Genomic DNA, 68,261 nt, shown 5'->3' on the forward strand with positions numbered 1-68,261 from the left:
TGGAAGCAGAGACAGGCTTGTGCACAGCAAAGGGGAAGCTCCGCCCACCCAGTGAAAGCTGCAGAGAGTCCAGCAGAGACAGTAAGAAAGGAAAGATTCCAGCAAAGAATCAGGGAACCCCCCCACAAATGGCACCAACTGCTGCTGCTTCAGCAGAGGGAGGAATGGAGGCAAGCATGGACTGTGGCTACCTGGCAGAGACTGTGGCTTTACAGGTGCTGGAGGAGAAATCTGCAGGTAACAAACAAACTGACTTTTCCTTAATTGCCTGTGTGGGGGAGGGGGTTTCCACTAATGAGACTGTTGCTGCTACAGACTGTGTCTCTAAAGACTTTTCTTGGGTCTCCACCTCTAAAGACTCTGTAAATCAGGAGGAAATTGTTAAAGCTCTAAAGACTATGGAGTTTTTGCAGCAGAGGAAAAAAGAACTAAATAATGTGATTGCAAAAGAACTTCGTTTGGCTGCCAAAGTGACTGGAGAGTTAAGAGGGCAGAGAATAAGAAAGACTGCGATGTACAATAAAGAGTTGGAGGAACTGGAGGAAGAAATTAAAAAGACTTTCCTTATAATTAAACCATGGGAAGAGATTTATAAGAACCGGGAAAGATTTGAGCAGATGGAAAAAGGGAAACGTTTTTCTTCTAATGTTTCCTCTAATATCTCTGCTAATGTTGTTGTGCAGCCAGAGTGTGTGAGTGTGAGTGCAGGTGTGAGTGCAGGTGTGAGTGGGGCAAGTGGTGAGAGAGAGGCTGTGAGTGAAGGGGTACAGGGGGGTGAGAGTGCTGGTGTGGGGGGGATGGGAGAGGGGACTGTGGGAGGCAGTAAGGCTGCTCCAGAGGTTGGGCAAGAGAGAAGCCAAGCACCTGTGAATGTGTGGGAAAGGAGGAGGCTGTTTGCTAACTCATCTGGGCTAAATAGATCCTTTGATGGGCCAGTGTTTAAGAGGCGCAATGTGGTGAGAATTAAATGGGAGGGGGAGCAAGACAAATTCCCAGGTTGGAGATATGTGGCACGTAACCTGGTGAAAGAGTCTATGGGTTTCACTACTAATGATGTCAATGCTTTTCTTGATATTTCTGTTACTGAATATGATCTCAGCTTTAAATTGTCCCAGGGGATGGAGAGGTTTTGGGCTCTTTATGACCAAAAGAAAAACACAAAAGAGTGGGAAAATTTTAAGGCAATCCCAATCTCACGTCCTGAAACCAAAAATGTAACCATCATTTTCAAACACGAATCAGTCCCCCCTGAGGATATCCTTGTTTGGTTAAAGAGACAATGCACAGTACTAACCCCTCTCATCTATAATGAGGAAGGTTTTTGGGCAGGAGGATGGAAAGCCCAAGTGAAACTAGAGGTTCATTACAATGTCCCCAAGCACCTCCCTAACTCATTTTTCATAGGAAGAGAACGGGGGGTTTGTTTTTACCCAGGCCAACCTCGCCAATGCTTTAAGTGTGGTTCAAACAGACACTTGGCCATTAACTGTGAAACCAAGGTGTGTGCTCTGTGTGGTGCTAAAAGCCATACCAGCAAGGAATGCAATGAGGTCAGGTGCAACTTATGTAATGCTCTGGGTCATACACACAGGGACTGCCCCAATGCTTGGCATAACATTGTCAGAGATTGCCCTAATTTGGAGCGGGAATTTCAGGAGGAGGAGGAGCGGGAGGAGGGGAGGGAGCATGAGGAAGAAATGGAGTTGGAGACCAGGGTGGAAGAAGTAGTGGAACCTGCAGTCCCTCGGGAAACTAGGGGGGAAGGAAAGGAAGGAGAAAGGGATAGAGAAGGAGGACTGGACTGTGGTAGGAGCAAAGGGGAATAAACAACAGGGAAAGATGGTTGTTAAGGCAGGTGTGAGCACATCAAACAGATTTACCCTCCCAGGTGGGAAGAGTTGGGGGGAGATGGCGGAGGAGGAGGAGGAGGAGGAAGAAAGGCAGATAGAGAAGGAAGAAAGGGACAGAGAGGAGAAGAAAAAGAAAAAGAAAAGGCGAAAAACAAAAGAAGGAAGAATATCCCCAGAACCCGATGCAGGCCAGACTCCAAGAATCCCAGAAGTTCTAGAAGTTACTGGGGAAGAGCAGGGGAAAAAGAGGAAGGAGAGAGACTCTGGGGAAGGAGGTTCCTTTGAGGAGGAGTTTCTGGTTTTTGTAGAAGGGGATGAATCTCAGGGGATGCAAGTTAAGAGATGTGGGGAAGGAGGGGAAGAGTCTTCAGCAAAACTCCCTAAAACATGATGGGTTCCCCAATTTCTTTTTGCACCCTTAATGTGAGAAGCATTAGATCTCCCAAGGCAAGATTGGTAGCATTTGAGTTTTTATTTTCTTTAGTGGTAGATATCATTTTTGTTCAGGAGACTCGCCTAACTAATAGGTACGATATCTACAATGCAAAAAGAGACTGGCAGAAAGGGCCCTCATTTTGGTCCATAGCAGAGGAACAGGCGGGAGGAGTGGGGGATTCTGTTTAATGGTGACAGGCACATTGAAGTTAAGAGGTTGGTGGAGGTTAAAATGGGCAGGTGTTTGTTACTTGATATTAAGATAGAAGGGGAAGATCTAAGATTAATTAATATGTATGGGCCCCAATCAGTGGTGGAGAGGAAGGAACTCATAAGAGAAATGAGACAATATTTACACACCTCAATGCCAGTCATCCTAGCCGGGGATTTCAACCAAGTGACAGGGCCAGGGGATAGATCTGGTATGTATAGGAAATATGAGGGAGCATTTCTCAATGAGGTGGTTCAAACAGCAGGGTTGGTGGATGTGGCTACTGAAGGGGGTAGGAAGGCCAAGCACACGTATTTTTGTGGCTCCCGCAGTAGTAGAATTGACCAGATTTATATTAAAGCTGGTGCTCCTTTTTCAGGGGTTAAGGAGATTGAAGTGGGGTTTTCTGACCACTTGGTTCTTTTCTTTGAATATGGGGTATCAGATAGTCTGGGGGTTGGTAAAGGTCTGTGGAGGTTAGGTTCAGAAATACTAAAGGATGAGGAACAAAAACCCTTTTGTGAGTTTGTTGTACAAAATATTCTGTCGAAAATGATTTTTTATGATTCACCAACACAGTGGTGGGAAGAGGCCAAGAGGTCATTTCGGGCTTTCTTCAAGTCCCTATCTGTTAAAAGGGAGGGAAATAGACAATGGCAGTACCAGTCCTTGAGAAAGAAGCTGGAGTCCTATATTTCGGATGGGGTGGTGGGGGAAAAAGTGACCCAGTTAAAGAACCAAATGAAGCAGTATCAGTACAGCCGCCAGAGGTCTCTGGTTCTTGAGAGGGATTCTGGGATGAAAATTTCCCCAGATCCTTTTAGGAACTGTAAAGAGTCAGTTAAAAGGAAACTGGTGAGGGGTCTCATTGACTTCCAGGGTAAAGAGCAAAGACAAGGGAGGGAATACTGGAGGTCGTGAGATCCTACTATGCTGCTTTGTTTGGGGAGAGAACTTTGGAGAGGGAAAGGATGACAGCTTTCTTAGAGACGACCCCAGGGCCTGACACAAATAATTTGGATTTTTCCCCCTTGACAGCTAAAATCACGGAGGAGGAGGTAAAGTTGGCGATAGAGAGTCTGCAGAATAAGAAAGCTCCAGGTCCGGATGGCTTAACATCAGAATTCTATAAGACCTTTAAAGACCTTTAAAGACCTTTAAAGATCTGTTGGCTCCGGCACTTGTTGAGGTGTTTAACTGTTGCTTAGAGGAAGATGACCTCCCGCCATCATATTTTCCTCTTTGATTTTGCTGTCAAAAGGTAAGGACGAGAAGCATATTGAGAACTGGAGGCCGATTGCCCTGCTCAATACAGATAGAAAGATTCTCGCAAAGGTTATTTTCTTTCGTTTAAGTTTATTTTCAAGCACTTTATTGTCTGACTGTCAGTTCTGCACGGTGAAGGGGCGGAGCATTTTTGGAGCTGTCTTTACCATTAGAGAGGCTCTGGAATTATGCAAAGCTCAAAGGTGGGGGAAATACTTTCTGTGTTTAGATCAGTCAAAAGCCTTTGATAGGGTGAATCACCAGTACCTATGGGCTGTTTTGTCTAAATATGGTATCCCGGGGCAATTTATTAGTTGGATAAAAGTTTTGTACAAAGGGGCGAGAAGCTTCCCACTGATTAACGGTTGGCAGGGTGAAGACTTCCAGGTTGGGGCAGGAGTAAGACAGGGGTGCCCTCTGAGTCCGTTGCTGTATGCATTTGCGTTAGATCCCTTTCTTAGATCGCTGCAGGGAGGTAACTTGGAGGGTATCTGTGCACCCAGTGGTCAGCGCCTGAGGTTGGTGGCCTACGCGGATGATGTGACAGTGGTTATCTCAAAGCCTGAAGAGGTGGAGAGAGTCTCCTGTTGCATCAGAAGCTACTCAGAGGCCTCAGGGTCTCTAGTCAATAGTGAAAAGTCGGAAGCTTTGTGGAGTCTGGAGGAAGAGCCCAGTTATGAGTTAAGAACCTTCCCTGTTGCCTCCTCTCAAGTTAAAATACTAGGGGTTAAATTTGGGAGGGAAGATAATGCCAGGCTAAATTGGGAAGAGAAGTTGGATACCGGTTTGGCAAAAGTTCAGCGTTGGAAAGGGTGGAAGCTGACCTATAGGGAAAGAGTTAACCTTATCAAGACTTTTCTGATCCCGTTGTTTTTGTATGTGTCCTGTGTGTTTCCTTTGCCAGAATCTTTCTATGCTCGAGTCTATAGCTTATTCTTCCAGATGATCTGGGGGAATAGGCTAAACCCAGTCAAAAGAGGGGTAACGTTCCTGCAGAGGAAAGAGGGAGGTTTGGGGATGGTCTGTCCTGTGACCTTCTTTGGTGTCATGTTCCTAAAGTTTAACTTTGGGGGTCTGACTCAAGGAACAAGCTCTCTGTGGGAAAGTGGTATCAGGTCTTGGGCATCGTCTTTTATCGTGGACTGGTTGCAGGGCGGTAGGGCGAAAGAGGTCCGTGTAAGACAGAGCTATTTCCCACCACACATTGCCCATGCCCTTAAGCTGATAAAGAGGTGGGGCATTGAGGCAGCAGAAATAACATCAACCCCAAGGAAGCAAATCTATGTCAGGGTACTAACCTCCTTCTTTACTGTCCCACTGGCTATAAGAGACTGTACCAGCAAAACCCTGGAGGAGATACTAAAGTATTTAAACAGCGTGAGACTCCCCCCAAAACTTTTTGATAACTCCTGGCTGACACTGCAGGGCAAGTTGTATGTGCGGGGCAACATGAAATATCTGAGTCATGTAAGAAAAGAGTGTCCCTGGGGGTGTGGGGTGGAGGAGAGTCAAGAGCACTTTTTGGTGGATTGTTCGGTGTCAAACAGTTTATATGAGGGTGTACTGAAGGTGTTGGGTATTTATAATATATGTGCTAATGACTATGCAGAAAGAGCCTATGGGATCATTCATAGGAAGCACCGCTATAACCAAGAGACTGTATTTATTATACTGTCAGTCATTCGCTATCATCTGTGGACTATCCGATGTATGAAAACCTTTGGGAAAGACAATCAATCAATAGACCAAACAATAAGTAAAATCTTAAGGGAAATTGTGTTTATTAAAGTCAATGAGATTCAGAAAAAAAGCTTGAATGAAAAAAATTGGTTGAACTTTGATTTCTCTTGGTCAAATTCTTTGTAAATAATGTACATATTGTAATATAATGTCATTTTGATATAATTTGAATTTGTTATGCTTTGTATTGTTTTTATTTTAAATAAAAATCCCTATCTGATCCCCATTGTAAGCAGCAGTCCTGTCCTGCTTTATGGCTGAGATTCTAGCTATCTGTATAACAGAACATTCTGTCCCAGTGGCTGCACAGATCCTATCTGATCCCTATTGTAAGCAGCAGTCCTGTCCTGCTTTATGGCTGAGATTCTAGCTATCTGTATAACAGAGCATTCTGTCGCAGTGGCTGCACAGATCCTATCTGATCCCCATTGTAAACAGCAGTCCTGTCCTGCTTTATGGCTGAGATTCTAGATATCTGTATAACAGAGCATTCTGTCCCAGTGGCTGCACAGATCCTATCTGATCCCCATTGTAAGCAGCAGTCCTGCCCTGCTTTATGGCAGCTGAGATTCTAGCTATCTGTATAACAGAGCATTCTGTCCCAGTGGCTGCACAGATCCTATCTGATCCCAATTGTAAGCAGCAGTACTGTCCTGCTTTATGGCTGAGATTCTAGCTATCTGTATAACAGAGCATTCTGTCACAGTGACTGCACAGATCCTATCTGATGCCCATTGTAAGCAGCAGTCCAGCCCTGCTTTATGGCAGCTGAGATTCTAGCTATCTGTATAACAGAACATTCTGTCCCAGTGACTGCACAGATCCTATCTGATGCCCATTGTAAGCAGCAGTCCAGCCCTGCTTTATGGCAGCTGAGATTCTAGCTATCTGTATAACAGAACAAAGATTTGGTTACAGTGACACAGATTAGTGGAAATCCAGAATATTACTGCCCTTAGTCTATCACACTTGCTAACAGAAAACCATGGAGGAGAAAACAGGCAAACCAGACCATGGCATCTGTGCCTGTAATGAGTGACAGCAATGCAATGGCACTGGGAATACTGGGGATGTCTCTATCTATTCCAGACACTTAAATAAACCCTTCCTACACTGATGGTGACACCAACTTTCCTCCAGACTCATTTCCTTTTGTCACCTGCACCTCCCTCTATAATAAAGGTTCATAATTCTGTGGCTACTAAAGCAAATAAAGTTCTGTCTTGCATAAAAAAGGGCATTAACTCAAGGGATGAAAACATAATTCTGCCTCTTTATAGGTCCCTGGTAAGGCCTCATCTGGAGTATGGGGGCAGTTTTGGACTCCAGTCCTTAAGAGGGATATAAATGAGCTGGAGAGAGTGCAGAGACTAAGTGCAACTAAACTGGTTAGAGGGAGGGAAGAGTTAAATTATGAGGGGAGACTGTCAAGGTTGGGGTTGTTTTCTCTGGAAAAAAGGCGCTTGCGAGGGGACATGATTACACTTTACAAGTACATTAGAGGACATTATAGACAAATAGCAGGGGACCTTTTTACCCATAAAGTGGATCACCGTACCAGAGGCCACCCCTTTAGACTAGAAGAAAAGAACTTTCATTTGAAGCAACGTAGGGGGTTCTTCACAGTCAGGACAGTGAGGTTGTGGAATGCACTGCCGGGTGATGTTGTGATGCTGATTCAGTTAATGACTATAAGAGGGACTTGGATGATTTCTTGGACAGACATAATATCAAAGGCTATTGTGATACTAAGCTCTATAGTTAGTATACGTATGGGTATATAGAATTTAATTAAAAGTAGGGAGGGGTGTGTGTATGGATACTGGGTTTTCATTTGGAGGGGTTGAACTTGATGGACTTTGTCTTTTTTCAACCCAATTTAACTAGTAACTATGTAACTATGTGTTTGGTCCTTTGATTTGTCCCATCTGACCTCCACTGGTAATAACAAACCAACAGAAATCAAGCTGGGGTATCATTTGTTAGGAGAGGGATTTGTTGGTGTGAGGCTGGCAGGATATTAATGCACAGCTCTACCCGTCTCCCATTACCCGGGTGAGATAGAGTTACACTATAATCTTTGCATAGATTCTCATTATACCAGAGTAACGAAGCGTGTAGGTGAGTATCCCCGGGGGGCAGAGGGAAACATTAAGCCATTCTATTCACACCTTGAACGGCTCCAGTCAGTGACTAGTGAACTCACTCGGTGATAGATTGTCACTTTGGCATATAAACAGCCTTCCATGAACTTCTGCCAATGGTGTTTAACTGTATTTGTGTTCTTATATAGTAAAGAAACAGGAATAAATGCATTGAAGGGTTGACATTCTTTGTACTAAGAACCCCTGTGATGCAAGGGGCCCAAAGCAAATGGCCTTCACCAAAACCAACCCAATCCAGTGCTGTTAGACGCTTCCTTCATGAGTCTCTGCCCAATAAGCTTTCGAATTTTAATACTTGGGGCACTGCTTCAGCGGAGTGTACATTAAAGGGGTTTTCATTAATATAGAAGACAATTATCACAAATGAGGTTTCCCCATAGCAACCAATCAGCAATTAGATTAGTCACAGACAAGTTAGAAAACAAAAATCTGATTGGTTGCTATGGGCAAGATCACCTGTGATGTTTGTCTCCAAATGTTAATAAATAAGCTCCTATATGTCATTTGGCTTCAGCACAGGAACAAGTATGGCAGCTCCATGAGTATATGAATGATAAAATAGACATGTACATTATGTTCCTTGTACACAATACCCAGTGCCATTATATACTACTGAAATTATTACATGGAATATAATTGCTCTTATAAAAGGGGTTATTTCTCCTTTAATGTATAACTGTTAATACTTACCCTTTTGGGCAGAGCCGTTTGCTTTGTGCAACGAGATTCCAGTATCACCATAAGGAATGTGCAGGATTCTGCTGAATCAGCTGAATGTTAAGGGCAATGTCCATCTCTCCTGCACGGAATTCCTGCCCCTCCCTGTGTAAAAGTGCCACATACTAGAGCCTGCTGGGAACAAAACGTGGCACCTCCCTGACAATTCTGGGCTGGCAAACTCTCTCCATGGCCAGTACCAGTGCCTCTGTGGATTTATTTCATGTTTAACAGAAACAACTGGATTTTTAAATACAAATCTGGGATTAAATCAACAGGCACAGGGAAACTGCAGCAGGGGAAGTAGAATAAACAGGGAGACCCCAACAGAAGATTTAGTGGAAGAATATAAGGATATTATAAGTCACCGAGGAGTTCCATGACCATATAAAAGCATGACGCCGAAGGTTACTTCTAATATCCTCATATTTTCCAACAAGGGATACTTTATTATAATACACAAGTTTTAGTGAGTCATGTGACAGAAATGACATCACTAAACTCCGTTTATCACTGATGACATCACTAAGCCGGATATAATTTACAAGATATTCATGGCTTTTATGTATTAGAACTGAATATGTAACAGCTGATCTGGGCAGGCTAAGCACCCCTACATTTTTATTATCCTCCACCTATGGGATGGGGAAACCTCAGAAAGGGGGGGGGGCTGGAAACTGCTTGGAAGAGGAAGTAAGAAGGGACTGGGAGAGCTCTTAATCGGTGGGAAATGATTGAGAAACTCCAGAAGAGGAAAGATTTAAGCGGGAAACCCTGGGAGACCCTAAAATACATTGGAAGACCTCAGGGAAAAAAACTGTAAGGAGTACGAGACCTCATTAGTTGGAGAAGGGACTGGGTGGCCCTACAAAAAGAAAGAGGGATGGGTGACCCTGCAAGATGAAAAATGAAGGAGGGATGGGTGACCCTACAAAAGGAAAAAGGGATGGGTGACCCTACAAAAGGAAAGAGGGATGGGTGATCCTACAAAAGGAAAGAGGGATGGGTGACCCTACAAAAGGAAAGAGGGATGGGTGACCCTACAAAAGGAACAAGGGATGGATGACCCTACAAAAGGAAGAAGGAATGGGTGACCCTACAAGATGAAAAGGAAAGAGGGTGGCTGAAGGAAAACCCCAAATGGTAAATTAGGGCAGGGAGAGCCCTGTAGGAAAAAGGCAGAAGGACTTGGGAGACCCCAGAGCACTGGTTGCCAATTGTTTTCAGTTCATGTCCTTCTTGCAGTTCCAGCCTTTGATCAGCCCCACCACCTCAGCTGATAAAATTAGTACAGATATAGGAAATATTATTGTATCCTTAATTTTAAGAATATATATGGCAGTAAATACATATTCACCCCAAGCTGGGCATTCAGGGGGTATCAAGGAGAACAAATGGCCATTAGTTGATATTGAACAAACAACCCCTAGTTTCCCTTTGCATGGCAGGTTATGGGTATGTATTATGCAAAGCTCTGCAGGTTGTATTCCTACAGCTGATATAGATAGAGCGCCTCTAATAAACTCCCTGCTATTATGCAGCTTTTGTAATGTACAGAGAACATTTTAAAGGGACAGTGACACCATTAGAGAAATACAATTGTAATGTTCTGGGCACACCAACGATACTCTTATTATAAGGAAAACAACATGGCATGTCCTGCCCATAGGTATCAATACAAATATACATGACGGAATGATCTGGGCACACATTAGGCTATGCCCTCAAACTTTAATATTTAAAGGAAACAATACGGCACCTCCCAACCATATGTATAAATACAAATATTCAGAGTAGGAATGATCTGGGCACACAGTAAGTTACAGCTACACGTTGTACTGTATATTTACAGGAAGAGGAGATGGTGCCTGTGAGAATAATGAAAGAGGTAAGGGTGACTATAATAATAATATAACAGAAGGCTCTGCTCCAAGGAAATCAGGACCTGTCCCAACCTGCCCCATTATATACGCTGCATGAGCTTCACTAAAATGATTAGACTAATTGATCGTGATCAGACTAATAACTGTACAAACAATACAACCAATCATTAGAATAATTACCATCTACAAGTGCCCAGAACACAATATGGACATAGAAAACATCATACATGTACGGGGGCAGCACGGTGGTGCAAGGGTTAACACATGCCACGCTGGGGTCCTGTGTTCAATTCCAGACTGGGCTCTATCTGCATATGTCTGTGTGGGTTTCCTCTGCTTTCCTTATACACCCCAAAAAAATATACAGGCGGGTTTATTGGCTCCTGCTAAAAGTCCCCTTGTGTGTGACTGTGATAGGGACATTAGATTGTAAGCTCTGCTGTGCCAGAGACAGAAATATAATCTGTACAGCACTGTGTATTATTGTTCTTTATTCATATAGTGCCTACATATTCCACGGTGCTGTATTTGTGTGTTTGCCGTTTGTACTGCCCCTGGGAAGGTTTCATTGGCTCCAGTGTTGGACTGGGGTGTACAAGGACTTCTACCCCCCCCCCCACCACACCCCCTCAGGGGCCCCTGACGCCAGGAAATCCCCCTTGGCCTCGCATCATCTCCACTCACTTGCCCCTGGACTGTGGGAACCAGTATAGAACAATTGCATAATGGTTGACATCTAACAGGCAACAATCAGGGTCACCATCAGAAATCATGGCACCCCATTCTACTCAGTTGGCAGGACACTCCTCCAGGGGTCCCTGCACCTAAGCTTTGTCCTGCCAACTTACTGGAATTGTCCCAATTAAAGATACGGACCACAATCAAACAAGAGGAGAATGACATTTTTGTTTATAACTAAAGTCCCCTTTGATTGTGAGCTCTCCAGGGCAGGTTCATCTGACCGCATTTATCCATATATACTTGTTGCATTAATTAAAATAGTTTCTGTCCGTTACACGGTCTATAAGAGCAGACTGTACAGAGCGGTTTAGTTGCGGCCTGCTGCTGGAATCGCTCTGCTCACATTGGTTGTTCATTAACCCTGCACGATGCTTGGCACTGGAACGGATTGGGTTAACTGTACAAGGCCGCTGGTATCAAACCCTGACCCTTCAAAGTCCTCTGCTACATAAACATCTCCTCCTTTCACTCATGTGTCGGCTATCGGCTGAGTGACTGGCGCAGGAGCTCGTACATCAGCTGATCCTGAGAAAGTGACGGAAAAAAAAAAAAAGCGTTAAAAGCCATCATCATCAATGTGAACTACAACTCCCATCATCCTTAGTCAGTCAACAGAAGAAGCTGAAGTGAGGCATCCTTGGCCACAGCTGTCAGAGATCAAGGGCATATAATCCATAGGGCAGTTATATTAAATATCTTTTCATTCTCTTGTCACATGGGAACAGTTGTATTTGTACTTATCAGTGTAAGTGCGACTCACACACAGTGCAACTGGGCACCGGATTCCTTACTGTCAATATTTAGAAAAGAACCTGGGAATGAGAGAACTTATTTGCCCAATAATGAGGGACATTTTCTTCTTTGCTCATTAAAGGGATACTGTCATGGGAAAAAATGTTTTTTTCCCCCACTGCACTGAAATCTGTTTCTCAAAAGAGTAAACAGATTTTTTTAGATTTCATTTTGATATCTGACATGGGGCTAGACATATTGTCAGTTTCCCAGCTGCCCCCAGTCATGTGACTTGTGCACTGGTAAACTTCACTCTTTAGGGCAGAGACACATGTGGAGATCCGGGGAGATTAGTCACCCGGCGACAAATCGCCTCTACTTAGGGCGACTAATCTCCCCAAACTGCCTTCCTGCCTGTTACAATCTAAATCGCCGATGGGATGGCACTCGAGCGCTTCATTTTCTGAAGTCGCCTAAAGTTTCCTCTTGGCGCGACTTCGGCAAAGGAATTGCTCCGAGTGCCATCCCGCTGGCAATTTAGATTCTAGCCAGCGGGAAGGCAGTTCGGGGAGATTAGTCGCCCGAATCTCCACCTGTCTCTGCCCTTACTGCAAGTTGAAGTGGTATCACCCCCTCCCCTTTCCCCCCAGCAGCCTAACAACAGAACAATGGGAAGGTAACCAGATAACAGCTCCCTAACACAAGATAACAGCTGCCTGGTAGATCTAAGAACAGCACTCAATAGTAAAATCCAGGTCCCACTGAGACACATTCAGTTACATTGAGTAGGAGAAACAACAGCTTGCCAGAAAGCAGTTCCATCCTAAAGTGCTGGCTCTTTCTGAAATCACATGACCAGGCAAAATGACCTGAGATGCACCTACACACCAATATTACAACTAAAAAAATACACTTGCTGGTTCAGGAATGACATTTAATATTGTAGGGTGAATTATTTGCAGTGTAAACAGTGTCATTTAGAAATAACAACATCATAAAAATCATGACAGAATCCCTTTAAACTGCAAAGATTAAATCAAGTGTGGGAATGTATAGAGCTCTGTCTGCCCCACCATGCCGAGGTATCATTCATTAATGAACATGATTATTACAGACATCCCAACTGCCATTCTCACACATGTAATGAATATGTTTGGGGCGCCGGCAGTCCTCAGCGAGATGCCAGGGAGCGGGAATACAAACAGAACTGTCACACAGAGGAACAAAGTGCTAGTGTTGCACCACTGTAACTGCTGCCATTTCACCAGCCCCCACAATCATTATTTAATTATGATCCTGACCCACTACTACTGAAATACTCCCAGGCAATTAAAGAGTTGTGGCTTCAAACTGCATTTCTAGGAGTAGGTACATGTTGTGCCACAGTAAATCTTTACTTACAAGGTTGTGGCTCCTTATTTGCCCACAAACCTGCACAGAACTGCACTTTCCCTTCCCACCTGTTCACTTAAAGAGATCAAATATAGAGGAAAAGGGACTTTATACCCTAAACCAGACATGCTGAATTATGCTTAGTACATGGGAATACCTATGCTGCCATAGTTTTATGGTATCTCTCTGTACAGGCTATGAGCAAACTTAGGGACTGTTCCTGCTGAATTGTGCTTAGTACAGGCAAATACCTAGGCTGCCATATCTTTATGGGATCTCTCTGTACAGGATCTGAGCATACATAGGGGCTGTTCCTGCTGAATTGTGGTTAGTACAGGGGAATACTTATGCTGTCATAGTTTTATAGTATCTCTCTGTATAGACTATGAGCAAACTTAGGGGCTGTTCCTGCTGAATTGTGCTTAGTACAGGGGAATACCTATGCTGCCATAGTTTTATGGTATCTCTCTGTACAGACTATGAGCAAACTTAGGGGACTGTTCCTGCTGAATTGTGCTTAGTACAGGGGAATACCTATGCTGCCATAGTTTTATGGGATCTCTCTGTACAGACTATGAGCAAACTTAGGGGACTGTTCCTGCTGAATTGTGCTTAGTACAGGGGAATACCTATGCTGCCATAGTTTTATGGGATCTCTCTGTAAAGTTTTACCAAATGCGTCAAGAACATGTTGCCTGGAACAGTGACACCTTCACAGGAAACAAAAATAGGGGCACAATCCCCCCTTTACACTCACCTTCTTGGACACTGAGGGTTTCACTTTATTAAAAGCTTCTTCAAAATTCCTTTGGCTCACCTTGATCTGCCCTATAATTCAGGCAACAACAAAATACATTTTTCTGGTTAGTTTATTTCCTACAACTCCCCTATGCACAGGCTTTGGATGGGGGGTACAGAGAGTGACATTCTAATCCAGTCTTGTGCAACAACAACTCTCCTGCTTGGAGAACGAGTATACAGACAGATTTTTGTCTTGGGAATGATTTGACAGGCCAAAAAAAAAAAAAAAAAGTTTTTCCGCCTAACACACTAATTGACTCCACTAAATTCAACTGGAAAATTACAGTGTCAGTCGTTTCCTTTACATTAAATGAATTGCATACTGTAAATGAGAATGCTGCAAGGCAACTCCCACACTGCAGGACCTTCCTATACTTTCTCATCACTGCATTAAACACAAGTAGGGTTAACTTACCCTTTGAATCTCTTACAGAGGCACATTTAATGGTGACTGCAGGGAGTCTGTAGCTTATCAACAGTGTTGCAGTTTCCATTCCTATAGATCAGGGATCCCCAACCTTTTTCACCCGTGAGCAACATTCAGAAGAAAAAGGAGCTAGGGAGCAACACTAGCAAGAAAAATGTTCTTGGGGTGCCAAATAAGTGCTGTGATTGGCCATTTGGTAGCCCCTATGTGGATTGTAAACCTACATTGAGACTCTGTTTGGCAGTAAACCTGGTTTTTATGCAACCAAAACTTGCCTCCAAGCCTGGAATTCAAAAATAAGCAGCTGCTTTGAGGCCACTGGGAGCAACATCCAAGGGGTTGGAGAGCAACATGTTGCTCACGAGCTACTGGTTGGGGATCACTGCTATAGATCAATGACACAGTGAAGCCCAACTTACCTGGGTTTGTGTGCGGCTCCTGCACTAACATCTCTTGCCTCAGGGCACTTATTGAAGCTTCCCGTACAAGGGCCGAGAGATCAGCACCCCTGCGGAGAAGATACAATTATTCACTACTGGGTTATATTCAAAGTGGGATGTCTTCCCATGCTCTCTCTGAGGGTGGCGCTCATTCTTAACAGGCAGGAGGCACTAATCTAAATACAGCAATGCCTTGTGCTTAAAGGAACAGTAACCCCCAAAAGTGTTTTAAACTAATGAAAATTTCATGTAGTGTCGCCCTGCACTGGTAAAACTGGTGTGTTTGCTCCAGAAACACTATTATAGTTCATATAAACAAGCTGCTGTGTAGCCATGGTGGAAATTGAAAAAAGTCTATATGGTACAGGTTAAATAGTGGATAACAGATAACACCATTATGTCCTACAGAGCTTATCTGATATCTGCTGTGTAACCTGAGCCTTTTCTCCTTTGAATGGCTGCCCCCTTGCTACACAGCAGCTTATTTATATAAACAATAGTAGTGTTTCTGAAGCAAACAGCAGTTTTACCAGTGCAGAGAAACACAGCATTATGTTTTTATTACTTTAAACACTTACATTTTTTATGTTAATGTTCCTATAACCTATACTGATGGCTGGGCAGCCACCTGGGGGTATAGGGTTTACTACACTCAAGGGGCCCTGAGAGGTATAAATGTGTGATCCGTGGGCCAAGAAAGGGGTGGGGTTTGTGGGAGAGTGGGCGGGGTTTGGGTGGATCATGGGCATGGGTCGATCAAGGATGTAGTTGTAATTTCATTCTACTTGCCGACAGGGCCCTCTGCCAAGGGGCCCTGGTAGGATTGCCACCTTTTCTGGAAAATAATACCGGCTTTCCTATGTTTTTATGGTTTTTCCCCTATCAATAACATTGGCATCAAGCAACATTTTTACCGGCCAGGTGGCAACCCTAGGCCCAGGTGACGAAAAGGCTAATAATTGGAGGCCACTGGGGAGGGAGGGCCCTGCTATATTATTACTATGGGTCTCTAATTCCTGGCTGCAGTCATAAAATGTAAATAAAAGTTGGCAGTTGCTGGCAATGGGTATAAAAAGATGGTGACAAGTGAATGGGACGGAGGGGCAGTCGCCATGATTGGGAATAAGCTGGCAGACTGGGTATGCTGTGGGACTGTAGAATGGTCTGTCATGTATGTTTAGCTCATAAACGGGCAATTCAAATATGCCAGGATTAGCCAAACTGTCCAAACACAACACCCACGGAATTAGATGAAAAGGGGCTTCAAATATCTTTGAACTATTGCAGGACAACAACTGGGGTTCCAAAGAGCAATAACGGTGCCAGTATCCCCAAAAGGACCCTACATAGAACCCCTCGTAATTATCGTTTTGAGACTTACGGCGCCAGCAACTTACGTGAAGCAGTCGCAGCGCACGTCACTAGCAATCGTTTCCAGGTTGACATCGGCTTCCAAGGGCGGGCGGGTTCCATCCTACAGAAAGGAGATGGGGTAGAAGGGAGTTTGAAAGTACAAATGTTATATCCCCTGACAAAGACTGTGTTCCTTTCAAGGCAGGGGTCCCCACCCTTTTTTAACTGTGAGCCACATTAAAATGTAAAAAGCAAAAACAGTTCCTAGGTGATGCAAATAAGGGCTGTGATTGGCTATTGGCAACCCCTATATGGACTGGCAGCCAACAGGAGGCTCTGTGTGTCAGTACATCTGGTTTTTATGCAACTAAAACTTGCCTCCAAGCCTGAAATTCAAAAATAAGCCCCTACTTTGAGGCCATTGGGCGCAACATCAAAGGGGTTGGCGAGAACATTTCCTTACCTTAGTGATAGTCTTTAATATTGCAAACCGGTCGGCAGGGGGAGGAAGCCCCACGTACAGTGTTTTATCGAGGCGTCCGGGTCGCAGGATGGCTGGGTCAATGATATCTAGAAAGGTGTGCGGCAAGAAGGAATAGAAAGGAATATGAGAATGAACCAACTAAGAACACTGGCATAAACCTGTATGTATTCACCAGATGTACTTCCCTTATTGAAATTAATTACATCTAGGCCACACCTTTCCACCCCAAAATAGGTTTTAAAGGGGTCCTTTAAATTAAAATGTTAAATTGAGCAACAATGCAATGATACCTAAGCCAGAATTGGCCGAAAGAGTATATTTTGGCCGATTTGGGTCACCTTTAAATTAACTTTTAGTATGATATAGAGAGTGATATTATTAGACAATTTGCAATTGGTTTTTATTTATTTTTTATTTGTGTTTTTTGAGTTTTTTAGCTTTTTATTATGTATCTCTCCAGTTTGCAATTTCAGCCGTCTGGTTGCTAGGGCCCAAATTACCCTAGCAACCATGCATTGATTTGAATAAGAGACGGTAATATGAATAGGAAATGCCTGAATAGAAAGATGAATAATAAAAAGTAGCAACAATACATCTGTAGCCTTAAAGAGCATTTGTTTTTTATAGATGGGGTCAGTGACCCCCATTTGAAAGCTGGAAGGAGTCCGAAGAAGAAGGCAAAACATTCATAAACCATAAAAAATAAAGGTCAGCTGAAAAGTTGCTTAGAATTGGTTAATCTATAATATACTAAAAGTTAACTTAAAGGTGAAGCACCCGTTTAAAGTCATGTGCAAGATTTCTGAAGCCAACAGAATTTAAATTTTTTGGTCTGGACATGTGGCTACAGGCCTGCAGTTCTGCTTCGCTGGCAGCTGCTCAGTTTTAGATGCAGGCTCTATTACCGCATGCATTGATATGAGTGTAAATAAGCAATGGAATCCACTCTATCCTGGAGAAGGCAGGCGCTGCTGGATTCCTGTTGAGAATTCTGATACTATGGACCTGCGATATCAGTCGCAATAATTGGAAAGCAGCGCACGTTCTCTAAATCTGATTTATTGCTGTGTTGATCAGTCTGTAGGACAGATGATAAAGTTCTGTTTGGTAATCAGAGAAGAGAGCAGATAAATTATACAGTAAGTGGTGTCACGCCCTGTTATTCCAAGTCAAGCTACAGCCGCAGGGCCTGCCTTTACTTTAACACTTTCCTAGGTCACATTGAGATGCTTTATCACTGAAGTTCCCTCGACACCAACACTTCTACCTCTACTTAAACAAACAGCACTTGGCTAGAGTAAATAATGAGTAAGTACTCGCTACTGTATCCCGGCCTTATCTTATCAGCTCACCCCCTGCCGCCCGGAGTCACCTCCATTAGGGATCCAACAGCTTGCACTAGAGACAAGGCAATCGATAGGGAACGTAACGAATGTCAATATGGATCAAGGTAAATTGTGGCCACACAGCGTGTCTGTGTTACATAAGTGCAGGGATCCCCAACCTTTTGAACCCGTGAGCAACATTCAGAAGTAAAAGGAGTTGGGGAGCAACACTAGCATGAAAAATGTTCTTGGGGTGCCAAATAAGTGCTGTGATTGGCCATTTAGTAGCCCCTATGTGGATTGTCAACCTACATTGAGGCTCTGTTTGGCAGTGCACCTGGTTTTTATACAACCACAACTTGCCTCCAAGCCTGAAATTCAAAATAATCATGTTTTGAGGCCACTGGGAGCAACATCCAAGGGGTTGGAGAGCAACATGTTGCTCATGAGATACTGGTTGGGGATCACTGCATAAGTGTATGGCAACTTCACAGTCCTGTGGTTGAAGCTGGAATAAAAAGGGGGCTCTGGAAATGCAGACTTCATCTTTTGGTGTTGCGCTGGGAGTTGTAGTTTATATAAATAAGCTGCTGTGGGGCAGCCGCTTGTGCTGAATTAGTGCAATAGGGCACATAGATAAGAGATGCACTGTATAGAATACAATGGCTTTAGTTCTTACACAGGAAGATAAACAGGGGCAAATGCTCTTCATGGTTATAGAATAAAGCCTCTTCGTAAATCGGACCAAATATTTACTATACGCGCCTTGTATATAGTGATAGTATGTATGTTGGGTGCTTGGTGTTGCAGATCTTACCTGGCCGGTTTGTTGCTGCCATTATGAATACCTGCCGGCGGCTTTCAAGTCCGTCCATCTCAGTCAGCAGCTGGTTCACTACCCGCACGCTGGCACCTGACTGTAGTAATAATGGGTACAGTGACCACACAAGATATATCCAAAGAAGGAATGTTCTGGGCATGCAGTAGGCTATACCCTCATACTGTACTGTCTAAGGAAAACAACAAGGCAGCTCCTACCATATGTACAAATACAAATAAACAGAGAAGGAATGTTCTGGGCACGCAGTAGGCTATACCCTCATACATGTTACTGGGCCCCACAGGAAAATAATTTTAGGGCCCCCAAAATATCCAGAGATTGCCCTGTTTTACAAATAAATGTTGAAATTATTTGGGGCTCATGGGGCCCCCTAGATCCTCTGGGTCTGCCCCCTTGCAGCCGCAGGGTCTTCTTCCTCTATAGTTATGCCCCTGGTTCTGGGCACTCAGTAAGCTATACCCTCATACTGTACTGTCTAAGGAAAACAACAAGGCAGCTCCTACCCATATGTATAAATATATATAAATATACAGAGAAGGAATGTTCTGGGCACACAATATGCTGTACCCTCATAGAAGCTGTACTGTCTAAGAGAAACAATATGGCAGCTCTCGCTCTCTCTCTCTTTTTTGCACCTAAGGTGCCAAACACTCTATATAAAAACAAAGAGCAGCTGAGAAAAGACTGAATACAAGAAATTCATGTTAAGAATGAGTTGAAGTGTAAAGACATTCTGCAGGAGACTGGCTGTACTCACATGGTAACTGAAGGGTGTTTAACCCATTATGTCTTGACTAGAATAGTAATTTCCTTTAGAGGTGAGCGTAGCCTACCCATAATGCCAACAAGCATAAAGCTCCTTCTACTTTCCCCAGAAGGCCCGGGGCAGCAACCTGAGCTGCTGTGTTACTGGGAAAAGCAGGTAACAGTGGGACATATATGTGTATGAAAATTAACTCATTTACATAAACTTCCTAAAGACACCAACCTGCACTTGCATGAGACGGTGTTGCAACAACAACTCGCAGGTACCCTCCCCACCCTGAGTGAACAGGAGTTATGGCACGTAGCATTTATTTTAAATATATAGATACTGGAGGATCTGTCACGTGGTACCTTGAAGGGAAAGTGTCTATAATACGTTTTTATATTTCCTATTTCCTTTAGTACAGTAGTGTGGAGCATGCAGAGAACCTTCCATCTCTGTATATATAAATATGGCTGGGAGCTGCCATATTGTACCTTAGGAAGCACAGAGGAAAGACATAAGTTACTGTGTGAACAGATCAATTCATTTTTGTGCCTACAAGAAAGATTTCCAGAATTTAAGGTGCAACTGTGAGTGTTGCCTGAAAAAACATTCCAAATTCATAATACTACTACAATCATTTACATTCACCCTAAACGCCCTTAAGTGACCTTTGGAGCAAAAAGACATTCTCCCCAAATCTCCCCCAGTTAGTCTGGGCCCCCTTTGCTCATAACAAGGTTACAGATATATAGAAACATTGGGGTAACAGTCACCCTGCTATAGTTCCAGGGGTACCCAGGGCACAAATGAGCACTCACCCCAAATCTCCCCCTAACTGGCCTTCAGGCTGGGCCCCCTTAGCTCATAACAAATTTTACAGATATATAGAAACATTGGGGTAACAGTCAACCTGCTATAGTTCCAGGGGTACCCAGGGCACAAATAAGCACTCACCCCAAATCTCCCCCTAACTGGCCTTCAGGCTGGGCCCCCTTAGCTCATAACAAGGTTACAGATATATAGAAATATTGGGGTAACAGTCACCCTGCTATAGTTCCAGGGGTACCCAGGACACAAATAAGCACTCACCCCAAATCTCCCCCTAACTACTCTAGAGAGGTTACTGCATAATTGTGAGCCATTGTTTGCCAAGGGCTGCGTCTGTACCTGTGATCTGAATAAATACCCCATGTAAAGATGCCAGCGTGTGGTGGCAATGGAGCAAGACTGGGCACACAAGTGAGATTTACACTGGGTTATAATATAATAATTCCCACAGGAAAGGCTTTGGTTTGTATTGTGTGTATTCAGCTGCCTGTAAATAATATCACCCCGGAGGCAAATAGCAAGATTCAAATAAGAAAGGGAACAATAGCTATCATTATTAGGCTTTGTTTATATAGAACTCATGAGCTTACACAGAGCTGGGCATCGGTCCCTGTGCCATTGGAGTGTGGGAAGAAACCCACGCATAACAAAGACCTAGAACCAATAAGCACCTATGCTGCCCTCTACCTCCCAGCTGTAGTAACGACAGGCTGCCTTATAGTTCAGGGACCAGAAGTGCTGCACAATATGAGGGTCAGGCTTTGTGTTAAGGGAATGCTGCCCACCCCCACCACCACCAGCCCAGCACCCCACACATATCTGTGGTATTCCCGGCTATCCTAAACCCACACCAAAGGCTTGAAGTGGTTACTTACATCATGTCCAGATCTACGTGGGCAGAGAGCATCGATCTCATCAAAAAATATCACACAAGGAGAAGAGTTTGTAGCCCTCTGGAAGACTTGTCGGACTGCGCGTTCACTCTCTCCAACGTACTGCCCGATGGGGGGAAAGAAGAACGAAACTGAATCATTCACTGCCAGGCAGAGACTTTTAAAATCTTTCACACATTTTTCAACTGTCACACACGGCATTTTGACCGATGTTGGGTTCACATCCTCGCCCTGCCTGACACTTCTTCTCAGTAAAATGACTGGGAAACATGGAATGAGAGGAAAGGAAGGTATGCTCAGTGGGCTCTGAGCAGCTTAGGGCTCGTCACTAATTATCCAGCAGAAAATGAGCTTCCCCTGTAATATAAGCTGATGCTACAGGTTTGCTGATTATTAAATTCTGATGCTAATTGCACTGGTTTCTGTGCTGCCATGTAGTAATTATCTGTATTAATTACTAACATATTGTGACATTTCTATTCTATGTGTACTGTATATTGTGAGTGGGTCCCTAAGCTCAGTAAGTGACAGCAGCACAGAGCATGTGCAGTGAATCAGCAGAAAAGAAGATGGGGAGCTACTGGGGCATCTTTGGAGACACAAATCTTTACTGCTAAACGGCTGTGGTTGGCTTGGGCTGGTACAGAAGCACAAAATATAATGTACAACATTTCTAGCTACTTTTATAGGGTCAGGGTACATGCTCAGATTCTGGGAGATTAGTCTCCCAGCGACAAATCTACTCTCTTTGGGGCAACTAATCTCCCCGAACTGCCTCCCACCGGGCTAGAACGTAAATCCCCGGCAGGGTGGCACTTGGAACGCTTTGTTTTCCCGAAGTCGCCCGAAGTTTCCTCGTGAGGCAATTTTGGGCGACGTTGGAAAACGAAGCGATCAGAGTGCCATTCCGCCAGTGATTCACTCCAGACTCTCCATACATTTATATATATATCCATAAGAAGGTCATTTTAGCAATAGACCTTATTTAGAAGACTGTATTCCTTTAATAATGAAAAATTACTTCCCACCCAATCAATGTGTCCTGTGTCTTATCAAACATATGATCTTCTCTCTCTGCACTCAGATGGCTTATTATATGGCTTATTATATGGCTCAGTCCCCATGTGCTCCCAGCACAAACAACTCACCATGTTCAACAGCTCTGGCCCTTTCACCGAAATAAAATTGAGTCCAGATTCGTTTGCAACAGCCTGAAATATACACAATAGTTCATTATTATTTGCCACCTGAAGGATACAAATAAGGGCCCAACCCAAGAAGCTCAATCAAGGAGGAAGGGATTTTTGGTTCTACAGCTGAGCCTATTTCTCATGCTTCCTGCAGCCAATTAAAAACATCTAGTCACACATTATTGCTGCTGTTTCGGAAGCTGATACAGTCATGGCTTCTGTTACCCTGAAGACCGAGTTTGATTTAAAAGCACTCAGGTGTTGTTTGATCTGCTCTATTTAAAGGAACAGTAACACCAAAAAAGAAAAAAAAAAAAGTTTTTTAAAGAAATGAAATATCATGTAGTGTTGCCCTGCACTGGTAAAACTGATGTGTTTGCTTCAGAAAAATGTCTCTCTCTAGTCGGCCCTCCTGTCAGTGCAAACGTGTGGGTTATTGTCAATCTCATCTCTGGAGGCAGGACAGAAGAATAAAACTCTTGACCCCTCCCCTGGTATACAAGTTGTGGCTCCACCCCCCATTGCCATTTATAAACAAGCTGCTGTGTAGCAATGGCGGAAATTGAAAAAAAAAAGTCTATATGGCACAGGTTAAATAGTGGATAACAGATAACACCATTATGTTCTACAGAGCTTATCTGCGGAGTCTTTTCTCCTTTGAATGGCTGCCCCCATGGCTACACAGCAGCTTATTTATATAAACTATAGTAGAGTTTCTGAAACAAACACACCAGTTTTACCAGTGCAGGGCAAAACTGTATTATATTTTTGTTGTTTCATTTTTTGACGTTACTGATCACTTCCATACGAATTAATTTATAAAGCATTCTATGAGTGGGTGCTAGCTGTCACTGACTACAACTGCCTGTCACCAGGAAGACAAAATTATCTTAATAAAGCCCAGCAGTATTTGGCTGCCAGAACCCCAGCAGACATGCCTGTGATCTGATTTATTATGCAAATGAGGGGTTGATTTCAGGATGGTATAAGTGGCATTTGGTCTACAATGCACGGGTTTGGTGCACCCCTAATTAATGGTACTGCCAGCCAACCCAATATATGCAATGAAATGAGACGCAGCACAAACAGCAGTACTGATCTGAATGACTTGTCTGCAAACAGGAATGGCAGCTGCTAATCTGAGGATCAGGAAAGAATTTGTTTGATAAGAGAATACAAAGAAAAGGTCATTATATTTGTAAACACATTCCTATTGCTAAAATGTTTATTTTGCCAACAGAGACATCATGGGGAGAGGTTATCAAAGGGTGAGTGTTCCGGTTAGTGTCCACTCTCCATCTGTTGAATCTATAGCAGAACCTATAGAAGAATATTGGCTGGCTGGTTCCTCTAAGGGCTATTCCACACGGGGAGATAGCCACGCGTTCCACACGGGGAGATAGCCAGGCATTTTCAGGCGACTGTTGAAAAGCGCATCGCCTCGTGTGGTTAGCACAGGCGTTTTTACATAGGCGCCCATACAAAACTGTCGCCTGCGCCGGTCGCGGCGACTGGCGCGGCGCTTTGTCGCCGCGACCGCAAACGCGTGGCTATCTCCCCGTGTGGACTAGCCCTAAAATGGAATTTAAACAGACTGGAAACTAAAGGTGGCCATACACGATGAGATCCGCTCATTTGGTGGTGATATCGGGCTGATCCGATTGTGGGCCATAGGGCCCAACGATCGGATCATAATCCAATTATATCAGAGGAACGGAGAGAAAGCACTCTGAGCAGATTTACTGCTAAGTGGTTTATTTTCAAAACATGTTTCGGGCTACTCGCCCTTGTGTCTTACGAAGATGGAGAGCTAGAAATAACCCCAATACGTTGTGTAGATCGGATCATAATGTATGCACTACGGCTAACGATAATATCTCCGACGATATCATTGGGTAACTATCGCTACTATTTGTAGGACATAACTTTCATATGATTGCCGTCTGTCAATCCATGGCCAGAACATTGTCTGATTTGTTATTTTTACTACTTTATTTAATTTGAATGGTTAGTGGTAGGTTTGGAGATTGCAAGTATATGATCTGCACATCTATGGTCAGCTTTACATTCTGCTGATTGTGAACCAATGCATGAAGCAACCTTGGAGTGCAGAAGATCAGGAAATGACAAATGTAAGTGAAACAAAAGGATGTCACACTAAAGTCAGAGAGTGTTTCAAGTTCAGGGCACCCCTCACCTTTGCCAGTAAAGTTTTGCCACAGCCAGGGGGTCCTGCCAGTAAGACTCCAGCTGGTGCCATCAGGCCAAGGGCTTTAAACTGTTCTGGATTTCTCACTGGCGCCTGGAAGGAAAGGAATAAAGATCAACAAAATATATTATATTTACAGATCACATACAGATTTTAAAATAGAAGTGAACATACATAGGGGCAAATTCCCTAACTGGCGAAAATTTGCCAGAGACGGCTTCACATCCATCGCAACACTTCGCCAGGCGTAAATTCGCTAGCGTTACTTCGGCAATCAAGTGAAGTTGCTTTAGCATTGCCTAATTGGCATACGGCGGGAAATTATAAAGTTATATGGACATCCAGAAAACCCTTAAGAAAATAAAGTTGATATATTGCCGTACACATGAGCCCACTGTATAGTTAATGTTCCATATGTTAGAAAATGGAGGGGGGAACCTGGTTACCCAAAAAAAATTTTGCGGACCTTTGCAGGCTATCACTAAGAAAAAAGGAAAAGACGCCAGCGTTTTTTGGGACATCGAAAAATTTTGCACTAAAAGTCCTATGCACTCCATTGCACTTCACCTGGTCTGAGCTGGCGAAGGCAAGTCTGGCGAATGAGGTAACGTTCAGTAAAATCTGCATCTTAGTGAATTTGTGGAGTTCCGTCCATTCGCCAGAGCTAAAATTCACCTGGCGTTAGAGTGCAAAGCAACGCTAGCGTCTATCTCCTTTGCTAGCGAAGTGATGCCTGCCATTAGGAAATAGACGAAGTCCCTGCGGGCTTTAATGCTAGAGAATTGACGCTAGCCACTTCGCCGTTTAGGGAATCCGCCCCATAGTCGTATAACTACCATACAGCAGTATGGAAGTTTCGTAGCCACTTAAGACTCAATTTACTGTTGTCTCATTCAGCAGAGGCTGAGGTGAGGGGGTAGCAGTAGGGGTTTGGGGGCATGCAGGTGCACACTGGGGGCTTGGCACAATAAATTACACTTCTGACCATAACACAGACTCAAACTGGATCTGGTTGTATGTTACCTCCCATATGTGGCTCGACACTCACCAGAATTGCCATGGTAAGCTCTTCCCGGATTTCCTCGAGCGCTCCAATATCGGCCCAGGTAACATCAGGGACGGTGGCAAATCCTTCTCTCTTAGCAGAGGGCTGTACCATGGGCAAGGCACCAAGGAAATCATCCATCTCGATGCACAGGCTCAGCAGCTCCGCCTCCGGTAATGGAGTCTGTTCTTGCAGCAACGCAAGTAACCGGTGCAGCTCATTCTAGACAGAGACACAGACATATATAGAAGGCACCTACTACCATTTTTGGTCTATTTATAAATTGGATTAATCTACTAGAGTGGCCCATTCTAAATGTAAGGCCCCCAGGAAACAGTCTGCTCTCCTGCACTTCAGTTTGGCATCTATATGGCTGGAAGTTGTTGGTTTACCTGGGCAGGTGCAGTTGTCTGCTTCTCTGCTTGCAATGCTACGGCTCCTGGCTGAGGGTCTGTCTCTTCCACAGCTGCTTCTGTAGTAGCTTGTTGGTCCTTTATCTGGATAAGGACTCTGTTCACTGCGCACATTGCGGCTTCCCGGCACAGTGCCATCAAGTCTGCCCCCACATATCCCGGAGTCAGGTGAGCCAGACGGCAGAAGTCAAAGGGTTCTGGGAGTTTCAGCTTACGGCACAACGTCTGTAGAATCCTGAGCAAGATGGATAACTATACATCAAAACATCTAATGGCATCACGATTCATTTGAAAAGTGCAAATAATGTGCAGGGGGTTTACAAAACACCTAACGGCAACAGGTTGCAAGTGGGGTTGCCATCTGGCCGGTATAAAAGATAAATATATAGGAAGGCCGGTATTTTTTCCCCATAAAAGGTGGCAACCCTAGTTGCAAGCCTTAAAGGAGTGGTTCAACTTGAAGTTAACTTTTAGTATGTTATAGAATGGTGAATTCGAAGCAACTTTTCAATTGGCCTTCATTTTTTTTTTATTTTTTTTTTTTATATAGTTTTTGAATGATTTGCCTTTTTCTTCTGACTCTTTCCAGGTTTCAAATGGGGGTCACTAACCCCATCTAACATCTAAAAAAAAACAAATGCTCTGTAAGCCTACAAATGTATTGTTATTGCTACTTTTATTACTCATATTTCTGATCAGGTCCTCTCATTCAAATTCCAGTCTCTTATTAAAATTGCCGGAATTACAAACTGGAGAGCTGCTGAATAAAAAGCTAAAATAACCCCAAATAAAAAACAAATGCAAATTGTCCAAGAATATCACTCTCTACATCAGGGGTCCCCAAACTTTTTTCTTCTGTGAGCCACATTCAAATATTAAAAGAGTTGGAGAGAAACACATGCATGAAAAAGGTCCCTGACGATGTCAAATAAGGTTTGTGATTGGCTATTTGGTAGCTCCTATGGAGGCTGGAGGCTCTGTTTGGTAGGACACCTGGTTTTTATGCAACTAAAATCTGCCTTCAAGCCAGAAATTCAAAAATAAGCACCCACTTTGAGTCCACTGAGAGCAACATCCAAGGGGTTGGAGAGCAACATGTTGCTCACGAGCCACTGGTTGGGGATCACTGCTCTACATCATACTAAAATTTAACTCAAAAGTGAACATCACCTTTAATGCTGGGCTTTTATAATTCCTGCAAGCTTTCATTTCATTTGGCAAATAAACAAGATGAAAGATGGGTATAGATGGCCAAACAGACAGCTCATTTGGCAGAAGACATAGGTAGTCAGGTTGGCCAGTTCAAACCCAGGTCCATCCATTCAGGATCCACTTAAATAAATGGATCAGGCAGGGGATGGGTTTAAACACACAGCGGAATGGATTTACCCCCACTATAATGATATTATTTGTACCAATAGAGGTTGGCAGATTTCGGTATTTCACTGGACCCTGCAGGAACCTTTAGAACCTTTGCAAGAAAAGGACGTCACAAGCATGGTGGAAGAATAAAGCGATTTAAGGTTCCATTCATGTAAGTGACAGGGTTGAATAACTGGCTGATAAAAAGCACTTAAACAAAATGTTTAATTTTCTTTATCATGAACACTTTCCCTATCAGGCACACCAGCCTGTAACAGCACCAATGACTTCCAGCACCATATGAAAGAGTCACCTGTATCTCAGTAGAGATATCCTTTGGTCAGATTTAACCTACAAGGCTCGCATATAAATATACAGTAATCTGAGATCGGACTCCCACCTCACATTCTGCTTCAGTGGCTGATATTATTACATCAGCAGCTTATTTTTGTGCTCAAAATGAGGTTCTTCTTGACAAATATGTGGTCACGGCTTGACCAGATATCCACCATGCTGGCTAGAAAATCCTATTGGGAGAGCATGGTCCTCAGTTGTTCCAGTTGTTGGGAGTGGGGGCTTAAAGGGGACCTGTCACCCCAAGAGACAATTCTAAATCCAACTTTATCATGATAGTCAAACATTAGGGAATTTGTTCAGAGCAGTGACATCTAGGAAGTGTAGAAATTAAAGTGACATTAAGGAAGACAAAATATGATTGATAGCGGAGATATCTAAATGATTTTATTACAGGTTTGGATGATTTAATTAAAAAAAGATTTTGGGTTTCATGTTTATTTGAGAAGGACTTATATACAGCTTTCTATGTCTGGATGAAGGGTCCTCTTTAAGTTAGTATAAGGCTGCTGTATATTCTATAATGAACAGCAGCTCTGATATATGTATCAATTATCTACTTATTATCCTAAAAAAAAAAAAATCATTCCTGAATGAAGAGGCTTTGGCCACTGGTCAGTCCAACTAACCAAACTTCTCATACAAAATATTAATAGCAGATAATATACAGACTGCATATAATAGTCTAATTGCCAGTAACAATCAGCATAGATAAATAGCTGTGCAGGTGACTGTGAAGGTCATTATATTCCCACTGTACCTTTTTCTGGCACCTTCATCAGGAATCCCCAGGCAGATTTCCCGGTCAAACCTTCCAGCACGTCTCAGAGCGGGGTCCAGTGAATCGGGCCGGTTTGTGGCTCCGATGACGAGGACTTGAGTAGTCACGGCAAGGCTGTTTAAATCTAGAGGGAAAGTGAAAGAGGAACATAATAGATTTAGTGAGGATCAGAATACTGTATTTGTTAACATCCCTTAAAGGGCCAGTATACCCCCTTGTACAACAGGAGTGCAATGAATAGGGCTTGCGATAAACATATTCGCGGATTGTTTTAATTATGAAAAATCTATTGTTTTTATGTTTTCTTTTTTGAGCTAATCAGGGCAAACAAGGAAACTGAAGCTACTCCATGCTTGGTCCTTGCAAGGCAGAGAATTCATTTGATTATTGAAATTTGCCGATGAGGAAATCTAAACCTCCTGAAAAGATGGAGGTGAACTCAACATATTGAACAGGCTGGCTGTGGATTCTGAGAGCCGTAGTCACTATTAGCTGGGGGGCACTCAATGTTTTAAGTAGATAGCTCGGTGTCAGATGCCTAGAGTACAAAGTGTCATTGGTCACAGGCTGTTTAACAAGGACAAAACAGTTTGGCTTGATTGGTGCAGTAACCGTACCCATAACAACCAGTCTGTTTTCATTACTAGAACTACATTAGTCCAGTAAGAGCTTCCTACTGATCAGTTGCTGGATCTAAACACTGATTGTGCATCAGAGAAACAAACAAACAGGACTGGTTTTAGGAAAGGGCATCTGCTGAAGGCTGGTGTGAGTATGGCGGGAGCTGTATTTCAATAACAGAGGATCCAAAGCTGGATAAACCTGAATTATATCATTTGTTTTCTCTTCAAGAGGCCACAGCCTTCATTCCCCATCTCTAACTACAGCCCCACATAAACAGTGTTTTTTTCCAGCAGACAGAAGCAATATTTTCATTACTTATGGTAATTTAACATTGTAACTTGCCCTTGGCTTGCCTTATAGCCCTTGAGTGCCACCAACTGGACAGAAAGAGCTGTATTACTTATCATTCAAAAAACGGACTCAATACCAGAGAGCGATGAGAAAGCTAAGGGTTCAAGCACACGGGCAGATTCGGGGAGATTTAGTCGCCTGGCGACTAATCGCCTCTTCTGCGGGGCGAAAATCTCCCCAAACTGACTTCCCCCTGCTATAATGACAAAACACCAGCGCCAATGCACTCGCGGTACTTCGATTTCCGAAGTCGCCCGAAGTTTCCTCGTGAGGCAGGGAAACTTTGCAGAATTCTGGATAATGAGGGTAAAGCAAAGCTATTTCCCTGTACTTAATACAATTCAACAGGGACAGACACTAAGTTTGCTCAAAGTCTGTACAGAGAGATCCCATAAAACTATGGCAGCATAAGTATTCCCTGTACTAAGCACAATTCAGCAGGAACAGCCCCCTAAGTTTGCTTATAGTCTGTACAGAGAGATACCATAAAACTATGGCAGCATAGGTATTCCCCTGTACTAAGCACAATTCAGCAGGAACAGCCCCCTAAGTTTGCTTATAGTCTGTACAGAGATATACCATAAAACTATGGCAGCATAGGTATTCCCCTGTACTAAGCACAATTCAGCAGGAACAGCCCCCTAAGTTTGCTCATAGCCTGTACAGAGAGATACCATAAAACTATGGCAGCATAGGTATTCCCCTGTACTAAGCACAATTCAGCAGGAACAGCCCCTACATGTGTTCATAGTCTATACAGAGGGATACCATAAAACTATGGCAGCATAGGTCCTGTACTAAGTATAGTTCTGCTGCAGATGTGGGATGTCATGTGGGAGAAGCAGATGGTTTGGGTGAAAAGGATTTGGGAATTTTACAATACTAAGTCTCTTTAAATATACCAGTGATGAGTACTTTAGGTATTCCTTTACAAACAAATTACAGGAGGCAAATTACTACTGATGGAAAAAGCTTGCTGGTGAAATGATTTACCCACCGTCCATGCAGGTAAGTAGCTGGGCCACAATCCTCCTCTCCATATCCTTAGAGGCCACTTCTCTTTTTGGGGTTATGGAATCAATCTCATCTATAAACAGGATGCAGGGAGCACTGGACTGGAAATAAAGAGACAAGTCAAGTGTAAAAATGTGTTTTCTTGTTTTAAAGCATAGGTGGGGGTTACAGAAAAGGGGGTTCTGGGATACTTCATATAAGTTAGGTGTGTGCGTTATTAGGTGTGGGGGTCGCTTGTGAGGAGTGGCCGAGTTACAAAAGAGGGGGTCAGGAATGTTAACTGTAGACACTGGGGGTTCTGGATTATTGCAGGAAAGAACGATTTTAGCAGAGAAGGATTTATAGATGAGGAGCCCCTGGACAGGATATTGAGGCTTTGTCTGGGCATGAGAGAAGTTACAAAATGGAGGGCACTGAACTGCAAATCCTAGCACCCACTGAAAGCTGGAGGGCCCCTGGATAAGCCTCTAATGACATAAACTACTCGCATATAATTGTACATTTAACAGGCGGGTCCCCTTTCTGCTCCAACTGAAAACCACAACCTTGGTGCAGTTGCTAATAAACAGGTCACACAGAGTCAGGACTCACCACCGCTTGGTCGAAGAGCTCCCTGAGCTTCTGTTCCGACTCCCCAGAAACACCCGAGACCATTTCAGTGGCTGCCACCTTGAGAATCGGCATGTCCAGCTCCTACAGGAGACATAAGTTGCTCAGCCCACAGACACCTGCTCAATACACTCAACTCTTCGGTGCTTTTCAATTGGAGGCTACAAGTCAGATATGGCCTCTAAAGGATTTTTATGGTCCCCAGTCCGCTCAAAGGCATCACTGACTTCACTGTGTGACATCATAACTTTCATTTAATCCGACCTTCCACTATGTTATTTATTACATGATCTGCCCACCACATATACATACAAGTTGATCTAAGGCAGGGCTAAGCCTTGGTCATTACATTAGCTCCAAGCAAAACATTCCTAAATATTTTTGTAACCATAGGAACCAAACATGGCAGATAAGAAGCAAATAGAGAATGACACCAGCAGATAATTACCCCAGCAATTGCCTGAGCCAGTAAGGTTTTGCCACATCCTGGCGGCCCGTGCAGAAGAAACCCCCGCGGAGGCACCACACCTAGGTGCTGGTAAACTTCAGGGTGACGCATGTGAATCATCATTTTGCACACCTCCTGTAGGAATCAGGTTAGAAGCATGAACAAGAGCCACGTTCTGGCCAAGCAGCCCACCATCCTATAACTCCAATCCTTGGGAGAGATCATACTATAAATTCAGTCAGTGAAGATAAACACACCCTATTACACAAGCACATCATACAAACTACTTGTTTTAAATTTAGACTCTTCACCAACCTTTAGGGTATCTTCATTTCCCCCAATATCCTCAAACCTCAGAGAAGAATGCTGCACCTCTGGGACTTTACCCTTTCCTGTAAATCAAACAAAGGGTTCAGAGAGGAAAGTCCATATAAAGAATTGAGAGCAATGGTATGGACATATACTTAAGTATTGTCTATATAATAATGGACTATATAGTACAGGTATGGGACCTGTTATCCAGAATGATCAGGACCTGGGGTTTTCCTGATAACGGATCATCATACCTTAAGTCTACTAGAAAATCATAAGTAAAAAAAAAAAATTGTATGTGCTTCCTTTACAAATAAATTGCATCAACGTCTCGTCTCCCTTTAGTTCTTAAGTGGCTTGAATGTCTTTAGGTTTTGCAGAATTCCAAAATATGTCTATCAGTATTCTAATTCATGATCTTTATCTCCAACCAAAACGTCTTTTAGCTCAGCCTCAAAGACATAAGAATGACATAAAGACACACCAATGTCTGGTTTTGCTTCCAATAAGGATTAATTATATCTTAGTTGGGATCAAGTACAAGCTACTGTTTTATTATTACACAGAAAAAAGAAAATAGTTTTAAAAAAGTCTGGATTATTTGAATAAAATGGAGTCTATGGGAGACAGCCTTTCTGTAATCCAGAGCTTTCTGGATAATGGGTTTCCAGATAAGGGATCCTATACTTGTAATATCGTTTCAGGCCTTTAATACTCCCAGGTGTTGCTGCAATTTGATATTTGTTTTCAGTATTCTACCTGCAGCTCAGAGGTAATTGCCGACTGGTTGATGGACTGATATAAGTAGTGTTATTAAAGGATAAGTAAACCTTTAGAATAAGTGAATGGAAAATTGATGAGGGTGCTATTCTTAGTACTTTTGTCATTTACATTCATTATTTATTTTGTTTTTATTCCAAGATATTAAGGGATGCATGTGATGTTAATATGAATGAATTTTCTTACAACAGCTCCACCTGCTGGTCATTTTCCGACCAGTCTGAACACCAAGTAGTCAAGGAAGTTGTCTAGAGAAAGAAAGAGGCTGCTCTGATGTTCTTCTGCTAAGAAAAAAAATAAAAACCTCTCAAATCTTTCCTAAGCATTGCAGCCTCTTTCTTTCTCCAGACAACTTCCTTGACTACTTGGTGGTCAGACTGGTGGGAAAATGACCAGCAGGTGGCGCTGTTGTAACAAAATTCATTCATACTAACAGTACGTGTATCCCTTAATATTTTGGAATTTAAAGAAAATAAATAATGAATGTACATTGCAAAAGTGCTTAGAATAGCACCCTCATCAATTTTAACATTTGCTTATTTTAAAGGTTTACTTATTCTTTAAATTAGCCTCCTTGGACATTGAGGGAGTAGGAGTACTTGTGCCAAAACATTTTGGAACATTGGTAATGCTATATAAGAATGCAGATAAAAAGGAAGTCAAAGACTAATTTACTACGAGTACAAGTTGCCAAAAAAAAAAAAAAAAACAGATTAGTCACCATGTTTTTCACCAAGAACTCCAGCTAAAGGCACCCTGCTGCTTGAAAGTGTCACATTTTCAGGAGATTGATGGTAATTGGTAAATTGCCCACAAATGGCATCCTCAAAGGAAGAGCAGCATGGGTGTACACCTATTAATTGCATGTCATCCAAGTGACAATGAGGAGTGCCTAGAAGTAGAATCTATAAAGTACAGTAGAACCCCCATTTTAACGTTTTTCAGGGGACCAGAAAAAAATTGTGTAAAATCCATGAAAATGTAAAATCAGGGAAATGTATTATGTATAATATATAGGTGGGACCAAAAAACAACAATGTAAAATGAGGGAAATCTTAAAATCAGGGGATGATGTAAAATTGAGGTTCCACTGTAATATCTGTTGAAGGTATAATAAGGTAAGTGTTCAATTCTAGGGTTCCCTTGTATCCCAGTACATGTAAGAACTTGGTATATGTTGAAATCCCTAAGGTCACGTGATGCTGGGAAGCTGCAGAGCAGTCGCTTTCCCAGTCTCTGACCTTTATCATTTAAGAGCCGGTTCTCAATTTCCGCATCGACATCATTAGCTTTGCTTTTTGACTTTCGACCGTTCCTGGTCTTTGGGGTCTTTCTCTTCTTCTCACTCTCCAAGAGGGAAAGGTCCAGGGGGTTCTGCGTAACAAAACAGGACATTTCAGAGAACAGCGGAAGCTGCAGCCTTATTCACTGGTCTAAATTACTGTATATTTGAAAGGTTTTGCAAAATACTTTTCCTCAGATAACTTGAAAAATACAAAACAAAAATTGGTACATTTGGTTCTTGTTACTGTACCTCATTCTGTGCCGACGCCTCTGCTCCATCCTCGCACAGATCAATGAGGATGCTTTGCTCCATTGCCTTACTGGGAGTTTTGTCAATAAACCAGCCAGCTTCTGGTGTCTTAGTGCCCTGGGGGGTCCCGACTGTTGCCATACGGGCATTCTTGGTAGGATGTGCTGGAGTGCTGGTGTCTGGAAGGTCATTTTTGACAGGAGTCTCCAATACGGAGTCAAGGTTCCCTTTGCGGTACAAGGATAGCAGAGAATTGTTCATGTGATTTGAAGACTAGAAAAGAAACAAAATAATCAGTACCGTGTCTGGCCCCGAGCCCTCTGCTTAATAATTGAAGGGATGGTTCAACTTTTAGTATGTTACAGAATGCCCAATAGTAAGCAACTTTTCAATTGGTCTTCATTATTTATTTTCTTATAGCTATTTTAATTATTTGCCTTTTGCTTCTGACTCATTCCAGCTTTCAAATGGGGGTCATTGACCCCATCTAAAAAAACGAATGCTCTGTAAAGCTACAAATGTATGGTTATTGCTACATTTTATTACTCATCTTTCTATTTAGGCCTCTTCTATTCATATTCCATTCTCTTATTCATATCAATGCATGGTTGCTAGGGAAATTTTCAAACTGGTAGGGATGCACCAGATCCAGGATTCGGTTTGTGATTCAGCTGAATCCTTCTTCCCGGCCGAGCCGAATCCTAATTTGCATATGCAAATTAGGGTTGGGGAGGGCAATTTAGTGATTTTTTGTCAAAAAATAATGACGTAAAAAATGTTTTCCCCTTCCTTCCCCCAAATTAGGATTCGGATTCTGTTCAGTATTCGAAAAATAGTGGATTCGGTGCATCCCTAGAAACTTGATAGCTGCTGAATAAAAAGCTAAATAACTCAGGAACCTAAAACAATTAAAAACCAAATGCAAATTGTCTCGAAATATCATTCAAAAAAGTATCTCAAAAGGTGTACAACCCCTTTAAGTGGCAGATATATTCTTCAAAAGCCTCAGTACTCCTAAATGGCTGTGTCAGGTACAGATTCTGTACCCATGAACATAAGGGTGCTGTTCATTAAGCTTAGAATGAGAGATTATATTGAATTTCCCTACGCCACCACTGCTCTTTCAAGACTGCAAAGCTTGGATGTATTTTCTGTAGTTCGATCAAATGCAGTCTACTGGACTATGACTGTTAATGCAGCAAGGTAAGGAGATTCATTTACAGTTTATAGTTTACTAAAAAGTAAATGTAAACAGTAACCCATATATTATTATTAGTACTGAGTGCAGTAACCCACAGCAAACAGTTACACATTAACAGGCCAATAATCAGATCATTTTGGGGTGCTATACAAAGCTGTCAGTTACTAGTCTGGATCTGATATTGATCAGGAAATATGGATTCCTTTAGGCCAGTGTTCCCCAACCAGTGGCTCTGGAGCAACATGCTGCTCACCAAACCCTTGGATGTTGCTCCCAGTGGCCTCAAAGCAGCTGCTTATTTTTCAATTCCTGGTTTGGAGGCAAGTTTTGGTGCATAACGAGCCTCCTATAGGCTGCCAGTCCACATAGATGACACAAAATAGCCAATCACATCAGAGCCCTTAATTGGCAACCCCATGGACTTTTTTTCATGCTTGTGTTGCTCCCCAACTCTTTTTTCTCATTTGAATGTGGCTCACAGGTACAAAAAGGTTGGGGACCCCTGCTTTACTCAATTAAAAAGGAACTCCCAATTTGTGGCTATGGGTTACTGTGCTGATTGCGCTCTAGCACCTGTTATCCAATTAAAGGAACAGTAACCTCAAAAACTTACTGTTTTTAAATAATGACAATATAATGCAGTGTTGCCCTGCACTGGTAAAACTGGTGTGTTTGCTTCAGAAACTCTACTATAGTTTATATAAACAAGCTGCTGTGTAGCCATGGGGGCAGCCATTTAAAGCTAAAACGAAGAAAAGGCATAGGATACACAGCAGATAACAGAAAAGCTCTGAAGTAGAACTTAACGGTTATCAACTGTGTAGCCTGTGCTTGAATGGCTGCCCCCGTGGCCACACAGCAGTCAGTTTATATAAACTATAGTCGTGTTTTTGAACCATACAAAACTGTTTTACCAGTGCAGAGCAACGATACATTATATTGTCATTCCTTTTAAAACCCTTTAATGATTTTGGTGTTACTGTTCCTAAAGCAGAAGGAAAGGTTAAAACTAAGTAAGCCTTATTAGAAAGGTCCACCTAAATATACCAGTAAACCCTCAAAGTAATGCTGCTCTGAGTCCTCTGTCAAAAGAAACACAGCATTTATTTCCTTCTATTGTGTATACATGGGCTTCTGTATCAGACTTCCTGCCTTCAGCTTAAACCTCCAGGGCTAGGGCTTGAGCATGCTCAGTTTGCTCCTCTTCATCCCTCCCCCCCCTTCTCTGCTGTAATCGGAGCCCGAGCTATAAGTGAGCAGGGAGAGGCTCAGGCAGGAAGTGATGTCACACCAAGCTAATACTGCAGCTGCTATCCTAAACAAACAGAGAGTTGCTAGAGCTTTCTAGAGCCTTTGTAGCTTTCCTTCTCCTTTAAGTGCCTAGCTAGGGTTTAATAAGTAAATGCAATGCAATGCAATGAACTCAACTTACAGGTTGATCTGCGTAGTCATCACTATCCGTAGAGTCAGATGAAATTTCTAGATTTCTTTAAAATAAAAAAAATAAAAATTATCATATTATATGAGATTGTTCACTCTCCTAATGGGGTTCAATCATTACTGTAGAGCACTAGGAAGGGCTTCAACAAGTGCAGAGCAATGAATTTAGATGGATACGGTCACAGTTGCTCAGCTAGTAAGAATATGTCACTTACCCATCGTCTCCTCTTTTTGCCCTTTTTGCCAGGTGTGTCCCTTCCAGGGTGTCAATGCCCTCAGTCTCACTGCTGATAACCTTAAACACTAAAACATGCAGAATAAGTCAGCGCATAATCACTTCAGGCAATAACACACCTAACGACCACAGCTTAAATTGTCCTGTTTTTATAATTTGGCAAGATTAATGCTCGTCTTTCTGCTGGGTACAATTCTATATAGACCGGATGGGGTGCCTATACTAAACACCATGTTACATGGTAGTCGACTACTGTTCCCCCACCTAATTCAGATTATTCTGGAGACAGTTTGTACACTAGTTCTCTTGGGGCTGTGGACAGGCAGTTGGATGGCCAGGACATGCGGCCCAAAGAAAGTATAATATCAAGGAAAAGCTCACCTTGATTGGCTGCAAATTCTGATGCTGGGGTGGCCAGTCTGCAGTGCTGATCTTTAAAGGGGAACTACCATGCTTCATCATACTGAAATAAGAAACTTTCTAAATACAATCAATTAAATATTCTGTACCATTTCTGAAATAATCCAGTTTATCTTCACTATTCCTCTCTCTGTATTTGCTTCTCTTCATTCTGTCTTTATGCCGAAGTTGGGTAATTGACAGTTAAACCCAATATATCTTCTGGGGGGAGCTCGCTTTCCTATCAGATGTATTAGAGCTCACAAAATACCTGCCTTTTGCACAAATTCTGCATGTAGAGTGACATGATGTCTGGTGATTTTAATAGAGTGACCTCTAATACATCTTCTAGGCAAAAGGAGCCCCCTATAAGATATATTGGATCTAACTGTCAATGAATATCTGACACCCAACTGCTGCATGAAGACAGAATGAAGAGAAACAGATGCGGAGAGAGGAATATTGAAGATAAACTTGATTATATCAGAAACAGTACAGATATTTTAATTAATTGTATTTAGAAACATTCTCATTTCAGTATGCTGAAGCTTATATTAAAATGGGGTTGTTCACCTTCCAAACACTTTTTTCAGTTCAGTTGTTTTTAGATGATTCCCCAGAAATAAAGACTTTTTTCAAATACTTTCCATTATTTATTTTTTACTGTTTTTCCAAAATCTAAGTAGTTGAATGTTCGTGTCTCTGGTGTTTGAGTCTGACAGCTCAGTAATTCAGGTTCAGATTCTGAACTGTTACAATTTGCTCCATTAGTTGATCCATTTCTCAGCAGCATCTCTGGAGTATCAGCAACTATTGTATCAATTCTAACAGCTGCCTGTAATGAAACCCAGAGATTCTGCTCAGCAGGGACAAAGATAAGAAATGAATCTATTAAATGTATCAATTTAGAACAGTTTTGTGGGTCGGTGACCCCCCCTTCACAGAGCTGCTTTAGAAGGTGCAAAATGACACTTTACACTTCAATATTAGAAAAATGGTCACAAATAGAAAGTAATTGGAAAAAGTTGTTATTTCTAGTGATCTATCTGAAAACAACCCCTTTAATTTTTAATTTTCACGATCGTTCCTCTTTAACAGATGTAGGGCCTATTTATCATTCTGTGTAAAAATCTGGAGACAAACATCACCAGCGATGTTGCCCATAGCAACGAATAAGCAACTAGATTTCTCAACAGTCACCTGTAAATTAGAAAACAAAAGCAAATATCCGATTGGTTGCTATGGGCAACATCCCTGGTGAGGTTTGTCTCCAGTATTTTACACAGCATGATAAATAGACTCTGTGATGTCTGTTAAAGAGCTGAAATGTGTCTATCCCAGGTTATATTAATTCATGTAAATTATATTAGTGCCATAACACTTACCTTTTTCTACCTGAATTCGGAAGGCATTCTGTTTTCTCCTGCCATAGTCTGCTCTGTAATACAAAAGACTGGATTACCATTCATCAAATAAAGTCAGGGGTCTCCAGGTTTGCAATGCAATGGCAAAAAAAGCAGCTTCTATCATTTACACAGCATGCAGGGTTCTCCCTCTTTTTGTCCTTTGATCGTCTTCAAGCGCTGAAAGAACCAGGATTTGTTCAAACCTTAAAAGTACAAATGTCCCTCATATCAGCAGATGCTTTTTGAGAAATTTGGTGTAGCAGTAATTAGGGGGAACCACATGGTTCAAGTCAAGAGCTGAATCCCCCGAGAGAGGCATTGTAGTAAGAAAATAAGTAGGTGCAGTGCTAAAATATTCTATCCGCAAGAATCTAATACATTATAATAACAAGGATAGTAGGGCACTCAATTAAAGGACAAGTGAAATTCACTGGGGGAGGGCTAAATTACAAGACACCGCCCAGTGAATAAAACTGCTTACTTTTTAACTCTGTACTGAGGCTTCTCTTCTGTAAAAAATGCACTACCTGGAGTACACAACAAGCACATCTACTGAACATACCTGTATAACTTCTGTAGATCAGCAGCTACTACAGCGATATCCACGTATCCACCACATTTGTTACTGCTCAGATACTGCAAGAAACACAAGAACCCAGTGACACCCAGTGCCAAACCCAGACAAAGAGTTGTACTAAGTATGTGTATGTCTATCGGGAAACGATTTATTATCCTGATGAAGGGAGGGTTTTCCCCCTCTAAACGTTGATACTGTTGGTAGCATAATAAAAGGGGTAAGCCCCCTGAATGCGAATAATTGTGCGGATCCGTTCAAAAATCATTTGCTGTTGCTAAGGAACCCGGCCGGGTCAACAGAGGGCCAGCACCACCAGTGCAGTGAAAGTGAACTACAGGTGTGAACATTAATCTGAAGTTATGTCTATCAGGAGACACTTTAAACCCCTGATGATGGCAGCAAGCCTGCAAGTGATTGGCCACCAAGTAGTAGACTCAGTCTGAATGATCTGTTGGGTGAACAGTTGTGGGGGGCATGAAGTGCTGTGGGCTATGAATCATGTCCAGGGGCCAATGGAGCCAGTGTCGGACTGGCCCACCGGGATACCAGGAAAACTCCCGGTGGGCCCAGGTGTTGGTGGTCCCTCTTGTTTCTAAACATGTGGCCTATTTCATGGTCATTCCCTATTTCTTTAAGGGGAAACATGCTTAATAATGGGAGAATAATGTAAGTATATATAAAAGACTAGGAGAATAAAGAGGTTGAGTGAGTAGAGGATGATGAAGTCAAATCAAGTCAAGTGGATTTTATTGTCATTTCAGCCATATACAGTAAATAAAGTACATAGTAGAAACAAAATGACGTTCCTCCAGAACCCCCCGGTGCTACCAGAAAAACTTCCGGTGGGGAGTTTAATAATAGTTGAATAATAGTTTGGAAAGATCCACTGTCTAAGGTTTTCTGGTGGGCTCAAGGTTTTAGGTTTTCTGGTGGGCCCCTGGCATCCCAGTCTAACACTGAATGGAGCCCTAAGCCAAGAGCATTTGTGTTAAAGGGGTTGCTCACTTTATAAATTAACTTCCAGTATGAGGTAGAGAGTGATATTTTGAGACCATATACAATTGGTTTTCATTTTTAATTATTTGTGATATTTTGAGTTAGATTTTTATTCAGCAGCTCTACAGTTTGCAATTGCAGCAATCCGGTAGCCGTGGGCTATGGATCATGTCCAGGGGCCAATGGAGCCCTAGGCTAAGAGAATTTGTGTTAAAGTGGTTTTCACCTTAAAATGAACCTACAGTATGAGGTAAAGAGTCATATTCTGAGACAATTTGCAATTGGTTTTTATTTTTAATTATTTGTGGTTTTTGAGTTATTTAGCTTTTTATTCAACAGCTCTCCAGTTTGCAATTTCAGCCATCTGGTTGCTATGTATCATGTCCAGGGGCCAATGGAGACTGGAATATGAACAGAGAGGGCCCAAATAGAAAGATCAATAACAACTGCAATACATGTGTAGCCTTACAGAGCATTTGATTTTTAGATGTCAGTGACCCACATTTGAAAGCTGGAAAGAGTCACAAGACAAATAATTCAAAAACTATTTTTAAACAAATGAAGGGCAATTGAAAGGATGCTTATAAATTAGCCATTCTATAATAAACTAAAACTGAACTAGAAGGCAAACCTCCCCTTTAAAGAGAAGTCACTGCCAGTCACATGATCCAGACTGTTCATCAAGCAGTGGATATAAATAACATGTATTACTGGGACAGCAGAATTAAATCCAGAAGTGCTGATGGCTAGGGCTCAGGTGTAAGACATGACAGTGTCTAGTAACGACCAATCAGATTGTCAGAGGGTACAGGTGACTGTGTCAATACAAAGAACACAAATCTGCCCCTGCTGCTGGACTACAACTCCCAGAACTCCCCAAAAGTCTCTGCCTGCAGCCAGGGAGCTCAGAGAAGTTATTCAGCAACAATGTGAGTGCAAGAAGCTGCCATGTTCTCAAAAAAAGCAAAACCCAGTCACTTCATTTATTATTACCTGGGTGAGCCGGTACTTGAGCCTCCCGTCTATTCCCGGAGATCCCGGACAATTCTTCATGTCTCTTTAGTCTGTTCAGCGCTGAAAGACCCACATGGGAGCCGGGTCTTCAGGTTTAGTTGTCCTGCTCAATGCCTGCTGAAAAGAAACACAGACAGGGCATTGATTGTATGGACATTATATAGCGTTCCACCTGTGATCTGCTGGTGCAACTCATACAGAAATAAAGAGAGATTCAATACGAACTTAACCTAAATCACGAAGGGATTGCGCTTTGTATTCAGGCATCAAACTAAGCGGCTAAATGGTACGACCGTCTTTCAATATAACTTTATTGGCAACCACGGGACAGTATTTGTCGTCGGCCATCTTGGTACACCCGCGGGTTTTTTTTACCTCAAAGATTTAGATTCTTTATAATGTGGTCAAAGTGTGATTGTTTAACAGGCACGTTGTTGGCATCATTAGCTTTACACTGTTTTATGAGAACGCTATTAAAGCTAAATATAATTATAAGCAACATTTAATGATTCATGAAAGTGCCAAGTGTGTAAGAGCAGAAATATGTGCTACACCAACAACATCCCCACGTTTATCCACCGAAGTTTCATCACCACTAGGAGTCAGTTCACCAGTTCACATAAGTAATTCATTTTGTATGACAGTAGCTTGAAGCAAAACTGTGGACCACTAGAATTTACAGGGTCACACTAACATACATGATACATCCCAACATTTTGGAAATAGAAAGAGGGACAAAAAGATTTGCTGCACTCCGCATGGCAATTTTTTTTGACCACGCCCATTTTTTTTTGAAAGTTTGAACACATTTCTGTGTTTTTTTTCAGTTATTACAGTTTTGCTAATGAAGGTGAATTGCCATTTAAAGGAGAAGCAAACCCTAAAGTTAAAAAAAACGTAGCCCCTACCCTACATAGACCCTCCCCTCAGCCTAAGTGGTACCCCGGGCAAATGCCCCTAACCCTTCACTTATCCCTCACTGCAGAGTCTCTCCAAAGGAGTTCACAGGCACCTAGGGTTGCCACCTTTTCTGGAAAAAAATACCGGCCTTCCTATATATTTATCTTTTTTCCCTATTAATAACATTGGGATCAACCATCATTTTTACTGGTCAGGTGGCAACCCTAGGGCCAATGGAGACTGGAATATGAACAGAGAGGGCCCGAATAGAAAGATCGGTAACAAAAAGTAACAATTGCAACAAATGTGTAGACTTATAGAGCATTTTATTTTTAGATGTCAGTGACCCACATTTGAAAGCTGGAAAGAGTCACAAGACAAATTATTCAAAAACTATTTAAAAAAACAAATGCCGGCCAGATGGCAACCCCACGGGCACCATCTTCAGCCGATTCTGTAATCTTCGGAAAGAGACCGGCGCTTCTACAATTTTCGTAAGTTTCGACGCATGCGCAGTCGGAAAATCGATCCAACTGTGTGCTGCTACACCAGCCTCATTCCGAAGATGACCAAAGCGGCTGAAGATGACACTGTGAACTCCGATGCCTGAATCTTCACCGAGGGGTAAGTAAAAAGTTAGGGGCATTTGCCCGGGGTAACGCTGATGCTGGGGGGGGGAGGAAGGGGTGTCTATGTAAGGTAGGGGGTAGAGGTTTTTTAACTTTTGGGTTTGCTTCTCCTTTATTGCTGCAAGTCACAGTTTCGCCAAGAGACCTGTTTATCTTAAATTGTTACAATTGTTTCTTTGCTTATCGTGTTACAAAAGTATCTAAGTGCACCTGCCACATATTCTGGATTCTCTGTCAAAAGTCAATTAAGTTTTAGAAACTTTGTATCTTTTTCTGGCTGTTCAGTTGGGACATTTCAGTAACAAACCTGAGCTGTCAAAATTGGGACTGTCTCAAGAAAAAATGGGACAGTTGGGAGATATGCACTAAAAAATAAGTTTAGGGCCCCATTTAAACTTTGGTAACTAAATATTTTTTCATATGCGCATGAAACTATCCCCTATAGTTCCTGGGACCCTACTTATACCCCCAGCACTTTCAGAACAGGAAAATGAATAGAACCCTTTCTCAAATCTTTCATAAGCAGCAGAACATCAGAGCAGCCTCTTTCTTTCTCTTGACAACTTCCTTGACTATAGGAGAAAAGAAAGAAAGTATCCCCGTCTTCTTAATCAGAAAAAATACAAAAAGTTATATATTATCACTGTGTGATTTGATTTCACTTAAACCATGTGGTCTCGTGATCCAGTATCTATAGATTCCCCCCTTAATAATTCATCCCATTTAGATCATTCTCTTTTTTTATTGAACTTCTTTACTACTTGGTAGTCAGACTGGTGGGAAAATGACCAGCAGGTGGTGCTGTTGTAACAAAATGCATTCATATTAAAAGTACGTGTATCTTGAGGGGAAAAAAGAAAATAAATAATGAATGTCAATTGCAAAAGTTCTTAGAATAGCACTCTCATCAATTTTACATTCACTTATTTTAAAGATTTACTTATCATTTAACTATTAGTATGATGTAGAGTGTGATATTCTGAGACAATTTGCAGTTGATTTTGCATTTGCATTTTATTCAACGGTTCTCCAGTTTGCAAATTTAGCAAGCTGGTTGCCAGGATTCAAATTCCCCTAGCAACCATGCACTGATTTAAATAAAAGACTGGAATATCAATAGGAGAGGCCTGAATAGAAAGATGAGTAATAAAAAGTAAAAAAAAAAAAACTATATATTTAGCCTTACAGAGCATTTGGTTTTTATATTGGGTCAGTGACCCCCATTTGAAAGCAGCAAGAGCCAGAAGAATAAGGCAAATAATTAAAAAACTGTAAAATAAGGGCAGTGACACATGTGGAGATTCGGGGAGATTTAGTTGCCCGGTGACAAATCGCCTCTTCTTCGGGCAACTAATCTCCCCGATCTGCCTTCCCGCCGGCAAGAATGTAAATCGCCGAAGGGATGACACTCGTAGCGTTTAATTTTCCGAAGTTGCCCAAAGTTTCCTCGTGAGGCAACGTCGCAAAACTAAGCGATCTGAGTGCCATCCCGCTGGCGACTTACATTGTAGCCGGTGGGAAGGCATTGCGGGGAGATTAGGGTAAAGGCACACAATGCTATTTGCAGGAGATTAGTTGCCCATTGACAAATCGCCTCTTCTTCGGGCGACTAATCTCCCCGCAATGCCTTCCTGCCGGTTAGAATGTAAGTCGTCGGCGGGATGGCACTCAGATCGCTTAGTTTTTCGAAGTTGCCTCACGAGGAAACTTTGGGCGACTTCAGAAATGTAATTGATCCGAGTGCCATCCCGCCGGCGATTTCAATTCTAGCTGGCGGGAAGGCATTACAGGGAGATTAGTCGCCCGATGTTGATTTGTCTCTGTGCGACTAATCTCCCCCAAATAGAATTGTGTGCCTCTACCCTACAGGCTTATAATTAGCCAATCTGCAACATAAAGGTGAACCACCCCCAGGCCCGGATTTGTGGAAAGGATTTGTGGGGGGCGGCATGCTGCCAAACCACATCCACATTGGGTCAAAAACACTGGGTACAATCATTTTTTAAATTTCCTGTGCGACAATCCCAATAGCTCTAGTCGAGATGATGAAAATTTGCGCAAAAAAAAGAGGAGGGGACAGGGGCGACGAACGGCAGTGGGCCTAGGGGCGCCCACTATGTAAATCCAGCCCAGACCACGCCTTTAATATACACACCGCCCAGGATGGGAAGGAATGCGGAGTTTCGAACGCTTGGATCACGTGTGTCGAATGACTAGAACGAAAACTACATTCCCCAGCGTGCCTTGGGGGCATTATTTCCTCGTCACGTGATTAGAAAAGGGAGCGGCGGATTGGCGGAAGAGGGCGTGCGGGAGTTTGTACTGCTTGCACTATGGAGGCCGCGCTCTTCATCTTTTCGCTCATTGATTGCTGCGCCCTTATTTTCCTCTCTGTTTACTTCGTATCCTTTATGGCTGGGGCACCGGGAGGGTGAGGGGACTGGTGGGAAACCAGTGTGGGGGGCCGTGGGGTTAAACCCCTGGGCATGAGCTGATAATGGTCTAACGCCTGTTGGAGGAAATGATGGGACTTGTAATTCACAGATGCTGCATGTTATGTGATTTATATGTATATTATGTGATGTATATGTATAATACACGCAAAGGTGGTATTACTGACTATACGGCTCTTTGTCACATTGTGTAGAGTAGTTGCACTTTCTGAGCTGCAGAGTTTACAGTCTAGTTCTGCACAGGTCTCGGGATTCCAGCCTGACACTCCTTGAACTACAGAATTCTGGTTATGTTACAGGTTGGAGTCTCTTGCATTTGTGTTTAAGGTGGAATACTGGGAGATGTAGTACAGTGCTATTTGGAAAGCTACAGGCGTAGGAACCAGGAGGGTGTAATAACCAGAATAGGAGCCAGGAGGGTGTAGGAACCAGAAGGGTGTAGGACTGAGACGGTGTACTAACCAGGATCGTAGCCAGGAGGGTGTAGGACTGAGAGGGTGTACTAACAAGGATATTTACCAGGAGGGTGTAGGAACCAGGAGGGTGTAGGAACCAGGAGGGTGTAGGAACCAGGAGGGTGTAGGAACCAGGAGGGTGTAGGAACCAGGAGGGTGTAGGAACCAGGAGGGTGTAGGAACCAGGAGGATGTAGGCAGTGGCGGAACTACTGGGGGAGCAGGGGGTGCGACCGGGCCAGGACCACTGAAAATGCCGGCAAATGCAGCCGTACGGAGGGGGCGGGGCCCGGCTGCGCGTCACGCACCAGGGCCCGCCCCCCCTCTAGGATCACCACTGGGTGTAGGACTGAGAGGGTGTACTAACCAGGATAGTAACCAGGAGGGTGTAAGAACCAGGAGGGTGTAGGACTGAGAGGGTGTACTAACCAGGATAGTAGCCAGGAGGGTGTAGGACTGAGAGGGTGTACTAACCAGGATATTAGCCAGGATGGTGTAGGAACCAGGAGGGTGTAGGACTGAGAGGGTGTACTAACCAGGATAGGAACCAGGAGGGTGTAGGAACCAGGAGGGTGTAGGACTGAGAGGGTGTACTAACCAGGATAGTAGCCAGGAGGGTGTAGGACCCAGGAGGGTGTACTAACCAGGATAGTAACCAGGAGGGTGTAGGAACCAGGAGGGTGTAGGACTGAGAGGGTGTACTAACCAGGATAGTAGCCAGGAGGGTGTAGGACTGAGAGGGTGTACTAACCAGGATATTAGCCAGGAGGGTGTAGGAACCAGGAGGGTGTAGGACTGAGAGGGTGTACTAACCAGGATAGTAACCAGGAGGGTGTAGGAACCAGGAGGATGTAGGACTGAGAGGGTGTACTAACCAGGATAGTAACCAGGAGGGTGTAGGAACCAGGAGGGTGTAGGAACCCAGAGTCCCCTGAAATGAACAATATACTCAGCTGTTTGGCCAAGATTGTGGCCCTTCAGCTCCTGCCATGATCCTCGCGTGAGTATAAGGGCCTGGCTTTTATAATAGCAACATAGTAAGTAGAAAACAATTGGTTTTCCTTTATGTATATTTTGGGTTGTGGCTAGAATTGAACTTAGGACTCCAGTGCTGCTGACAATGCAATGTTACCCACTGTGCAGTTCATGATTCCATCCAGGGCATAGCTGCTTACAGCTTCATATTGGCATTAATGGGTGGAGACGGCAAAATGTAGTATATTGTTCAGAGCTGTGGAGTCGGAGTCGCCAAGAAATGTAGAGACTCCTAATAATACAAGCACTGAAAATATTCCAATCGGATTTAAGAGCTTCTATGAAGGAGGATACAGTAGAAGCAATTCTGTCTCTAAAAACAATACTTTAGTTAATTTTGGATTGTATTAAACCGCTATTCTACAGATCTATGCCAGGTTCAATTCATTCAAGTTGTTTTAGGTTTTCCAATTGTTTTTGGTTTATGTAGTTTAACTTTGATTTTGATTTAGAATTACTAAAGAATGTGGTTTATATTTTTAAGCTTTTCGTAGTGATAAAATGCCTTGTGTGTACTTAAAGGAGAAGGAAAGCCCCAGGGCGCAAAACCCCTCCCCCCTCCCGTGTATTGCCCCCCCTCCCTCCTCCCCCCTGGCCTACCCCTCCCGCTGGGCAAATGCCCCTAACTTGTTACTCACCCCTCTGCGCAGGTCCTGTCCACGGAGTTCACAGTCGCCATCTTCTCCCACGCGCGTCTTCTTCCTGCTCTGACCGGCGTCTTCTGGCGCATGCGCAGTAGGAACAGGTACCGGTACAGCTCTATTGCGCATGCGCCGAATGTCACGAAGTGAAATTGGAAAACTTCGTGACATTCGGCGCATGCGCAATAGAGCTGTACCGGTACCTGTTCCTACTGCGCATGCGCCAGAAGACGCCGGTCAGAGCAGGAAGAAGACGCGCGTGGGAGAAGATGGCGACTGTGACTCCGTGGACAGGACCTGCGCAGAGGGGTGAGTAACAAGTTAGGGGCATTTGCCCAGCGGGAGGGGTAGGCCAGGGGGGAGGGGGGGCAATACACGGGAGGGGGGGAGGGGTTTTGCGCCCTGGGGCTTTCCTTCTCCTTTAAAGGAGTTGTTTTAAACACTTTTTTTCAGTTCAGTTGTTTTCAGATTGTTCCCCAGAAATAAACTTTTTATTTATTAATTTTTTTTTTACTGTTTTTCCAAAATCTCAGTTTTTAAAGTTGAATGTTTGTGTCTCTGGTGTTTGAGTCTGGCAGCTCAGTAATTCAGGTGCAGATTCTGAACTGTTACAATTTTGCAACATTTAGTTGATACATTTCTCAGCAGCATCTCTGGAGTATTAGTAACTATTGTATCAATTCTAACAGCTGCCTGTAATGAAACCCAGAGATTCTGCTCAGCAGGGACAAAGAAATGTATCAACTAAATGTATCAATTTAGAACAGTTTGGGGGGGTCGGAGACCCCCCCTTTACAGATCTGCTTTAGACGCTGCAAAATGACACTTTACACTTCAATATTAGAAAAACGGTCACAAATTGAAAATAGAAAGTAATTGGAAGAAGTTATTTTTGGGGATCTATATGAAAACAACTAGTTGTTTGAAGGGGAACAACCCCTTTAACTTCTTTCAGTCGACATGCAAAATACATTAGTATATTAAAGGAACGGTAACACCAAAAAAAGTGTTTTAAAGTAATATATAAAGTACTGTTGCCCTGCACTGGTAAAACTGGTGTGTTTCCTTCAGTAAGACTACTATAGTTTGTATAAACAAGCTGCTGTGTAGCCATGGGGGCAGCCATTCAAGCACAGGATACACAGTAGATAACAGATAAGTACTACTATAGTTTATATAAACAAGTTGCTGTGTAGCCATGGGGGAAGCCATTCAAGCACAGGATACACAGTAGATAACAGATAAGTACTACTATAGTTTATATAAACAAGCTGTGTAGCCATGGGGGCAGCCATTCAAGCACAGGATAAATAGTAGATAACAAGTACTATTATAGTTTATATAAACAAGCTGCTGTGTAGCCATGGGGGCAGCCATTCAAGCACAGGATACACAGTAGATAACAGATAAGTACTACTATAGTTTATATAAACAAGCTGCTGTGTAGCCATGGGGGCAGCCATTCAAGCACAGGATACACAGTAGATAACAGATAAGTACTTTAAGTAATGTGTTAGTGTATGGGGGTGGGAGAAGGGTTGAGGTCATAGTGAAAGAGACAAACTGTCTTCCAAAAGAGACATTGTACCAGCACCAAGCGCACATTCCAGACACTCGCCCCTGTCTGCACCAAACCAGAAGTGCTGGTTGGGGTTTCTATTGTAAACGTATTGTATTGTTTTTTTGTTTTTTTTAACTCGAGGGCAAGTCTTCTTTTTTTCTAGTAGAAGTGTTCACTCTTGCCCTTTTATGGTTCTGATAATTAATGGGTGTGTAAGGGCAAAAATAACATTTGGCAAATAAAAATAACATGTCATTTTATACAATTTTCCAGCATATAGTAAGTACATGTTTTCTTTTTAATTCTATAGGTTTTTACCTTTTATAGAAAAAATAAAGATAAGAGAAAAACAGGCACTTAGTTGAAGGCTGGGTACGGTTGTTTACATATAATCGGTGACCATTTCATAGCAGGAGAAAGCACGTACCATCAGGTTATTGAGGTGTACACACATTTATACATAGAACTTGATCATCTGATAGGAGTCTTGGGGCTTGGCTTCTAACTACAGTTCCCGTATTCATTCCAAAATATCCCGGGTGCCCCTGAGCATTGTATGTCAATTTGATTAGAGGCAATGTGACCTTTATTAACTCAACCCATTGTTGGAGTGTAGGAGAATTAGGGCTCGTCTATTTCATAATAACTAACTAGTGCTGTGCGGGTCGAGAATTTCTCGTCCCGGCCCGCCATTCCTCCTCTATTTATATACCCTTACCCACCCCTTTCGAAACAATGTAGCAGAAGCCAGCTGATTCACAGAGCTGTGAAAAAGCGAAAACTCTCCCTCTCTCTCCTTTCGAAACAGTGTAGCAGAATAGTGATGTGCAGGTCAGAATTTCCCTGACCCGCACCCGACCCTAACCCGCCCTGCTTATACCTGCGCCCGCTTCCGGGGGTCCTTTTATAGACCCACGCTGACCCGCCCTGCCGATGATGTCACAAAAGGGGCGGGGCGAGCAGACTCGACACTATAAAACCGGAAGTCGGATGCCGGCATTTGAAGGCAGGAGCGGTTTGTCCCGCACATCACTATTGCAGAAGCCGGCTGATTCACAGAGCTATGAAAAATCGAAAACTCTCTTCCTTTCAAAACAATGTAGCCGAAGCCAGCTGATTCACAGAGATGTGAAAAAACAAAAGCTCTTTCTCAATATCGTTTCGAAACACTCTAGCAGAAGCCAGCTAATTTACAGAGCTGTGAAAAAGCGAAAAACTCTCTCACCTCTTCCCTCTTTTTACCCGCAGGTGTTTACTAATGTGCATTAAAGGAATAGTTCAGTGTGAAAATAAAAACTGGGTAAATAGATAAGCTGTGCAAAATAAAAAATGTTTCTAATATAGTTAGTTAGCCAAAAATGTAATGTATAAAGGCTGGAGTGAACAGATGTCTAATAAAACAGCCAGAATCCAACGTCCTGCTTTTCAGCTCTATAACTCTGAGTTAGTCAGCGACTTGAAGGGGGGGCCACATGGTACATTTCTGTTCAGTGAGTTTGTAATTGATCCTCAGCATTCAGCTCAGATTCAAAAGCAACAGAAATGACCCATGTGGCCCCCCTCAAGTCTGATTGGTTACTGCCTGGTAACCAGGGCAACCAGTCAGTGTAAACCAAGAGAGCTGAAAAGCAGGAAGTAGTGTTCTGACTGACTTGTTATACATGAAATCACTCCAGCCTTTATACAGTACATTACATTTTTGACTAACTATATTAGAAACATTTTTTATATTGCACAGCCTATCTATTTACCCAGTTTTTATTTTTACACTGAACAATTCCTTTAAACTGTACAGAGAGGAAAAAAAGATGACACATTTTTAATTTCTCTTGAATAAGATGAGCAGCGCAGTGTAACTTCAAGGAGAGGGGGGCAGTGGCAATAACCAGGTGCATAGGGCTACAGTATGATAGAAGTTACACAACAGCCCTGTCCTGAACCCATGATCATATAAAAAATTGTCAACATTGATATTGTGCCCTCAGTATTTGCCAGCACCCTTATTGTCCCACGGCTGTTGCTGAAGTTGTGAGTCTGCTCTGTCACAATCGATGTGTAATAAATAACTTTTGGAAGAAACAGTGAGAACTTTGCACCATAAACTGACTGGTTTGGCTTGTGATGTAAATACAATATTGCCCTTATCTTCAGTACTAGATAATTACACTGTCGGACTTAGAATGTGACTACATCAACGCCCGTTCCTGCTGCTCCAAACTGAACAAGGTGCTTCACTTTCTTGTGTGTGTGAGAGGGTTATGGTGCTCGTGACAATTGGTCTCTTCTATACAAATGCCTTGACAGCGACACAAAGAATTGTTACAGGTTGATTTCTATAGCAACCAGCTGGAATCCCCCCAGCAGCTACAATTAAGCAGTCCCTCAGGCTTATTAGGAGAGTTCAGGGAAAAGAGGTTGCAAAAAAAAATAAATCAAAAAGCAGATTAATTGACGCTTTTTAAATGTATTAACTGTATAAGTGGAACAATTAGGGGCAAATTCAACAAGGGTCGAATTTTGAGGGGTTAAATCCCTCGAAATTCGACTGGGGAATAGAATCGAATAGGCAATTCGGGCGAATTTACGCGCTGGCGAATAGTCGAATTGGCGAATATTCGCCAGGCGAATAGGCGCTCGATCGAATATTCGCTCGAAGGATTTTCATTCAATCCAATGCCTTTTTATTCGATCAAAAACTTGGAAAACAAGCCTATGGGACTTTCCCATAGGCTTTTAAAGCAATTCGGTAGGTTTTAGGTGGCGAAGTAGGCAGTCGAAGTATTTTTACAAGAGACAGTACTTCGACTATCGAATGGGCGAATAGTTGCAGCGTTTTTGCGCTCGATCTATTCGAATCATTCTACTTAGGCGAATTTACGCCAATCCGATAGTCGAGAAGCACAAAAATTCGAAGTTTTTTTACTTCGAATCCTTCACTCGAAGTTAGTGAATCGGCCCCTTAAAGTGCATTTGTTGTTGAGCTAAAGTAGCGCTGCAATTAATCCACTATTTTGGGATTCAGGTGAACCAAATCTGAACCCTAATTCCAATATGCCAGGAAGGCTATAATAGGAAAAATAAACAGATTCCTTGTTTGTGTGACAGTCATTTTAAGAATTCAGTCGAATCCTGCTTAAAAGGGCCAATTCCTGAATTCATTGCCTCCCTTCATACTAAGGTCCATTATACAGTGGAGACCTTTGAGTCTGATTGGGTAGACTACATTTTTAGTCACTACCGGTCCCATAAGCCAACTAGTTACCTATCATGAAACACTGAAGTGTCACCATGCAGAGAAGGGGCTAAAATACCTGCACTGCTGGTACCATCAGGAACCTAACCCACTGCAGTTCTCCACTGTACAGAACCTGATGTACGTTACTTTTGAGGGAATAAGCCCATGGGAAATGTGCTCTTTGCAACAACAAAGTAATGTTTCTGTGCTTCATTTCTCTGCAGTGGGTGGTCCCAGAGCTGGTCGGCCATACTGTGGTGTCTGTGTTGATGCTCGTGTCATTACACTGGTTCATCTTTGTTCTTAACCTGCCTATAGCAGCATGGAATATATACAGGTGAGTATCTGTTCTTCCTGTAGTATCTAGAGCTGACAAGGTGATTGCCACTAAAGTGAATGGGAAGACATTACAGGCCATTGACTTTATGGGAGGGAGTTTGAGATAAATGCCCATGATTAGAGCCACTGTCCCAGCTCCGTTGAATCTGAGACCTGTAAATGAAATATAATGAGTGGGATGATAAGGTTATGGGTTTCTCCCAGAGTACTAAATGGGTTGGCCAGGAACATGTTATCTGCACACACTTGTCCTTTCAGTAGTGCCATTAAGCTTAAATCCTCTTATCCGTGTGTGTTCAAGGAATAGTAACAGCAAAAACTGAAAATGTCATAAAGGAATGACAATATAATGTAATGTTGTCCTGCACTGGAACAACTGGTGTGTTTGCTTCAGAAACACTACTATAGTTTATATAAACAAGCTGCTGTATAGCCATGGGGGCAGCCATTCAAGCACAGGATACACAGTAGATAACAGATAAGTACTACTATAGTTTATATAAACAAGCTGCTGTGTAGCCATGGGGGCAGCCATTCAAGCACAGGATACACAGTAGATAACAGATAAGTACTACTATAGTTTATATAAACAAGCTGCTGTGTAGCCATGGGGGCAGCCATTCAAGCACAGGATACACAGTAGATAACAGATAAGTACTACTATAGTTTATATAAACAAGCTGCTGTGTAGCCATGGGGGCAGCCATTCAAGCACAGGATACACAGTAGATTGTATACTATAGAGCTTATCTGTTATTTACTGTGTATCCTGTGCCTTTTTGATTTTTAAATGGCTGCCTCCATGGCTACATTTTATAAAAACTATAGTAAAGTTTCTCAGTACAACTCATCAGTTTTACCAGTGCAGCACAACAGTATATTATATTGTCATTACTTTAAAGGGCATGTAAAGGCAAAAAAATAAAATCCTATTTCTTTAATGAAAAAGAAACCTATCTCCAATATACTTTAATTAAAAAATGTGTACTGTTTTTATAAGAAACCTGACTGCATGCAGTGAAATTCTCCCTTCATTTACTTGCTGTGGATAGGAATTGTCAGACGGTCCCTAACTACTCTGCAGGGAAACAATCATACTTATGAACAGCAGGGGAAGCCCCCGCCTTACTTCCCAGCCATGGAAAACTCAAGCAGCTTTGTTTGTTTCCCTGTAGAGCAGTCGGCGACTGTGCAGAGATTTGTATTGGATTTTATTTTTGCCTTTACATCCCCTTTACTGTTTCCAACTCCAGCTGCAGGGACAGAGATCATGGAGCCAGATTTAAACAGATAAACTGGGATTCTATTTGGAGGATTATTTTGCTGCAGCCACTGGTTCTGCAGAGTTGGAGAAAGTTTGTATTAAACAATACAAAAACTATAAAATCCACATTAGATTACATGACAACACAGGAGCCAGTGCAGTCTGTATATTCTGATTATTAATCAGTCTTGCTGTATCGGCTTCTGGCAGATATTTGACTTATGCTGTTTTGATAATGTATGATGATCCCTAAGCAGCCCAGACCACACTGAGCATGTGCACAGTCTTGGTCTTGCAAAGATGTATAACAAAGTTACAAGATGGAGACCCCCTGTTGCCAACTTTGAAAACATAAATCATTTGTTTGATTAGGCTTGTGGTGTAGATAGTTCATATTTATGTTTAGTGTACAAAATACAGCATTTCTAGCCTTATTCTATTTTAGACTTTAGTTGCCCTTTAAAATACTTTCATTTTTTGTGTTACTGTTCCTTTAACTAGACTGGCCATTGATTCCACTGCCACAACAGAGAGAGTGGTAACCCTGCTGGGAAACTTTTAGTGTGCATATTATTCTTGTAAAGAATTTAAATACTTTTAAGTGTTCGCTCCCAGGCCTATCTTTCATTAGTGGCCCCCAGGACTATATCTTTAGATGAGCGAGCCACTCTGGCCTGTGTGTGTTTTTTCTTATGGTGAATAAGACATTTGAGAGGTAATACCTGCCCAGGTTTCCCAAGCAATACTTCCCTGATAATCAGGAGGGCACTTCTCTTCTCTTTAAAGGATACTGTCATGGGAAAAATATAATGTTTTCAAAATGAATCAGTTAATAGTGCTGCTCCAGCAGAATTCTGCACTGTAATCCATTTCTCAAAAGAGCAAACAGATTTTTTTTATATTCAATTTTGAAACCTGACATGGGGCTAGACATTTTGTCAATTTCCCAGCTGCTCCTGGTTATGTGACTTGTGCTCTGATAAACTTCAATCACTCTTTACTGCTGTACTGCAAGTTGGAGTGAAATCACCCCTCCCTTTTCCCCCCCAGCAGCCAAACAAAAGAACAATGAGAAGGTAACAAGATAACAGCTCCCTAACACAAGATAACAGCTGCCTGGTAGATCTAAGAACAACACTCAATAGTAAAAACCTATGTCTCACTGAGACACATTCAGTTACATTGAGAAGGAAAAACAGCAGCCTGCCAGAAAGCATTTCTCTCCTAAAGTGCAGGCACAAGTCACATGACTTGGGGCAGCTGGGAAATTGACAAAATGTCTAGCCCCATGTCAGATTTCAAAATTGAATATAAAAAAATCTGTTTGATCTTTTGAGAAATGGATTTCAGTGCAGAATTCTGTTGGAGCAGCACTATTAACTGATGCATTTTGACAAAAAACATGTTTTCCGATGACAGGATCCCTTTAAGGTTAGCTTGCCAAAGTAATAATGACTAATCGTCTAACTAAAATGGCATTTCAAACCTTTTGTATCTGAACAACAGGGTAAGATGTAATTCTCTCTGATGAAGTGTCAGGTTCTCTGACACGAAACGCGTTAGATGTGATCCCCCTCCTTAGCAGTTTTTAATGCGCTCAATAAAGCCATTACATTGATATTAATCTGCCAGACTCCGTGATTGCTTTGAACAGCGCTCTGCAAACGGTAACAGAAGTGTGCATTGGAAGCCGGCTAGAAGGAGCCGAACTATCGCGAGAGCTGCGGCTTAGCAGGAGCTGGCGTGCAAGGGAAGCGCTCCGCCATCAGCCACATCGCATTCTTTCGTCTAAGATGTAATTCGGGATGCACTGAATCCAAGATTCAGTTCGGGATTCGGCCTTTTTCAGCAGGATTTGGATTCATGCCTGCCCAAATCGAATCGGAATCCTAATTTGCATATGCAAATCAGGGACGGAAGGAAATCGTGATTTTTTTTGTCACAAAACCAGGAAATAAAAGATGTTTTCCCCTTCCCACCCCTAATTTGCATATGCAAATTCGGATTCGGTTCGGTATTCAGCCGGATCATTCGCGGGGGGTTCAGCCGAATCCAAAATAGTGGATTCTGTGCCTCCCTAGATATAATATCTTACATTACACAGCATCTATCTTGATGCCAAGCATATGTGCTAGACACAAGACACATCAGCACAACATGGATAATTCTAGCAGGATTTAACCTTGCTCGTTTATTTGCGGATGCAACGTTTCGGGGCGTGACCCCTTTCTCATGCTTGAGAAAGGGGTCACGCCCCGAAACGTTGCATCCGCAAATAAACGAGCAAGGTTAAATCCTGCTAGAATTATCCATGTTGTGCTGATGTGTCTACGCTGTTTTTGAGGTCGTCCAATTCCTCTAACATCTAGCACCTGGAATTCGTGTGACTTCGGACGGCCAGGGTGTGCGAGTGTAAGTTCTTCTTTTTTGCAAGCATATGTGATAGCCATAAAATGCTTGTAAGCAGCAAACGCCGCTCCTGTTTTCTAGCAAATGATTTTGGAAAGGTCACTCTGACTTCTTCTCCCTGGAAGACATGACGTTGGTTCCAGTGGAAGTTGTATTCCTATTCTTACTGGTCATTGTGTCTTTACATTTCACACCCGACATTACATAGGTCTGTGCTGCCTGCTAAACTGTAAAACTGCTTTTGATGTAACGAGTTTGCTTTAATTCCAGGTTTATTATGGTGCCAAGTGGAAACTTGGGGGTGTTTGACCCTACAGAGATTCACAATCGGGGGCAGCTGAAGTCTCACATGAAAGAAGCCATGATTAAACTTGGATTCCATCTACTCTGTTTCTTCATATACTTGTACAGGTGAGTGTCCCTCCAGGTCTGCTCCTCAATAGGCCAGGGAATATTTTAAAGAGTCTCTGATCACTTCACATGTAGTCTTGTTGCAACAAAACACCTTGAAATTGTCTCCGATTGCTCCCAATCATGATTTCTGGACTGATGGCCAGTTGTAAGCAAGAAATTGTAGATTTAAGGTGGCCATACACGGGGAAATAAAGCTGCCGATATCGGTCGTTTAGACCAATTTGACAGCTTATCTGCCCATGTATGGGGGCTTCCGACGGGTCTTCTCGATTGATATCTGGCCACGATATCGTTCTGGAAGGTTTAATTTTTCCGACGACGACCCGTCGTAACCTATTCTTCCTGGTTGTAATTCGATCGTTCAGCCGTAGGGCCGAATGTTCGATCACCCTGATTATAGACTTAAATTAGTGGCATATCGATGTCGCCAAACGAGCAGATCTTAGTGTATGACCAGCTTTACAGAGGTGCTAAATTGCACCAAAGAAGTTACCCATCGAAAATGAAAACAATAATCTTATTGGTTGCTAATTTGTTAGTAGCCTGGCCCATGTAAACCCTTGCCAACTGGAAGTTCTTTATTATTTTTGTATTGGAACATGGGATGCACTGAATCCACTATATTGGATTCGGCCGAACCCCCGAATCCTTCGTGAAAGATTTGTGCGAATACCGAACAAATCCTAATTTGCATATGGAAATATCGGGTGGGAAGGGAAAAACATTTTTTTACTTCCTTGTTTTGTGATTAAAAGTCACGATATTTCCCTCCCCGCCCCTAATTTGCATATGGAAATTAGAATTCGATTCAGCCCGGGCAGAAGGATTCGCCTGAATCTAAATCCTGCTGAAAAAAGCTGAATGCTGGATTCGGTGCAGCCCTAATTGGAACGGTCCCTGGCTAGGTGATTTGTATTTTAATACATCTTATTACATTGACTGTGGAAAATCTTCATCAATTGAAGTGAACTTTTTCTTTGCACCTTACAGTATGATTTTGGCCTTAATAAACGACTGAGTCATGGACCGAATCAGAAGACAATCCCTGTGCACCCAGTAAAGAAGAGCCGCAAGAGAACAAGACGGTTCAGGAAGCCAACATCACAGCCGAACCCAGAGTAGTATTTTCCATTCTGCCTATTTAAAAGCAATATTTCTAGCTGTATTTTTTTAAACATGTATAAAAAATTTTTTGAAAAGAAAGTCCATGTAGCCCATTTTGCGTCTTCTCTTTGCCTGGGAGTGACTCTGAACTCGCTGGCAGAAATTGCTTTATTTGGGATCATAATCCAGAATATGTTGCTAGTGGTGGGACAAGTATGGGATCCCTTCTGTATCATAGAACCTATATCTGAAGCAATATCCAGTTCTGCTGACAATCACAAACATAAACGCTCTGTCCACACGCCTTCCCCCCCCCCACACCATCTGTATAACATGCAAGGTTTTTTTAATAACAAAATATTACTATTTCAAAACACGAGATATTTAGGATTCAATATTAATCATTAAAGGGATTCTGTCGTGATTTTTATGATGTAGTTTTTATTTCTAAATGACACTGTTTACACTGCAAATAATTCACTCTACAATATAAAATGTCATTCCTGAACCAGCAAGTGTATTTAGTTGTAATATTGGTGTGTAGGTGCATCTCAGGTCATTTTGCCTGGTCATGTGCTTTCAGAAAGAGACAGCACTTTAGGATGGAACTGCTTTCTGGCAGGCTGTTGTTTCTCCTACTCAATGTAACTGAATGTGTCGCAGTGGTACCTGGATGTTACTATTGAGTGCTGTTCTTAGATCTACCAGGCAGCTGTTATCTTGTGTTAGGGTAGGGGCACACGGCGCGATTTCGCCGCGATTCTGCGCTAAGCGAGTTGACGCTGCGTTTTTTAAGCCGAAATAGCTTTGCTAACTTTGGCGCTGGCGTCAATGCAAATCGCGGCGAAATCGCTGCGCTAATTCACACGCGGCGATTCGTTTTCTATTGTCGTCCGAAGTTGCCTCGCTGGGCGTTTCCGGGCGACAGTAGAAAAAGAATCGCCGCGTGTGAATTAGCGCAGCGATTTCGCCGCGATTTGCATTGACGCCAGCGCCAAAGTTAGCAAAGCTATTTCGGCTTAAAAAACGCAGCGACAACTCGCCCAGCGCAGAATTGCGGCGAAATCGCGCCGTGTGCCCCTAGCCTTAGGGAGCTGCTATCTGGTTACCTTCCCATTGTTCTGTTATTAGGCTGCTGAGGAGGAAAGGAGGGGGTGATATGACTCCAACTTGCAGTACAGCAGTAAAGGTCAGGGCACACAGGCAGATTTTTTACGTTCGGATTTTTTCATAAATAAGCAAACATTCGAGTGTTTAAATTGTGAGTTTATTCCAGGTAGATAAAACCTCACAAACCACACAAGCTCAACCTATAATAAATAACCTCCTTCGTGTTATCTCTCACTCCCAGTTCCTTTAGGACAGAGATGCACGCTCAGATTCGGGGAGATTAGTCGCCCGGCGACAAACCCCCCCCCCCCGAACTGCCTCCCCTTGCCTGATGAAACTTTGGGTGACTTCGCAAAACAAATCGATCCGAGTGCCATCCCGCTGGCGTTTTACATTTAAGCCGGCTGGGAGATTATTCGCACCGAAGAAGAGACGGTTTTTCGCTGGGCGACTAATCTCCCCGAATCTGCCTGTGTGCCCTGACCCTAAAGAGTAATTGAAGTTTATCAGAGCACAAGTCACATGACTGGAGGCAGCTGGGAAACTGGCAATATGTTTAGCCCCATGTCATTTCAAAATTAAATATAAAAAAAAAAATCAGATTGCTCTTTTGAGTAACAGATTTGAGTGCAGAATTCTGCTGGAGCAGCACTATTAACTTGATGCGTTTTGAAAAAAAACATTGAAGGGCACTTGAAGAATATGCCCGTGGGCCATAAGGCTAAACCTATTCCAGACAAGTCTGTGGTGTTGGTGTGGGGAGAAAATGTTAAATGTATAATTCAGCATATGAAATCGTATATATACATGAACAGTTACAGGAGAAGTAAAGCTTGAAGAGGCTAGAAATGCTACGATTTACGTTCTGTGCTCCTATACCAGCCCAATGCCACCCGAAGATGCCCCCATTTACTCCATATCTTTTCTGCTGATTCCCAGCACTTACTCTGACCTACTGAAAGGTACCTGAGCTTAGGGACCCACTCACAATATTCTGTATCTGCAATGTAAAATGAATAACACAAGGCTGATTAGTAATAAGTTCAGCTTTATTAAATTTTAGGGATGCACCGAATCCAGGATTCCGTTCGGGATTCGGCCAGGATAGGGCCTTTTTCAGCAGGATTCAGATTTGGCATAATCCTTCTACCCGGCCGAACCGAATCCTAATTTGCATATGCGGGGAGGGCAATCACGTGACTCACAAAACAAGGAAGTAAAAAATGCTTTCCCCTTCCCACCCCTAATTTGCATATGCAAATTCAGATTTGTTTCTGTATTCGTGAAAAAGTGTAGCTTTTCATCAGCAGCTCAGGGCACACTGAGCATGTGCAGTGCCAGTGACACACAAAAGATGCATTAACAAGATCCAAGATGGGGAGATGCTGGGGGCAGCCTTTAAAGGGGTCGTTCACCTTTGAGTTAACTTTTAGTATGATGTAGACCAGAGATCACCAACCTTAAGAACTCGTGAGCAACATTCAGAATTAAAAGGAGTTGGGGAGCAACACAAGCATTAAAAATGTTCCTGGGTGCCAAATAAGGGATGTGATTGGCCATTTAGTAGCCCCTATGTGGATTGTCAACCTACATTGAGGTTCTGTTTGGCAGTGCACTTGGTTTTTAAGCAACTAAAACTTGCCTCCAAGCCTAGAATTCAAAAAATAATCACCTGCTTTGAGGCCACTGGGAGCAACATCCAAGGGGTTGGAGAGCAACATGTTACTCATGAGCTACTGGTTGGGGATCACTGATGTAGAGAGTGACAATTTGCAATTGGTTTCCATTTTTTATTATTTGTGGTTTTTGAGTTATTTAGCTTTTTATTCAGCAGCTCTCCAGTTTTCAATTTCAGCCATGTGGTTGCTAGGGTCCAAATTAGCCTAGCAACCATGCATTGATATGAATTAGAGACTGGAATATGAATAACGGAAATAATTAAATTAAATTATTTGAATCTTGTTTCCATCAGTCTGGGAATTCATAATTATAGCAAGCAGGCAGGAGCCATTTTGTGGACACTGTTATTAAGACAAGTCTTGTATCATCTCAGAATCTTGTTTGTGCACCAGAATGGGGGACCTGATGTCCATCCCCATGTACTGGCTACACAATTAAATGGTGAAGAGAACGGGGGAATGTGGGGAGAGCAGTGACATCCAGGAAGTGCTGAATGGAAAGTGAAAGTAATTGCCTGCCCCGCCTCTATGACTAAGGAATAGAGGAGGGTCAGGCAATATTTGATTGACAGCTGAGATTTTTAAATGCGCTTACAACAGCTATAAATGCTTTAATAGAAAAAAAGAATTTGGATTTCATGTTTAATTTGAAAAGGACTTTTATTATACAACTTTTTTTGTCTGGGTGACAAGTCCACTTTAATTCTTCATATCTGTATTATTTCATTTCCACATGCAAAACAACCAATTAAAAGCCAATTACCATACATGCTATAGACTTCAGAGAAATAAATGTGCCAAGCAGCAGGCAACTAAATTAACTGCCTGTAAGCCATTAAGCATGTGGAATGAGGTGGCACACATTGAGGCATGGGGTTGTGATGGTTTCACAGCTGAATAGTATGTGAGTCTTAAACATCTCATTGGCTTTGCAGGGTAAGGAAAATAATCCCAACTTTTTGGCTCACCCAGGAAACCACAGGACATTTGCTGGGCCTGGCTGACCCCCTTGGAAGCAGAGAGTGGCGCTAAAGTGACAACTATTTGCACCCTATAGCTAAGAACCCCACCCACCATAATTAAACATTAATAAAACCTAATAGGACTTTTGCTGCCTCCAAAAAGTACGTGGAACTGTTTTACTATTACAGAGAAAAAGGAAAAACGTTTTGAAATTTAGAATTTTTATTAAGTCTATGGGAGATGGCCTTTTCGTCATTCAGAGATTTCTGCATAACGGGTTTCAGGATGTTGGATCCTATACCTGTACAGTAAAGGCAATAACAAAAGAAATAATCCCAAGCAGTGAGCTGCTAGTTGGTGCCATTCCCCAGTTATTGGAGTAGACCCACTGCACATTTTAGTGGAGATAATTAGATTTTTGTAGAGTTAAACAATATCTATACAGGTATGGGATCTATTATCCCCAATGCTTGGGACCTGGGGCTTTCCGGATAACGGGTCTTTCTGTAATTTGGATCTTCACACTACTTCAGACTACTAGAAAATCATGTAAACATTAAATAAACCCAATAGGCTGGTTCTGCTTCCAATAAGGATTAATTATATCTTAGTTTGAATCAAGTACAATGTACTGTTTTATTATTACACAGAAAAAGGAAATCATTATTAAAAATTTGGCTTATTTGATTATAATGGAGTCTATGGGAGACGGTCTTTCCATAATTTGGAACTTTCTGGATAACGGTTTTCCGATTAAGGGATCCCATACCTGTACATGTTTAGTGCTTTGTGTGTTTTATTATATTCACTCGAAAGAGAAAATGTCTGCAGAGCATTTTACAATATTCTAATAAGATATCTCTGCATTGTATAAAATGCGTCGTGTGAATGAGCACCAAGTAGCAGGTTTAGGCAAACTGAGAAATCAGTGAATCAGGCCTGGACTGGCCATCGGGCCAATGCCGAATGGGAGCCGAAGTGAAAGCCTCCGAAAAGAACCGAAGCCACTGAACGCCAATGTTTTTTTTTAAACTCCCAGCCACAGTGGTTTTTTAACTTTTATAGAGGGGGAACCCTGGGCCACCAATTATTTTTTTTTTTACTTTAATGGGCGACCCTGGCCACCAATTTTTTTTTTTAACTTGGGGGGCTGGCCAACAATGTTTTTTAACTTGGGGGGCCGGCCACCAATGTTTTTTTTTACTTTTATAGGGGAGAGCCCTGGCCACCATTTTTTTGTTTACTTTAATGCGGGACCCTGGCCACCAATGTTTTTTTTTTAACGTTTATAGGGGAGAGCCCTGGCCACCGTTTTTTTATGTTAACTTTAATGGGGGACCCTGGCCACCAATGTTTTTTTAACTTGGGGGGGAGGACCTGGCAGCCAATGTTGCACATTTATATGTGGGCTGCTTTTTACTCCCAGTTTGGCCCTGCAGTTAATGCACCATATAATGAATCATTGTATCCAGTCAGCACTATGTTTCTTCTGTATACTGTAAATAAATCACGGCATTGACATGCATGCATTATTATAAGGTGTTGCTTGGGCAATTGTATGAATAATTGAAAAGGCAGAGTGCCCAGTAGGGGGTGAGGGAGCCATAGTTATGGGCACTGGGCCAGTCAGATTGAACATAAATAAGCAGCCTGTTCCAAAGATCATTTGTCAGAAAATCATTTAGACTGCAAGGTAAAATCACCCCGAAGAAAATGTCTCATTCATTAGTCACATGGTTGCAGTGATTATGGGATATAAAGCCTTAAAGGATGAGTAAACATTCATTCATTATTTATTTTCTTTTAATTCCAAGATATTAAGGGATACATGTTCTGCTAAAGGGATACTGTCATGGGAATTTTTTTTTCTCAAAATGCATCAGTTAATAGTGCTGCTCCAGCAGAATTCTGCATTGAAATCCATTTCTCAAAAGAGCAAACCAATTTTTTTTATATATAATTTTGAAATCTGACATGGGGCTAGACATATTGTCAATTTCCCAGCTGCCCCAAGTCATGTGACTTGTGCTCTGATAAACTTCAATCACTCTTTACTGCTTTACTGCAAGTTGGAGTGATATCAACCCCTCCCTTCCCCCCCCCAGCAGCCAAATAAAAGAACAATGGGACGGTAACCAGATAACAGCTCCCTAACACAAGAAATCTGTTTGCTCTTTTGAGAAATGGATTTCAGTGCAGAATTCTGCTGGAGCAGCACTGATGCGTTTTGACAAAAAACATGTTTTCCCATGACAGTATCCCTTTAATATGAATGAATTTTGTTACAACAGCGCCACCTGCTGGTCAGTTTCCCACCAGTCTGACCACCAAGTAGTCAAGGAAGTTGTCAGGAGAAAGAAAAAGTCTGGCTGCTGAGGAGAATCTCTCTTCCATGAGTCACATGGTTGCAGAAGTGGATTATGACATATTTCTTATTCAAGTTTGGAAAAGTGGGTTATTGAGCTGCTGAAGGTGGAGGAGCTTAAAAACAGCTTTCGAGTGATACATAGTGAGGCAGATTTATCAAGGGTTAAATTGAAAATTAGAATTAAAAAAATTAGAATTTCGAGCTATTTTTTGTGTACTTTGACTACCGAATAGTCCAAATTCGATTCAAATTTGAAAAAAATTGAAACATTGAATATCAAAATTTATTGTGTACTGTCTCTTTAAAAATGCCACTTCGACCATTCGCCACCTAAAACCTGCCGAATTGCTGTTTATGTTGTATAGGGGGATATTTGGAGTCAATTGGTGGACTTAGAAAAAACTTCGAATTGAATTTGATCGAATGCAATGTTACTTCGATGCCTATTCACCCAAAAAAAAGTATGCGAATGTCAAAGTTTTTTTTTTAATCGAAATTGTGAGGCATCTGAATTATAAATAGGGATGCACCGAAACCACTATTTGGGATGTGGCCGAATCCCCGGTGAAAGATTCGGCCGTATACCGATTCGGTATGCAAATTAGGGTCAGGAAAGGAAAAAGTGGGGGCAAAAGTCACGTGATTTCCCTATCCACCCCTAATTTACATATGCAAATTAGGATTTGGTTTCGACCAGGCAGAATTCGGTCGAATCCGAATCCTGCTAAAAAAGGCCGAATCCTGGATTCGGCGCATTCCAAATTATAAGGCTGCCTATTCTCAGCCTGCAATTGAAAGAAAAATATATGTTTCTTAGGGTCATTGCCCTTGGAAACCAAAAAAATTTGAATGCAAGGGTTCCATTTTTTTTGTAGAACCTCTCCTATTCAGCTTCCTCTTTGACTCCCAAATGGCTGCCCCGTTACTATGGTTTTTTTCAAAATTAGAAAAAAAAGTTGTCTGTCCAAACATTTATGTAGCTTTGCAAACCTGAAATGTGAAGGTCTGCCCCATGGCTACACAGCAGCTTCTTTATAGGCACTACTGTATATTAGGGCTTCTGTAGCAGACCTGCAGTTTGTACCAGTGTATCTGAAGATTCTATTGAAATGGGGCCAATTATCATTATTGTCTATTTTGTAGCCGTGATAAGTAGCCGCCCGCTAGTGATGTGCGGGCCAACCCGATACCCGCGGGCGGGTTCAGGTCGACCTCACAGGGCTCCCCGCTGGTGGGTGCGGGATCAGCTCTTCTCCTGCTCTCCCCGCCCGCCACCTTCAAATGCCGGCATCTGACTTCCAGGTTCCTGTGTTATACTCTCGCGTCTGCTCGCCCCGCCCCTTTTGTGACATCATTGTGAAGTCATCGGCGGGGCGGCATGGGTCTATAAAAGGACCCCCAGAAACGGGTGCGGACGGGCTTGTGTCGTTGCTGGGTTAGGGTCGGGTGACCCGCACATCACTACTGCCCGCTACTACTAGTTCTGTGTGTCTTCATCCAAAAGCGATACCACCAGGACCGCCATCAGAAATCACAGGGCCCGGTACGACAAAATTTCCTGGGCCCCCTGGGCTGCGCCCACCGCAAGCCCCACCACATAGTAAAAAAACAAAAAAAATATTGGTGGCTAGGGTTCCCACATGTTAATAAAAAATAAAAAGATATTGGTGGTCAGGGCCCCCCATAAAAAAACATTTGTGGCCAGGGCCCCCCATTAAAAAATATTGGTGGCTAGGACCCCACATGAGAAAAAAAATTGGTGCCCCCCCTCATTATAAGAAAATTGGTGGCCAGGGCCCCATAAATGTCCATGCCTTCCCGAAGTCAGCAGCTCTCAGAAAGATGGGGGGCCCGGCTAATCCAGTAAGTGTGGCATGGCAGGGCCCCCCTTACCCTCAGGGCCCCCTACAACTCTCCCCCCTGATGGCTGCCCTGGATACCACCCCCTATGAAACCAGATATCTGCTGCTAGAGCACACAACAGACACGTGCAAAAGACGTTCCTGATCAGACACAAAGACACAGGGATCTCGGGTATAAAATGGTTTCACTCCAGTTATTCATTCTGTTTATTGACTCGAAAGAAAGGGAGTACAAAGTAATTTTCGCTGAGTGCCGAGCACTGACATGGAAAAAAAAATGTAATTTGTCTTTTTGTTTAAAAAAAAAACCCTATGAAAAGAAATTAAAAAAAAAAAAGTTCTTGAATGAAAAAAAAAGGATATGTTTAAAATACTAAACATTTACTAACGATACAGGGGGGTGTTCCCTAAATAAAAACAAACATGGGTAGACCCAAAAAGTTACCTTTTTCTTTTTTTAACGTGGTAAGAATACAAAGAGCTGGAAAAGGTGCGAAATAGTCCGAAATAAAGGAAAAATAAAAATAAAGCAAAGTTTTGAAACATTTAATCAGTCCATAGCAAATAGTCACGACATACCGAATGCTCTAAAGGTTAAACTAGTTCCATCAACTCCAGACACATCTCAGAATCAACGAGTTCTGTTCTTGATCCGTGCAGCTTGATTCATAACAAACGGACATGCTTTATGGATCTGCCGACCCCGGAACCCCCTAAAAAGCTTTTCTTATATTTGCCAATAACATTTCGATACTAAACATACACATTTAGGGAATAAAAAAAAAAATGTGTCGATGTGAAGTTATAAAAATATACTGGAAATTACTATGGAGATTGGTAACATCGCTCAGAAACACACACTGTGCCTGTAAGCAACGTGGCAGCTCCCACGATAGTGTTCTTGCACACAGAAGAGTAGCACGGACTGATCAGGCCACAGAATCCACATTACCCCAGTCTACAAAAGGAAAGATCAAGCTTCGATTTTGGCAAGTTAAGATGGCAGCAATGTGCCAAGGAAAGTGGCAGGCAAGACTTGAGGCTTATGCCAATCAATTAAGGCTGGCAACAACAGATTGAAATTGTAAACACAACCCCAATGGTCTTCTAAGTATCTCACACCTCAACAGTTACCCCCTATCTGCAAGTATGTGCATGGGAAGAGATGTGGATTGCACACAGTCCTACCCAAATATGTGTTTAGCCTTTAAATTGCTCTTTAAAGGAGAACTAAACCCTAAAAATGAAAGTGGCTAAAAATGCCACATTTTATATACTGAACTTATTGCACCAGACTAAAGTTTCAGCTTGTCAATAACAACAATGATCCAGGACTTCAAACTTGTCACAGGGGGTCACCATCTTGGAAAGTGTCTGTGACACTCACATGCTCAGTGGGCTCTGATTGGCTGTTGAGAAGCTAAGCTTAGGGCTCGTCACTAATTATCCAGCAGAAAATGAGCTTCCCCTGTAATATAAGCTGATGCTACAGGTTTGCTGATTATTAAATTCTGATGCTAATTGCACTGGTTTCTGTGCTGCCATGTAGTAATTATCTGTATTAATTACTAATCAGCCTTATATTGTGACATTTCTATTCTATGTGTACTGTATATTGTGAGTGGGTCCCTAAGCTCAGTAAGTGACAGCAGCACAGAGCATGTGCAGTGAATCAGCAGAAAAGAAGATGGGGAGCTACTGGGGCATCTTTAAAGACACAGATCTTTACTGCTAAAGGGCTGTGGTTGCCTTGGGCTGGTACAGAACCCCAAAACATCATGTACAGCATTTCTAGCTACTTCTTTAGTTAGGCTTTAGTTCTCCTTTAAGGGCAGTGGTAGACGGGAAGTTTCAGGAAAATAATCTTCAGGAATTTCCCTGTCGGCCACTGCCCTACGGGGGAAGTGTTCAAGGAGGTTTCAGGAACAGCCAATATTTATACAGGTCATTTTGCTGCATTGCTCTGCTGTGTGCAGCTCTGATAGGGCATCCCAAGGGGTTCAGTCTGCTGGCAGTTTCATAAGGGCTCATTGTGCAGTAACCTATAGCAACCAGCACTTGGCTCTTACTAAAGTGTAGTTAATTCTGTTATGATTTTTATTTCTAAATGACACTGTTTACACTGCAAATAATAGCTGCTTGAGTTCTGCATGGCTGGGAAGTAAGGCGGGGGCTCCCCCTGCTGTTCATAAGTATGATTGTTTCCGTGCTCAGCAGTTAGGGACCGTCTGACAATTCCTATCCACAGCAGTAAATGAAGGGAGAATTTCAC

General features: G+C 42.6%; 3 protein-coding genes across 3 annotated transcripts in view; 2 read left to right on the forward strand and 1 right to left on the reverse strand.

The window, feature by feature from the left end:
* Positions 1-3,647, forward strand: part of LOC121393580 — a 4,464-nt gene extending 817 nt beyond the window's left edge. Inside the window, exons 1-2 of the mRNA XM_041562407.1 lie at positions 1-237; positions 3,535-3,647. The exon at positions 1-237 is cut by the window's left edge and continues 817 nt beyond it. Of these exons, the coding sequence (XP_041418341.1) occupies positions 1-237; positions 3,535-3,647 (350 nt within the window). The remainder of the gene's footprint in view (positions 238-3,534) is intronic.
* A 6,322-nt stretch (positions 3,648-9,969) lies between these two features.
* Positions 9,970-41,818, reverse strand: nvl.L (nuclear VCP like L homeolog). The gene is made up of 24 exons (XM_041562567.1): positions 41,800-41,818; positions 41,549-41,683; positions 39,545-39,618; positions 38,962-39,014; positions 37,158-37,245; positions 36,935-36,989; positions 34,302-34,574; positions 34,009-34,141; positions 31,991-32,067; positions 31,676-31,810; positions 31,210-31,311; positions 30,602-30,719; positions 28,609-28,753; positions 26,112-26,367; positions 25,723-25,941; positions 24,663-24,767; positions 22,424-22,486; positions 21,258-21,377; positions 18,780-18,879; positions 16,617-16,723; positions 16,198-16,274; positions 14,780-14,868; positions 13,890-13,960; positions 9,970-11,533 (listed from the first exon to the last, which is right to left on the reverse strand). Exons 2-24 carry the CDS (start codon positions 41,606-41,608, stop codon positions 11,489-11,491), a joined length of 2,565 nt encoding a protein of 854 aa, XP_041418501.1. The 5' UTR covers positions 41,609-41,683; positions 41,800-41,818; the 3' UTR covers positions 9,970-11,488.
* A 3,592-nt stretch (positions 41,819-45,410) lies between these two features.
* On the forward strand, positions 45,411-58,431 carry cnih4.L (cornichon family AMPA receptor auxiliary protein 4 L homeolog). The gene is given in 5 exon segments (NM_001112892.1): positions 45,411-45,500; positions 51,400-51,468; positions 52,702-52,814; positions 56,760-56,900; positions 57,894-58,431. Coding segments are annotated over 5 exon segments (420 nt in total). The 5' UTR covers positions 45,411-45,431; the 3' UTR covers positions 57,922-58,431.
* The last annotated feature ends 9,830 nt before the right edge of the window (positions 58,432-68,261 follow it).

Source organism: Xenopus laevis, chromosome 5L (genome assembly GCF_017654675.1).
Source record: "Xenopus laevis strain J_2021 chromosome 5L, Xenopus_laevis_v10.1, whole genome shotgun sequence".
Classification (NCBI taxonomy): domain Eukaryota; kingdom Metazoa; phylum Chordata; class Amphibia; order Anura; family Pipidae; genus Xenopus; species Xenopus laevis.

Excerpts from the sequence above, each read along its gene's own strand:
- nvl.L (XM_041562567.1), bottom strand. The coding sequence starts at position 41,608 with ATGAAGAATTGTCCGGGATCTCCGGGAATAGACGGGAGGCTCAAGTAC. Across the intron at positions 21,378-22,423 it reads GGCCAGAGCTGTTGAACATG|TACGTTGGAGAGAGTGAACG; the intron begins GTGAGTTGTTTG and ends CCCATCGGGCAG. Across the intron at positions 11,534-13,889 it reads AACCCTCAGTGTCCAAGAAG|GATCAGCTGATGTACGAGCT; the intron begins GTGAGTGTAAAG and ends TCACTTTCTCAG.